This window comes from Schistocerca americana, chromosome 4 (genome assembly GCF_021461395.2).
Source record: "Schistocerca americana isolate TAMUIC-IGC-003095 chromosome 4, iqSchAmer2.1, whole genome shotgun sequence".
In the NCBI taxonomy this organism is placed as follows: domain Eukaryota; kingdom Metazoa; phylum Arthropoda; class Insecta; order Orthoptera; family Acrididae; genus Schistocerca; species Schistocerca americana.
This window is the reverse complement of record NC_060122.1, coordinates 515,868,526-515,940,614: the sequence shown is the minus strand read 5'-3', so window position 1 is coordinate 515,940,614 and position 72,089 is coordinate 515,868,526.

The window sequence follows — 72,089 nt, the reverse complement described above, 5'->3', positions numbered from 1 at the left end:
TTCTTATCCCTTTAGTCAGCCACCCAGGCTGCCTGTTTGTGCTAGTACCCTGTTTTGAACGTTCTAACGGAAAACAACTTTCAAAGAGCACGAGGAAAGTCTTGAGGAAAGCATTATATTTATCGTCTACTGTATCAGCACTATAAACATCTTGCCACTCTTGTTCCTTGATAAGGTTTACAAAAGTCTGTACAGCAACTGGATCAGCTTTCCTAAAAAGTTGGTAACTATATTTAACATGTGTTGCAGCACAAAAATCTTTTAGACTTAAAATTTGTGCATCATGATCTGAAAGGCCATTCACCTTTTTGCTAACAGAATGCCCTTCTAATAATGACGAATGAACAAAAATATTGTCTATGGTTGTTCTACTGTTCCCTTGCACTCTCGTTGGAAAGAATATGGTTTGCATAAGATTATATGAATTAAGGAGGTCTACCAGCATCCTTTTCCTTGCACAATCACTTATACAATTAATATTGAAGTTACCACATATAACTAACTTTTTGTATTTCCTATAAAGTGAACCAAGAACCTCCTCTAGCTTTAGCAAAAATGTTGTGAAATCGGAGTCTGGGGATCTATAAATAACAAGAGTAAGAAGTTTAGCTCCACTAAATTTAACCACACCGGCACAACATTCAAACACCTTTTCAGTGAAGTACTTTGAAACATCAATTGACTCAAATGGGATACCGTTTTTCACATACATGGCTACTCCCCCACACCGCAAAGAGCTCCTAGAAAAGCTGCCAGCCAACCTGTATCCTGGTAAAGGAAGCCTCTGAATTATCTCCTTATTTAAGAAGTGTTCAGATATACCAATAATTTCAGAGTCAACATCTATAAGCAGTTCACTAACTTTATCTCTAATACCTTGTATATTTTGATGAAATATACTAATTCCCTCATTAATCGGATACCCAAGCTTTGTAGAAAGTGGCTTCTTTGTTAGAGAGACTTCCCTTAAGCAGGACTACCTATCAGCTGACTTCAATCTAAAAAAGGTACAGCTCTAACACCCACAACTACCGGAATTTTCCCATGAGTGATCCCACCAGCTCCACCTATGCTGTCACCTATAAGTTTTGCCAACCTCCCCTTCCCATACCTGTTGAGGTGACGGCCATGTCTAGTGAAACCCGTCCTACTGATAGACTCCACCGACACCACTGAAATGTGACTCATGCCTTCTGTCATCAGCGCATCCCCAAGTCTCATGTTATTACACCTGACGGCTGTATTAAGATTAGGCCGATCGTGACGCTGAAACAGTTCCACGAAATGCACATTCGTGTGTTTAGGTTATAGAATTTATCAGAATAAATAAGATAGTGAAAAGAAAAAGATTGGTGGCCTTTTCCTTCGAATAGTATGTTGTCATGATACCCAGAAATTATAATGTGTGCGCCATTCACATTCAGTGCGATGGCCACGTGTTGATCAAAGCCGTTAAATAAGAAAGAAAATGTATTGCCAGTGCGTAGTGATCAGTCAGAGTTGTGTAAATTACTAATAAACAGTTGTGCGTTTCCGTTTCCGTTGCGCAATATTCAAACAGGAGAATAACTTGTAACTTAATTGTGAGTACTAGAGCTCATGTTACTCGATAAATAAGAATGAATCCACGCGCTTGGCAGACCACTCATCTTGCAGGCCTAACTGCTTGATTCCACAGTATGAGCAAGGCATGTGGGTGCCTCTCACCATAAGTACTGGCGTTTATAGTCTAACAGTTTTCACCAATATCGATTTCTGAAAAAAAAATGAAGCCCTTCAAGAGAAGTTGCCAACTATCATGTGAAGGTGAAACTGGGAGAAAAAGTCAACAAGGTTTAGAAGACACCCGTTTAGGACAGTTCCTTCAGAGGTTAATGCAAAAAGACAAAGTTCACCTGATCAGAAAAAGCATTTACATTTTAATTAGGCGCTTTTTCTTTAGATAGGTTTCATTATATAGGATATATAGATAACAGCTACGCGACACATTTTAGCCGCACTTCGGGGAGAGTACGCGCACTTCCATGATGTTGTAGACTGCAGGCTTTACATGAACTTATAGTTTAGGTTTGCAAGGTCACTAATTATCTTTGATAGGCGTCGGGAAGTGCAAAGTTACTACTCCTATTAAGAAAACATTCATTAAAAACTGGCCTCGATTTACAAGGGACACTTAATCCCGGAGGACTGCCAACGACTGTGCGAAAGTAGTAACACAAACTGCCATATATCATGGACTTTGATATTTGCCTTGGGCTATCAAAATGTGTAACTATGTAATTAATGTAACTTTCGTGTCACTCTGATTCAACATGCGGGAAATGTAGATAGTCTGGGTTGTTTACCAAGCTGTATCAAGGTCCTGATACTAAATTACACACCGACTTCACGGTGACGAAATGCCCTTCCTACAGACTCTTATTATTAATAAAATCTGATTAGGAATTGATCTAAAATATACAGCTTTCAGGAAACATGTAGAGAACGCGTGAGCACTTGGCGAGGGAAACATCCGCAGAGCAACTCTGATTAAGACTGAATATGTCACAATGACAAAAGATTGCTGGTGATCATACTAAATATTCTCGCACAGCATGTACTATCTTCCCAAGAGCCTACAAAACACAGAAAAACCATCTGCGCAACACATACACGAGTTAGCCAGACAAATCTCCACTAAAAATTGGAAGTGGGTTTAGCCATCCATCTCTCAAGGTTCCATGTTGGTTTATATACTTGCGCTGAGTGATGAAGCCTCTTATGAATAGTGAAGACAAATAATTTAAAGACTTATTAAGCTCTTTGGTTTACCACTCATTTGTTGTGATACCACATTGCTAATTTCACAATTATTTATTGATAACGGTGCATTTCCATTTCTATGCAGGCATGTTCTGCTACAATTGTTCTTGTGTTTATGTGTGATAAATTATGTAGTCTTTGACACCGTTAGAGTTCCATTATTATTTAATTTGTGGTGTCACCGCCAGACACCACACTTGCTAGGTGGTAGTTTTAAATCGGCCGCGGTCCATTAGTACATGTCGGACCCGCGTGTCGCCACTGTGTGATCGCAGACCGAGCGCCACCACAAGGCAGGTCTCGAGATATGGACTAGCACTCGCCCCAGTTGTACGGACGACTTTGCTAGCGACTACATGGACGAAGCATTGCTCATTAGCCGAGCCAATAGTTAGAATAGCCTTCAGCTAAGTCAATGGCTACGACTTAGCAAGGCGCCATTAGTAACATTGCATGTATCTAAAGAGTCTCACTTGTATCGCCACAATCTCCAGATGTACCAAAAGGATGGATTAAAGTTAAGTACTCCAGAAGCTACGTACTTTTCTTTATAGCATTCATTACGTATCCTGTTTCAGACCTCACGCCATCCTGCTTTAGCTTAGCGCGTGCCTTTCGGCTTCCTCTCATTGTGTCTAGGCTGTCTTGTCTAGACACAACATAATTCATTATCATCATCGTGTTCTTCTTCGTCTTCTATAGTTTCCACCCCCTGGCTGGACCTGTTTGGAAGTCAGCCTCTCCATCTTGTCATGTCCTCCCACCTGTCTCTCTCCACTGTGTACCGCTCTTCTTCCCTCTTCTTCGCACGTTCATTTACTCCAGCGATCCATCTGTCTCTCTACACTCCTCGAGGTCTCTTGCTATTTATGTTAATTTCTTGGTATTTTGCCAGCTTTTATTCACATAACATATCAACACAATCTAAAACTTGTCTATGGTCTCTTGGTTGGGCTTCTCTTTCCCAATTTCTCTTGCCCTCTCACTTCTTACCCTATCAATTCTTGTTAGTCCTATACACTTTCTGTGAAATTTTGTCTCCTAAGCCTGTAATCTGCCTCCTACCTTTTCAGCATTACCGATGATTCTGATGCGTACGTGAGTACTAGAGCATAATATGCTATGTGCATTTGTTTGCTTTTTGGTGGTACGTCCTTGCTCAAGACCAGGTTTCTTACGCTCTACAGAAATCCAAGTGTTTCCTTCAACTTTCACTAATATCCTAATCTTTCCTCCCACTATCTTCTGTTATACTTGCCAGGTACTTGAAACTTCCCACTTTCTTTGATACTAGCCCTCTAACACTCAACTTTGTCACTACTTTTATCTTATCCCTTATAGTCACCATCACTTCAGTCTTGTTTGGATTAATTTCCATCAGTCCTGCCCCACACATCTTCGCATTCATTCAGTCTTCTTCGTACGTCTGTTCTCCATTTCTTCATTTTTGCGAATACCATTGCTTTCACAATTTCATATCTTATTCATGCTAACACTACTTTCATAACCTCATCCAGAATGGTGGTGCAGAGGGATAATGTTCTCCCTTGCTTCAGCCCATTTTTCTGTTCTAGCCAGTCTATCGTCAAACATTTACACAATTCCCACTTTCTTGATACATTCACTTCATTCGTCTCATAGCAGGTCTTCCTATTCCTCTTTTCTAAAGCGTTTCCCATTTTGCTTTGTTTCACATGATCATTTTCTTTTTCAGTTAATCACTAAAACTGTGCAAATATATAATGTCTGTCATGGAGCTGCCTTAAACTAAAAATTGGATCCACTGTCGCTCTTACTGGCCTAATGCCATGTTGTCCTTCTCCCAGTCTTCTCCCCTACCCTCTTCTCTTCTATGTTCCACAACATCTTCTGTAATACCTTGGCGGCATCATCAAAGTAAATACTCAATAATTTCAACATAGATTCTTGTAACCCTTTCAAAAAATGGTCAGCATGAGTCCCTTTTCCCAATATTCACCTGTTCTTCGTACTTTTCATTCCGTTCTCATCTCCTAATAGAGCCACTCTACCCCAACAGTTTCAGCTGCTGGCACCATCTCCACACGTATTTCATTTAGTCAAGGCGCTTTTCCATCTTTCATTGTCCTTATCGCTTTCCATACTTCCGTCCAGGTTATGTCCGCCTCGACCTCCTGTGCACCCTCAATTCCTAATTATCCTCTTCCGTATATTCGATGTTGTTTATTAACTCTTCATTGGTTTGTTATAACTGGCTATATATTTGAAGACCATAATACATGATTTTTTTTTTCAGTCTAAGTGCAGCTCCAGTTGCTGTCATTCACCAAAATAGATGTTTTCGGCAGCCTGCAGTTGCTTCATTAACGACTGAAGTAACAAAACACTGCTCCAGCAAATTTTCCCGTGCATAGGATGACTAGTTGCAGTAACTTATTCCTCTTGTCAAGTGCTGCTACTTACATTAACATTATGTGGGATTTACGTCTGTATGTGCGTTTTGTATGTTTTTCTGGGCCTCTGTCCTAAACATGTATCTTACAAAACTTGAGATTTACAGACGATTTATTAGACACGATAAATATGCCCCTTAACCATGGACCTTCCAGTTGGTGGGGAGCCTTCCGTGCCTCAGCGATACGGATAGCCGTACCGTAGGTGCAACCAAAACGGAGGGGTATCTGTTGAGAGACCAGACAAACGTGTGGTTCCTGAGTAGGGGCAGCAAAAAAAGTTGTAAATTTGTGGTAAGGTCTTACGAGACCAAACTGCTTAGGTCAACGGTCCATAAGCTTACACTCTACTTAATCTAACTTACACTAACTTACACTATGGACAACACGCACACACACCTATGCCGGAGGGAGGACTCGAACCTCGGACAGGGGAAACCACGCCGACTGTGGCAAGGCGCCTGAGACCGCACGGCTACCCCGCACGGCGAGGGGCAGCAGCCTTTTCAGTAGTTGGCGGGGCAACAGTCTGGATGACTGACTGATCTGGCCTTGTAACACTAACCAAAACGGTCTTCCAGTGCTGATACTGCAAACGGCTGAAAGCAAGAGGAAACTACAGCCGTAATACTTCACGAGGGCATGAAGATTTACTATATGGTTGAATGATGATGGCGTCCTCTTGGTAAAATATTCTGGAGGTAAAATAGTCCCCCATTTGGATCTCCGGGCGGGGACTACTCAAGAGGACGTCGTTATCAGGAAAAAGAAAACGGACGTTCTACGGATCGGAGCATGGAATGTCAGATCCTTTAATAGGGCAGGTAGGTTAGAAAAATAAAAAAGCGAAATGGATAGGATAAAGTTAGATATATTGAGAATTAGTGAAGTACAGTGGAAGGAGGAACAAGACTTTTGGTCAGGTAAATACAGGGCTATAAATATAAAATCAAATAGGGGTAATGCAAGAGTAGGTTTAACAATGAACAAAAAAATAGGAGTGCGAGTAAGCTACTACAAACAGCATAGCGAACGCATTATTGTGGCCAAGATAGATACGAAGCCCACGCACACCACAGTAGTGCAAGTTTATATGCCAACTACCTCCTCCGCATGTGACGAAGAGATTGATGAAATGTATGATGAGATAAAAGAAATTATACAGATAGTGAACGGAGACGAAATTTTTAATAGTCACAGGTGACTGGAATTCGATAGTAGGAAAAGGGAGAGAAGAAAACTTAGTAGGTGAATATGGAATGGGGGTAAGGAATGAAAGAGGAAGCCGCCTGGTAGAATTTTGCACAGGGCGTCACTTAAACATAGCTAACACTTGGTTCAAGAATCATGAAAGAAGGTTGTATGCATGGAAGAGGCCTGGAGGTACTGGAAGGTTTGAGATAGATTATATAATTATAAGACAGAGATTTAGGTTCCAGGATTTAAATTGTAAGACATTTCCAGGGGCAGATGTGGACTCTGACCACAGTCTATTGGTTATGAACTGTAGATTAAAACTGAAGAAACTGCAAAAATATGGGAATTTAAGGGGATGGGACCTGGATAAACTGACAGAACCAGAGGTTGTAGGGAGTTTCAGAGAGAGCATTGGGGAACGACTGACAAGAATTGGGGAAAGAAATACAGTAGATGAAGAATGGGTAGTTTTGAGAAAATAGTGAAGACAGAAGAGGATCAAGTAGGTAAAAAGACGTGGTTTAGTAGAGATTCATGGGTAGCAGAACAAATTTTGAATTTAACTGATGAAAGGAGAAAATATAAAAATGCAGTAAATGAAGCAGGCAAAAAGGGATACAAATGTCTCAAAAATGAGATAGATAGGAAGTGCAGAATGGCTAAGCGGGGCTACAGGACAAATATAAGGATGTAGAGGCAAATATCACTAGGGGCAAGATAGATACTGCCTACAGGAACATTAAAGAGACCTTTAGAGAAAAGAGAACCACTTGTATGAATATCAAGAGCTCTGATGGAAAACCAGTTCTAAGCAAAGAAGGGAAAGCAGAAAGATGGAAGGAGTATATAGAGGGTCTATACAAGGGCGATGTACTTGAGGACAATATTATGGAAATGGAAGAGCATGTAGATGAAGATAAAATTGGAGCTATAATACTGCGTGAAGAGTTTGACAGACCACTGAAAGATCTAAGGCGAAACTAGGCCCCGGGAGTAGACAACATTCCATTAGAACTACTGACAGCCTTGGGAGAGCCAGCGCTGACAAAAATCTTCATCTGTTGAGCAAGATGTATGAGACAGGCGAAATACCCTCAGACTTCAAGAAGAACATAATAATTCCAATTCCAAAGAAAGCAGTTGTTGACAGATAGGAAAATTACCAAACTGTCAGTTTCGTAAGTCACGACTGCAAAATACTAACACGAATTCTTTACAGACGAATGGAAAAACTGGTAGAAGCCGACCTCGGGGAAGATCAGTTTGGATTCCGTAGAAATGTTGGAACACGTGAGGCAATACTAATCTTACGACTTATCTTAGAAGAAAGATTAAGAAAAGGCAAACCTACGTTTCTAGCATTTGTAGACTTAGAGAAAGCTTTTGACAACATTAACTGGAATACTCTCTTTCAAATTCTAAAGGTGGCAGGGGTCAAACACAGGGAGGGAAAGGCTATTTACAATTTGTAAAGAAACCAGATGGCAGTAGTATGAGTTGAGGGACATGAAAGGAAAGCAGTGGTTGGGAAGGGAGTGAGACAGGGTTGTAGCCTATCCCCGATGTTATTCAATCTGTATATTGAGCAAGCAGTAAAGGAAACAAAAAAATTCGGAGTAGGAATTAAAATACATGGAGAAGATATAAAAATTTTGACGCTCTCCGATGATATTGTAATTTTGTCAGAGACAGCAAAGGACCTCGAAGCAGTTGAACGGAAGCTGTCGAAATGTTGTGCTACAGAAGAATGCTCAAGATTAGATGGGTAGACCACATAGATTATGAGGAGGTACTGAACAGAATTGGGGAGAAGAGAAAATTGTGGCACAACTTGACTAGAAGAAGGGATCGGCTGCTAGGACATGTTCTGAGGTATCAAGGGATCACCAATTTAGTACTGGAAGGCAGCATGGAGGGTAAAAATCGTATAGGGAGACCAAGAGAGGAATACACTAAGCAGATTCAGAAGGATGTACGTTGCAGTAGGTGCTGGGAGATGAAGAAGCTTGCACAGGATAGAGCAGCATGGAGAGCTGCATCAAATCAGTCTCTGGACTGAAGACCACGACAACAACAGCAAGATAAATCCGTCGAATACTAATACAACAGACAAAAAAAAATGGAAATGAGCGTACGGCATTGTGGGCCGGGAGTCCTTCATTCGGGGGCGTTTGGCCGCCGAGGGCAAGTCCTTATTGCATTCGATGCCACATTGGGCGATTTGCGCACCGGAGATGGGGATGAAATGATGATGAGGACAACATAACACCCAGTACCTGCGAGGAGAAAATCTCCCACCCCAGCAAGGAATCGAACCCGGGCCCCTTGGCGTGGTAGGCGTTAATGCTACCGCTACTCTACGGAGGCGGACATACAACATGCAATAAGTGGATAACGGCAAGGCAGATAATACTGTACAACGACTGAAAATGATAACGAACTTGTTTATCTGTGACAATTAAATATAGCCAAGGAGATTTAAAACGTGTAATTTTTCGCCGATTCATGCTAACTTGGAGAACTTATTGAGAAACACATTGTCCTTAAATATAATGTGCTAAATAACTTAAAAAGGTTGTTTTCTTCTCGTATTAAGATGGCTGTGAAATATTTTAAAAGAGTTTTTCAAAAGGAATTAACGAATTGATTAGAGAGTGGGTCGCATTAAGGTTTGGTCGCATTAAGGTCTCACTAAGAAAGATCGGAAAAGAGGTGAAGACGTAAGACCATTAACAGGAATTGAGAGTGTTGCGGAAAGGTTAAGGCTCTAAAGTGGGAATGACCAGGACTAGAAATGAGGCGATGGACAGTGAAAGTACTAGAGTGGAGTCTCAGAGAAAGACGAAGACCACAACGCAGTCCACCTGACCGCTGGGATAAAGATCTGAAGAAAGTCACAGGCTTCAACTGACAGTGGACAGCAGGAGACAAGGAGGCATGGTAACAACCGTTGAAATTGTATTTGTTAGTTTAAGATTAAAGAGGCTGCGTCTTGTAAAGATTGAAACAGCTGATCAATAAATAAATAAATATCCCAGATGGGACCATATTAACGAGTGATGGTACCCAGATGTATGGACAACTTCGCAGACCCTCATCTTGTAATTTAGTGATAGAAATATTAACCCTTTAACGCAGATAACTGTAGTTTCTGTGATGGTTCCTACGTACGTGCAGGCGTGAAAGGGCTCAACGCCTGGGTGTCTTGTCTTGAGGTCATTTTTTATGGTTTTATTGCAATCCTAATATCAGAAAATACAAAGTTTAGGAAGTTTTAGATTCTAATGTTAGAAAAAGTAATTCTTGTTTATCTGTTTACAAGTATTGTGCCTCATTCATTGTGCAAATATTCACATGGTATCTTTCACACAGAGCCGCAAAGCTGAAGAATAATGTAAACTCTGCTGCATGTCATAAGCTAAACAAAGTGCTAACAAAAGGTACTAATGTGCTATGAGGATATCTGTAGGCACATATGAAAAAGTTCAAAAATAATGAGCAGCACAAGCAAAGAAATAAAATACATAATCAGACAATAACCACAAAAGCAGGTAATTGCCACAACTAATCATTAAAAAAACTAGCTGGATGCATCGAAAAACTCTTAAATTTATCGCAGGAAACAGTATAGTGCAACTAAACAAAGATCCAACAAAATATTTCCGAAAAAATATCTAGGGGCATCTAAAGAAAACATATTTGTTATTGGCAGAACATAAAAAGGTATACATCTGTTTACAAAATATGTAACAAACCCAATCAGTTTCTAAAGAAATATTTCACAATTTAGGCAACGTATTCTATATAAAACAGTACCACGTACCACACTAGTCACTGAAATAAGAATATTAAGGATTCCACAAGGTACCCACTTTATATCACGTCTAGCATAGCGCCCGTTGCTTCGCTCGCGTAAACTGTATGGCCTGTAAAGATTTTTTTTTTTTTTATTGAATCGAATTTTTATGTTGTTCACAAACTGCAACGCCTTCTAAGTTTTTGACGCTAATTAAGATCATGTAAGCATCGTCTTTTCCACATGTACTTCTGACTAAAAAGCGATTTGGTAGCTGGAGTCCAGAGTTTTTCTTAATCATCCCTTCTGCGTCCTTATGGAGTTTCTTCCCCTAACAAATGTTTCTTTATATCTAACTGAGAAGTGAGATACCAATTTTCATAAATTCAGCTTAAATTTTGTTTTTTAACGCAACGAAGTATTTTCTGAGGAATTTTCATCCCCTATTGTACTCTCTTAGGGGTTGAATTTTCAGAAACACTGAAACACGTACTTTTCTGTTTCGAACCGGGAATGCAAATACCAGTTGCCGCAGATATAGCCTTAAAAATCCTTAAATAGTTCTTTAGTAACTATTTATTTTCAGAAAAACTTTCATCCACTGTTTACCTCCTTAGTGGTTGAAATTCCAAAAATGCTGAAACGCGTATTTCTTAATTTCTGACTGAGAAACCAAATACCAATTTTCATAGTTCTAGTTTCGAAACTCCCTTAATCGTGACATACTTTCAAAAAGCTTTTCGTCCCCTATTTCACCCCCTTAGAAATGGAATTTCGCACAATCCCTTCTCAAACGATAACTACAGTGTAAGATCCGCACTCTGTCTATACTTCATGTTTCTATCCTTAGCAGTTTGGGCAGAGCGATGATGAGTCAGTGTGAATCAGTCTGAACCTATTTCATCCCCTTAGGGTTGGATTTCCAAAAATAGTGACAAGTATTTTTTTCATCTGTACGCAAGAAGCCAAATACCAAATTTCAAAGGTTTAGCTTTAAAAATGCTTATGCAATGGAATGTTTTCATAAAACGTTTCACCTCTGTTTCACGCCATTAGGGACTGAATTTCCAAAAACAGTGACATACGTACGTTTTGCTTCTAACTGAGAAGACAAATACAAATTTTCATAGATTTAGCCTCAAAAATGCTTGCACATTTAAACATTTCAATAAAAACTTTCATTCCCAGTTTTACCCCCGTAGTGTTTGAATTCCCAAAAATAGTGATACATGTATTTTTTATTTCTAAGTGATAAGCCAAATTTTAATTTCCATAGATTTAACTTCAAAAATGCTTTTATAATAAAATATTTTCGTAAAAAGTCTTATCCCGCATTTCATCCCCTTAGGGATTCAGTCTAAATTTATTTCTAACAGAGAAATCAAATACCAATGTCCACAGGCATAGCTTTAAAAGTACTTCAGTAGATCTGTAATAGTGATATATTTAGAAAAAAACTTTCAGCCACTATTTCACTAGCAAATGGTAAAACTTCCAAAAATGCTGAAACATGTATTTCTTTAATTCTGACTGAGAAACCAACTGCCAATTTTCGTTGGTCTGGCTTCAAAATTGACCTAATAGCGGCATCTTTCTTTAAAAAATCCCATATTTCACCCCCTTAAGGTTGGAATTTCGAAAAATCCCTTCTTAAACGACGCCTGCAGTGTAAGGTCCACAGATTGTCCTAATTTCAAGCTTCTATCCTTAGCGGTTTGGGCTGTGCGATGATGAGTCAGGCAGTCAGTCAGTCGTTCAGTCAGGATATTGCCTCTTGTCTACATAGAGATTATTCCTGTTAAAGAAGTCACTGTAATTAACTAAAAGTTTGCTAAAATACAAAAAGTGTTCACAGGGTGAAATGGTAGAATTTTCAATGTTACTAGATTTCTTAACTACAATTGGTTTGCAATCATTGGTAGTATTTATTAACAACCATATGGCCTATGCATGGGCTGTTCCATATCTGGCATAATAGCAGGCATTTTCATTAACCACCTAGAAAAGAAATTATTCAGCAGATATGAATTAGTTAAAAACATATTGTATCACTAAATAGACGTAGATGATACCATAATTTTTGTGGAAAGTGAGGCCAGTGACACCCTGATATCGTAAAGTTATTTAATGATGTAGAAAATAAATTTCTCTGCTATAGTAGTAGTAATTTCTTAAATTTATGCAAGGAATGTCATAACAATTGGCCATAATTCAAGATATAGACGGAAGTACTACTTCCAACATAGCAATCACTGCCACATAATGTCACCCACATTCACACCAGAAGGCTGTATACAAAACATTGGGACACAGAGCAAACTAAATTCTTTTGAACAAAGAGAATTGAGAAAAGGAATTCGACATTATCAAGAAAATGACATTAGCTAATGACTTCCCCATCTCAATAATACACAACAGCATAAAAAACAGAACAAAATATCAGGTTCAATGGGACAATGTAATAAGACAATCCAACGTGTAGCCAGAATATCTTTTGTAGGCAGTATTTCCAAACAAGTAGCAAACCTTGTCAGATCACACAAACTGAAAGTAGCTCTGCAGGAGCAATAAACGACTGCAGGAATTATTTCACACATTAAACAATAAAACAGATAAATTCATAAATTCAGGAATATAAAAAATGATCTGTAAAACTTGCTCAAGCTACTAAAAAGGACAGAATGGCGGGAATTTTCATATTAGATATAATGCACACAATAAAAATAGTTACAAACGTAAGAAAACACTTAGAAAAACACAGGATACCACTTCAAAAACATAGGAAAAGATCTTAAGTTAATCCTTACCTTCCCGAAATGGATTTAACAATGGATTTAATGGACAAAATTTTTGTCTACCACAAAAAAATCAGCTGAAAAAAATTCTAAATGACGTGCCAGATAGTGGATCGCTTCAATTCTCCAAAAGTTTCATCTGTATACAATACTTACAATAACTCCATAAAATTATTCATTACTTCATACATCCCCCTCAAACATTTGCAACAAAATAGCATAAAACAGAATTAATACGACTTAATTTAAATAGTTATTGCTGCTGCTAATCTCAGATGTAATTGACAATCAAATGTAAATAATGTCTCTCACTAAAACAGAACTCCCCTGACTGTATCCACACTCATTGGGAAACAATGGTGTCATAATATCTTATAATATCCCTTGGAAAGTCTGAATGAACCGAATAGGATGAGATAACTTACATTCCTAGTGCTGGTATCGTTGAAATTAATAGCAGAAAATGTAAGGGACTGTTCTGCCTACCGAAAGTAAGTTAGTGGTTTATATGGTATTACAATTTATTTCATGTTAAGACCTAACAGTTACATTGTACAAGATTACACAGGGCTGGTTCATTAACGATGGAAATCACAGAATAAACCTAGTATCATTATGTGATTACTGGCACGGTACCTGTGGGACCGCAAAGAGGAAAAAGGGGGCGAAAATAATTTAATGGCATCACCTCTAATATCCAGAGTTACAAGGCTTGTATATTTCGGCAGGAACAAAAACAATTGCATCGATCAGCATATGAATACGAAGAAATGAGCTAATTATGTACGAAGAAGCAGCCAGTACCACCCAGCCGACATCGTTGTGCGAGCATTTCTTTCTAAGAAATCATCTGGACGCGATAATTTAAATTGTAGCCCAGTCACGAACACGGGGTGCAAAATTTAAGTGAATTTAGCTGAAGTTAAAGTGAATAAAACACGCGTCTCGAGATCATTGTCTCTGTAAGAACAAAACTTAACCGAACTTATCATCTCACTTCGCAAAGCAGCGCTTGCCACCTCAAGAGTCGAAGCCACTTTTGAAAACAGCGTCGTCTTCTATCAGAAACTGATTTCTTTCAAGTCCAACGCTAGAGATTAGGTGACGTCTAACATCAGGATAACAGGACCTGCTTCCTTCATATTCTGGTACTGGAGCCAGTGTCTGCTTCCCTCCGACGCTGATACTTGAATCCCTGTACTTTGCTTCCACATGGCTATGAGTATTAAAATTCGTAGTCTTGCCACAGTATAGTGAATGTACAGAACGGAAACTCGGCTGCAATCCATGCGCCAAAATGTAGGACCCATGCGCGAAGTCTACCGTACTGAAACCGAGTGAACAACTGTGTCTGAACCAAAGGCAAAACCGTTACGCTTTGTTTATATTAATAATTGTGTATCTTAGCTGCTAGGCTTACCTACAAGGAAACAGTTATTTTATGTGCTTTTGAAGTTAGAAATATATAATGAGCAGTATTAAGAGGAAAGACCACTCATGAAAGTGACGAGCGTATATCATGAAGCAGCTGATAGCAGCATTTTCGTGCTGTCGACAGTAAAAGCTCATTAAACAGAAAAAAATACTGTGTGTAACTGAAGCAAAGCTACATCCACTCCTGGAGTTGAGGTTTCGGTAAAGATTCTTCTTATCCCTTAAAAAATTAGAAGTGACTTGTTTGGCAATTGGGCGTTTCTTCACTACTGTATATTATAATACGTCTCATCCGATTTTGAGGAAACTAATTGGCGCACAAAATTGATATTTTATTTCGTATCTGATAGTTTCATATCACAACTCGATAATGAATTGTTCATTTTTTCGATACTGCTCATAGTTATCGCGCTACTTAATTTCCTAGTACTCAGCACCATAAAATTTGAAGGATTTGCAATGAGAAATGTGCTCGTTGGACACATTACGGTCAGCTCATTTTAGGTGATACGCCCCTACGTACTGAATGTAGCTATCATATCGAAACTGTTCTTAAAGTCGGAAGAAAAGCCATATTTCACTACAGAACTGAGAAGGTAAAAGTTAAAGTATTCTATGTGATCGCACTGCCCGACGGCGCCATGCGCAAGTAATCCGCACCTCAGTCCCGAACAGTTCTTGCAAGCACACGGACTTTCCTCGATTTAATGATCGTGATTTATTATTGGACTCACTGCTGGGAGAAAATGATGAAGAAGAAAGCTTTCCACACCAACCGTTACTTAATGGAAAAGATGAAACACGTCTCACGCTTAGGCAAAAGCATCAAAGTTTCTTTTCGACACTTATCAACCATCATTTCTTAAACGAGTCTGATTCATATTACTCAATAAGTTAGAGTGGTCTTATAGGTCTGAGCTATTCCAAAACATTTGTATAAGTAAAATTTTAATGTAGCCTACTGCCTTCATGTAAAGTAATACCGATGTTAATTCAAAACGAATTCGCTGACTGCTAATACCGCGGCATCATCTATGTCAGGTCTACGTATGTTACTTATTAGTGAGATATGAAAATTTGTACTGCACCGAATCTCTAACCTGGATTTCCGGCTTATCGCGAGTGGTTGCCTCAGCCACTTCTGCTATCTGTGCAGGCCATTTTGTTTCGAATTAATTTCGGACGGCTATCAATCGTCATTAAGATCGTTCCTCCAGACATACGAGTAAATAATACCTTCGGTAAGTGTTTCTTTCAGGTTGAAAACATGAATGAAAATTCCAGCACTGATACAGGCACAGAAACTCTTGCAGTGTGTGCCACGTAACAGCTGTTTCTGTTGGAAGTGAAAACTTAAGATGTAAAATAAAATTACTGCAAGCAAAAAATCGCTATTTACAAAAGAAAGTAGTTGCACTGTCATCTGAAGCTAGAAGCAGTTCCAGTTCACAGCTAGCACTTTTTAAGAGTATTGAGGTTGAAAACTTATGCGATTCGTTTTTAACTAAAGATTTTTCACAGCCTGTTTCATGGGCGTTTCCTTTCATTTAATCGGTTGGATAAGTTTCGTATCGTAAGAATGTCTTTTTAGAATCGTAGTAGCAAGGAGCTGGCGTTTTGCGTTTACTCGGTTTCCGTATGGCGTCGAACGCAACGCTTGATTTGATACAGATCAAGGGAGCCGCCGCCTTGCTTTCCTTTGTGTGTACTGTCTAACCTGTGACCTTGCTTTTAACCAGTCATGTTGCAACGCCAACTGTTCCGCCAACCGTATAAGAGGCTGTTTTCTGTTCATTTCCGTCTACATTAATGTTCGGAGGATAGCCGGAGGGACAGAGAGAAGCCGACTTTCTGCGATCCCCTCCTAGTAAACTCGAGTGGAAAATTTCCACCTGAGACTACAGAAAGCAATAGACTAGTAGCTGCGATGAGACAGAGCTTGTATGCGTAAACAACTCTTTGGCGCCAACTTGGCCGTGAGTTTTAGAACCTTTTGGAAAATATCCTGTTGTTGGACTTGCCTGAGAATCTACAAAGAGCTCTTCCCCTTGCACAATTAGAAACGACTGCTAAAAAGAGTTTTTTGTTCTGCCTTGACTCTCTAGATGCTGTCGGACCAGACCGTGCGAGGTGCGTACATTATTAAAGAAATGCGAGGGGCAGTCTGGCATTTCACAACATAGACACCAACCAGCTAGTCGTCCACTTAAGGATTTATCTTTTCAAGTCGCTTCAGACTCCATACACGGGACGCGCGACTGTCTGTTGTTTTAAAGGAGAGGCGTCCCAGGGAGTGCCGCAACCGTTCCGGCTTACGGTGCGTTATGTGGGCGGGAACATGCCTTCCGCGACGGATGTGTCCTGCCTACACCAAAGAGCTTGCCACAGCCGTAGCTTGAAGCCAAAAGGCCAAGATCACATTACTAGTTAACATTTTATCCTCTTATAACGAGTGATCAGTTCTGCTCAAAGCAGAGATGGACATTGACTTTAATGAAACGACGCAGCTAACTACTGGCGGGAACTGTTTAAAACTGTATATCGTGTTATGATTTTCTGTAAAAAGACAGCGTGAAAAGTATATACACAGGATAAATTAATTCATTTTTTGTGAGAAAATATTATGTTGAACCAGAGATGGTCAAATGTAGTGTCGATTGTGTAGTAGCGTCTCTGCTCAACAGCAATCGCTGATTCAAGATGTTCTGGGTAATGTGCCAAAGTAACTTTAGATCGAGAGATATACGGAGGACTCTCAAGTGTAAAAACGTGTTGTATCTGATGTGTGCTGGATATATACTTACTCGCTACGGGCAGTAATAATTGTCTTGTTTGCAAGATTCTGTAAAAGGAATCCCAACAGAAGTTGGAAATAATGAAGGTAAAGAAAGTTATTTTGTTACTAATGCAGTACTTATATTCATAAGTGGTGATTGAGACGATGTATAGCACATCCAATGATTTGGTAAAGCTAATTGTTAATGTATAATCAGTTTATTGAATGTGTTAGTTGTAAGTATTATTAATTTTCAAAGAGTCAGAATACAAGATTAAAACTGTGTGCCGGGCCGAGACTCGAACTCGGGACCTGTTGCCTTTCGCGGGCAAGTGCTCTACCAACTGAGCTACCCAAGCACGACTCACGCCCCGTCCTCACAGCTTTACTTCGGCCAGGTCCCGAGTTCGAGTCTCGGCCCGGCACACAGTTTTAATCTGCCAGGAAGTTTCATATCAGCGCACACTTCGCTGCAGAGTGAAAATCTCATTCCAGTCAGAATACAAGTTTTAAAGTTAGTGCCATATTGTTACTTACCCCAAGTCAATACTTGTTCCCAGATCTATGTCATTTTTGATTAACTATCCTTCTCAAGAAATTATTCTCTCAATCATATTCGATTTAATTAAAATGTATGCTAAGCAACAGCCTTGTACAAAATCTGTTTGCTAACTATACAATTTAAAGTACTAACAAAGAGCAGTGCAAAGAGCGATATAATTGCGCAGATAAATGTAAGAAATTTTATTATTTCAGGGACAGCATTCCTGAAGCACAGGGACCATTAATTTCAAATTTATCAGGTTTTATTTATTACCAGGGTCAATTTCAAATCAGTAGTGTTGCATCAGATACAGTTTTTGTGTTATGTAAAAATATACAGTTTTAGTTTGGTTTAAGGTTATTCACAGTTTACATTCTCGCAGCTAAATTAAATTTACATTCTCGCAGTCAGAATAGTTCGTTACAGGGCAAAGCGCAAAAGCAACGAGATAAAGTACACGTTCACATGCCATTCCCATTCTAACAGTTGTGTTTCAGACTACTGCCGGTTACGTAATTTCAATCATACTTCAAACGTACATGTTTCGAGTGTGAATGGAGATAAAGTACACGTTCACATGCCATTCCCATTCTAACAGTTGTGTTTCAGACTACTGCCGGTTACGTAATTTCAATCATACTTCAAACGTACATGTTTCGAGTGTGAATGATGGTCTGAAACTGTGGTAATTTCTGTGCAATGAAGGAAATACAATTCCTGTAAATAGATACACAAGAAATACTATTCTTAACATTAACCCTCAAAAAATTCCATAATTTATATTTTCCGATTTTCCATTTGCAGTAAAACCATGAAAAGACATCTGCAGGAGAAGAGGACGAGACCAATACACACACACACACACACACACACACACACAGACAGTACGTATGTAAACGGTAGCTCATGAAAATTGAAATAAATCGCGAAATGCATCGTGTTTTATTATTTCCCTCATTAATATTTAAAATATCCTTCCCGTAATAATTGCTGTATATCGTGCTAGTCATGTTAAATGTGTCTGTAGGGAAAAAGTCCACATAACCACACTCTGCTAACAAGCAAAGTAATCGGATGGTTTGGTATATTGCGGTCCTGGCAGCAAGTTTTCATGCCACTTCTCATTTTTATTTAGAATTTGACTGAAGTTAAATGATACTTTAATTTTTTCCGTTTTAATAACTGTTTAATTTATAGGAAACCTTGGACTTTATAGCAAATCTTCAGAGATTTTGTTGATCTGTTGCAGATCTGTGAGGATAACGAATAGAAGCTACGATTTTAAATAATACATTGTGATATTTCATGATAAAATGTAATACTGGTCTAAATAAATAGATTAAGCAGTACAAAGACGCCTTGTTAATGTTACGCACGTCTTTACAATCACGACAAATTTGTTACTACGGCTACGTGAACAACTCGTGGAAGCGGTTAAGGACTGATGAATAGATCTGCAGCTAGCAAGGGAGCTAGTATTGACAGCTTTACGACTGCAGTTGTTTCCTGGGCAACAATTCGGGTTTGTCAGTGACTGAAGCGAACGAATGAAACCTACGTTTTAGCTCGTGCGAGGTGTTACGGATTAATCATGCGTTCTTGTAGCAGTAGTAATAGTTGCAGCATTAGTAATTTAAATCATCAGTAGATCATTTTACAAGGTTACTGGGAAAGCCATACTTTTACAAATTAAGAACAATAAACATGATTCATGTATTCAGCCAAATACATATTTATAAGTCTAGTTTTACTAGGAGGGAATATTCAATCAGCCGTCGCCTGATAGTAGAAACAGTCATGTCGTTTGCCTGAAGTAATTTAAGGAAATCAGAGGAAACCCGAATTTAATTCTAAAGTATAGTCCACAGATGTACAAGGTATTTTCAAATCTAGTGCGAGAAAGTTCGTAAGCAGATCAGCACGCAACTTCACGGAATTCACAGCTGATGATACGGTTGTCCCAGTCTTCAGTCTTTTTACGTGCTTCTCTTTGGAATATCAGAAGAAGCGACTACTATAGATCTATTTCATTGACTCATCAGTCGCGATCAACGGAGGACACGAATGAAGAAAGTTCAATTACGATAACTCGTACAAGAATATCCGTTCTAGTTTCTAGAGCATGGAAAAGCCAAAACCCGTTGAATAACAAAATAGTTACTTGTTGACGGATGTAACACTAAGTGAACGTCACCTTGTTTCTGTATGAGTTGTCAATGTAACTACAAGGTATGTTCCTTAACATCTTAAACGTGAATTAAGATCTGTTTCTATTGTTCAACTGTAGCAGTATCTATTGCAAATTAGGATGGTCATTATATGATGGTAACAACTTTTATTTTTTTTAATACATTAAGAAATATACATTATAGATATGTTGACGTTTGATCCAATGACCTGCTGATGTCCAATTAGAATGAAACTAATCGTAAACAAATATTTTGCGATATAGCCACTTGTACCCTTTGCATGACATCATTCTTCATATTCTTGAAAGCTGTGGGCCACTGTCTTCAACAGTAAATCTAGTTGCATTGAAATTCTTATTTTTTACTATTATAGTTTATTTATTTGCATTATTTTTAGTCTTTTGGAACGATTCCCGCACCAGTCTTTCCTTGTCGCAGTCTCTGCTACAACAAACATTCGACATTATTTTCCACACCAACGTTAGAATTTTAATACTCCTAGTTCATCAGCTTCTCTGCCAACTTATCATTTCCTGCTAGTCTTCGTGAAACTTCAAGTAACCTACTGTTTCGGCAAGAAATTCGCATAGGCTTCATTACTTCCCGTGCCTCCTACTTCTTACTTTACCCGACCAGTAGTTTTCTCACATCACTCGGTAATGTGTCAGTTCAGATTATTCCAGTTCCTTGTTATGCTTACTCACCACGATAAGTGATTCAGTTTCGTACAGTCTTGTGTTACAGACGTACAGTTTAAAACATTACTCACGTTCTTTGTTGATATTTATTAACGATCAAGTTGTTTTGCTGAAGAAACTTTTCTTTCTTAACTGTGCTTATTTGCTTCTGAAGTGTTATTTGCATTTGCCATCTCTGGTTGCTCCCTAGATGGCTGAATTCTGCCATTTCTACAAACAGACGATAAACGGCAGCTTTATTTTCGAAGTGGTGGTTTTTCACCAATTTAATGGCTTACGTTTAGGTGTTGAAATAAGAAGAGTATTAAACAGTATATTGATAGTTTATTGATAATGTAGCGTAAAGATTAAGTTTCCACCATTCGCTTGTCTTTTTTTAAGGTGTACTTTGACTAATTCCACATCGCAGAAGATTCCTCTTTTGATAGAGTCAATGAAGATTCTTCTTTTGCTACAGTCGATGAAACGCAGGGAATAAGTAAAATTCACTTAATTTTCATATTAATCTGTGTTGTTAAGTATAGTTCTTCTTAACGCTTACAATTACGCGTCAACTGAAATCAGGCCATTACATCTTCATTGTGAGAATAGTGGAAATTACCAAGAAAGTGGCATGAAAAAAATTTCAACTATTTGACAAGGAAGAATATTTTAAGATAACTGTTGAGAGATAAAAAAATATGACAATGTTCATAAGTTTTCAACAATATAGTGTCTTGTGATCGAAACCAGAGAGCTTAGTGATATAAGAATGGTACTCTAAAAATGAAACAATTAGCACGCCTCTGAAAATATGAAAGGACAGATAAGAAGAGCCATCAACAAAAATGAGTGAGAACATAACTGAAATTGTGTTCTTACTATCAATGCCAGCTACCCTACCTGTTGCTCGGATTTGTAAAGAACTCTCGCAGCTGCTTGTGCTCAATACATTAAAAACCGTTGACTTAGGCACTCACTTACTTTCTCAGATTTTGTTTTTCATTAACTTCTGCCAGTGATAGCTGACAACACGTCTCCTTTCAATATTAACAGGATTCCATATTACAATAGCGCTAGTGTATGCTCCTTGCAGGAACCATTTAACATCTTAATTGGTTTGGGTTAAGAACTAATTTAGAAAGAGTAGGCATTGCTTGCTGGGTAAACAGAAAATAAAATTGTGAAGAAGCTGCAAATCGCATATAATTCTATTACCGGTTTCATCTACATCTACATCTACATTTATATTCTGCAAGCCACCCAACGGTGTGTGGCGGAGGGCACTTTACGTGCCACGGTCATTACCTCCCTTTTCTGTTCCAGTCGCGTATGGTTCGCGGGAAGAACGACTGTCTGAAAGCCTCCGTACGCGCTCGAATCTCTCTAATTTTACATTCGTGATCTCCTCGGGAGGTATAAGTGGGGGGAAGCAATATATTCGATTCCTTATCCAGAAACGCACCCTCTCGAAACCTGGCGAGCAAGCTACACCGCGATGCAGAGCGCCTCTCTTGCAGAGTCTGCCACTTGAGTTTGCTAAACATCTCCGTAACGCTATCACGGTATCCCACACTGATGAGCAATACTCAAGTATAGGTCGAACGAGTGTTTTTTAAGCCACCTCCTTTGTTGATGGACTACATTTTCTGGGGACTCTCCCAATGAATCTCAACCTGGCACCCGCCTTACCGACAATTAATTTTATATGATCATTCCACTTCAAATCGTTCCGCACGCATACTCCCAGATATTTTACAGAAGTAACTGCTACCAGTGTTTGTTCCGCTATCATATAATCATACAATAAAGGATCCTTCTTTCTATGTATTCGCAATACATTACGTTTGTCTATGTTAAGGGTCAGTTGCCACTCCCTACACCAAGTGCCTATCCGCTGCAGATCTTCCTGCATTTCGCTACAATTTTCTAATGCTGCAACTTCTCTGTATACTCCAGCATCATCTGCGAAAAGCCGCATGGAAGTTCCGACACTATGTACTAGTTCATTTATATATATTGTGAAAAGCAATGGTCCCATAACACTCCCCTGTGGCCCCCCAGAGGTTACTTTAACGTCTGTAGACGTCTCCCCATTGATGACAACATGCTGTGCTCTGTTTGCTAAAAACTCTTCAATCCAGCCACACAGCTGGTCTGATATTCTGTAGGCTCTTACTTTGTTTATCAGGCGACAGTGCGGAACTGCATCGAACGCCTCCCGGAAGTCAAGCAAAATAGCATCTACCTGGGAGCCTGTATCTAATATTTTCTGGGTCTCATGAATAAATAAAGCGAGTTGGGTCTCACACGATCGCTGTTTCCGGAATCCATGTTGATTCCTACAGAGTAGATTCTGGGTTTCCAAAAACGACATGATACGCGAGCAAAAAACATGTTCTAAAATTCTACAACAGATCGACGTCAGAGATATAGGTCTATAGTTTTGCGCATCTGCTCGACGACCCTTCTTGAAGACTGGGACTACCTGTGCTCTTTTCCAATCATTTGGAACCTTCCGTTCCTCTAGAGACTTGCGGTACACGGCTGTTAGAAGGGGAGCAAGTTCTTTCGCGTACTCTGTGTACAATCGAATTGGTATCCCGTCAGGTCCAGTGGACTTTCCTCTGTTGAGTGATTCCAGTTGCTTTTCTATTCCTTGGACACTTATTTCGATGTCAGCCATTTTTTCGTTTGTGCAAGGATTAAGAGAAGGAACTGCAGTGCGGTCTTCCTCTGTGAAACAGCTTTGGAAAAAGGTGTTTAGTATTTCAGCTTTACGCGTGTCATCCTCTGTTTCAATGCCATCATCATCCCGGAGTGTCTGGATATGCTGTTTCGAGCCACTTTCTGATTTAACGTAAGACCAGAACTTCCTAGGATTTTCTGTCAAGTCGATACATAGAATTTTACATTCGAATTCACTGAACGCTTCACGCATAGCCCTCTTTAGGCTAACTTTGACATCGTTTAGCTTCTGTTTGTCTGAGAGGTTTTGGCTGCGTTTACGCTTGGAGTGAAGCTCTCTTTGCTTTCGCAGTAGTTTCCTAACATTGTTGTTGAACCGCGGTGGGTTTTTCCCGTCCCTCACAGTTTTACTCGGCACGTACCTGTCTAAAACGCGATTTACGATTGCCTTGAACTTTTTCCATAAACACTCAACATTGTCAGTGTCGCAACAGAAATTTTCGTTTTGATCTGTTAGGTAGTCTGAAATCTGCCTTCTGTTACTCTTGCTAAACAGATAAGCCTTCCTCCCTTTTTTTATATTCCTACTAACTTCCATATTCAGGGATGCTGCAACTCCCTTGTGATCACTGATTCCCTGTTGTGTACATACAGAGTCGAAAAGTTCGGGTCTGTTTGTTCTCAGTAGGACCAAGATGATATCTCCACGAGTCGGTTCTCTGTTTAATTGCTCGAGGTAATTCTCGGATAGTGCACTGAGTATAATGTAACTCGATGCTCTGTCCCTACCACCCGTCCTAAACATCTGAGTGTCCCAGTCTATATCTGGTAAATTGAAATCTCCACCTAAGACTATAACATGCTGAGGAAATTTATGTGAAATGTATTCCAAATTTTCTCTCAGTTGTTCTGCCACTAATGCTGCTGAGTCGGGAGGTCGGTAAAAGGAGCCAACTATTAACCTAGCTCGATTGTTGAGTGTAACCTCCACCCATAATAATTCACAGGAGCTATCCACTTCTACTTCACTACAGGATAAACTACTACTAACAGCGACAAACACGCCACTACCAGTTGCATGCAATCTATCCTTTCTAAGCACCGTCTGTGCCTTTGGAAAAATTTCGGCAGAATTTATCTCTGGCTTAAGCCAACTTTCTGTACCGATAACGATTTCAGATTCGGTGCTTTCTATCAGCGCTTGAAGTTCCGGTACTTCACCAATGCAGCTTCGACAGTTTACAATTACAATACCGATTGCTGCTCGGTCCCCACAGCACTCTTTGAGGCTGTTGCCCTTTCTGTACTTGCCCGAGGCCATCTAACCTAAAAAACCGCCCAGTCCACGCCACACAACCCCTGCTACCCCTGTAGCCGCTTGCTGCGTGTAGTGGACTCCTGACCTGTCCAGCGGAACCCGAAACCCCACCACCCTATGGCGCAAGTCGAGGAATCTGCAGCCCACGCGTTCGTTCGTCATATATGAGCATCTTCAGAAATTTAGTGCCATTGCATGCACTTTATGTGCATCTGGCTGTTTACAGCGCCCTTTGTCAGAATTAAAATTAATTATGTCTGACGCTGGTGCCGAATACAGCCAGATGCATGTAACACGTGCGACTTGGCTAGTAAATTCCTGAAGTTACTCGCGTCTGAAGAGAGAAACCGGTGATAAAGGATATTGTCTACAATTTGCGTATCCTCCACAAGTTTAAGAAGTAATTGTTTCGTTACAGTCTAATGAAAGTAGCTGTACGCTCAAGAGGTACCGCTTAATCTGGTTCCTGCCCGCGTGACAGTCAGACAAACGTTAGTGTCCGGCATGATCGAGAATCTCGCCCGGCTGGTTCTTCGCCATCCGTAATTTGGGGACCCGATATCATCGTCGCTCTTTCACTGTCGGTATCGCCGCGTAATTCGAAACGTGAACACAAGAGCCCCTGTTAACAAGCCGTGTCTTCGCCTCATTCTGGCGGCACCGGCCTCGGACACCAAATAAGTCAGTGAGCGGCGGGTGCCCAGCCGGCTTCGTGGAAAGGCGACCCAGCTTGACGTAGCAGCGTAGGCAGTGTCCTGTCCACTGGAGGTTAGCTTCCCTAATTAAAGGTACGAAGGGACGAGTAATGCCGCTGTTACCACTGTCGTAACTGGGGCGCCGTCAGATGCTATCTGGACGCACCTGCGACCGCGAGGAACAACATCATTTGTGTAGCGTCTCTGATAGCACCCTCTGCCACTTATAACGCAGGGGCTCCCGCCGCAGGCAGCCCACTCATCTGTCTTCGTTGTCTGTTATCGGGGTGCCCCCGATCCAGCTACCTAGCTGCCAGTGTGCAGGGAGATGGTATGTAGGGGCTGAAGATAACGAAACGAGCCACTGTCGTAGCTGCTGCTTCGAGGCACTCACACACTTCACTTGCCATCAACTGACTGGAGAAATGATTTTGAGTATTTCTCCAGTAAGTTGTTAGTTGATGGTTGGAGAGTCAACATTGAGGTTACAGGTAATCTGCGAACACCAGTTGTAGATGTTGGCCACTGATAAATCGTGTGTACGGATAGCATTAACCCTCTCGGCATCAGCTGAGGCCAGAAGATGGGGCACTGAAGGACCTAAATTGGTAGCGATACAGTAAATGATATCATAAGGACGCCTGTATGTGTTTCATTTTCTTACACTGGAAAGCAAAAGTTGTCTGAAACGCACTTTCTGAAATCCTTAAGTTATCAGGGATAACACACAGTCTGCGAACTTCTGGGAAGCCAGACTGTAATTAAAAGAGTCGTTGGATATGAAAGGGATATAGTTGTGGAGAAAGGAGTGAAAAAACTCCGTGGATTTTCCCCGTCTTACTCAGTCTGTACGTTGAACAAGAAGTAAAGGAAAATAAGAAGAAATCTGGGAAAATACAGACTAAGACAAAAAAAAAGGCGCACCACGAAGGAATTATCCGAACGGGACAGATATCAGCAGATGTGATAAACATGTACAGACTAACAAATGATAACGATATCAGACAGACTGTATGGTTTGTTCAATTATTATTATTTAATCGTATGGCTAGGGCCCCCCGTCGGGCAGACCGTTCCCCGACACAACCGGGAATAGAACCCGGGCTCAGAGGATTGACAATCCATCACGCTGACCATTCAGCCACCGGGGGCGGACAGGTTTGTTCAAGAGACAGAGCTTCACAAACTCAGTAAGTGAATGAAGTGTTGATCCACCTCTGGCCCTTATGCAAGCAGTTGTTCGTCTTGTCATTGACTGATGGAGTTTTTGGATGTCCTCCTGGGGGATATCATGTCAAATTCTTGCCACTTGGCGCGTTAGATCGTCAAAATCCCTTGCTGGTTGGAGGGCCCTTCCCGTAATGTTCTCAACTGGGGAGAGATCCGGAGAGATTAGCGCTAAAGGTATGGTTTGGAAGGCACGAAGACAAGCAGTAGAAACTCTCACTGTGTGCGGACGGGCATTATCTTGCTGAAATGTAAGCCCAGGATGAAGGGCAACAAAACGGGGCGTAGATTATCGTCGACATACCACTCTGACAGCCAAAAGTGTCCTGCTATGAAAAGAAATAACACCCCGGCCTATCATTCCTGGTTGTTGGGCCATATGGCGGGCGACTATCAGGTTGGTGTGCCACCGTTCTCTGTGGCGTCACCAGGCACCTCTTTGGTCTGGAATCTCATTGACTGGGCCCGCATCTCGTGGTCGTGCGGTAGCGTTCTCGCTTCCCACGCCCGGGTTCCCGGGTTCGATTCCCGGCGGGGTCAGGGATTTTCTCTGCCTCGTGATGGCTGGGTGTTGTGTGATGTCCTTAGGTTAGTTAGGTTTAAGTAGTTCTAAGTTCTAGGGGACTGATGACCATAGATGTTCAGTCCCATAGTGCTCAGAGCCATTTGAACCATTTCTCATTGACTGGAGTAGAATTGTCTCCAGTGATGAGTCCCGCTTCGAAATGAGCCCCAATGAGCAGTGGAGACGCGTTTGGAGATGATCCAAACAGTGATGGGACAGCAACGTTCATACGACCCGACAGCAGGGAGTGATGGTCTTGTGTGTCATTTCTTTTCGTAGCAGAACCCCTTTGGTTGTCTGTCTGTGGCACTCTTACAGCACAGTGGTACGTCGACAATTTTCTACGACTCGTTTTGTTGCCATGCTAGACTTACATTTCAGCAATATAATGCCCATCCACACACAGCCAGAGCTACTATTACCTGTCTTCGTGCTTGCCAAACCCTACCTTGGCCATCGAGGTCGCCGGCTCTCTTCCCAGTTAAGAACGTTCGGAACTGAGGATTTTGACGATCCAACGCCCAATTGAACAGAATTTGGCACGGTATTCCTCAGGAGGACATCCAACAACTCTATCGATCAGTGCCAAGCAGAAAAACTACTTGCATTAGGGCCATACGAGTATCAACGCGTTATTGACTTGCTGAAGTTGCGAAGTTCTTTCTCCTGAATAAATCAAGCAGTTTTTCTAAGCTTGTAATCATTTATTTGTATGCACATGTGCATCCCATCTACCCATTTAAATGCAGATGTGGAAGCGTCTCATATTAGCTAAGACTCGCCCTCATATCCTGCCTGATGGTCTCTAACATTTCTTTTGAAACATACCAGATGAGTGCCAAAATTCACTTAGCCTTGATGAAGCCTGTGTCCCCTCCTACAAACGATATATCAGGTTTCCACCGCTCGAAATATTTTTACCTATCTACATAGCATAGATTCTACAAGTCATTAACAGTTTCTCGGAGGTATATGGCGCCCGATATCGATGGGCCTGTAAACAGCGCCAGACAATTTCTCAGATATGTTCCACCACGTTCAGATCAGGCAAATTTGGTGGCCAAGACTTCAAAGTTAGTTCACCGCCTTGGTCTTCAAACCACTGTATCACAATTCAGGCCTTGTGACATGCACATTTATCTTGCAAGAAGATGCAAATTAGAAATTTGTGGTGAGGTCTTATGGGGCCAAACTGCTGAGGTCATCGATCCCTAAGCTTACGCACTACTTAATCTAATTTAAACTAACTTACACTAAGGACAACACACACACCCATGCCCGAGGGAGGACTCGAATCTCTAACGGGGGGAGCAGCGCGGACTGTGACAAGGCACCTTAAACGACGCGGCTACCCCGCGCGGCAAGAAGATGCCATCAAGCATGAAGGGATGAATGTGGTCAGCAGTAATGCTCACGTAGTCCACAGCTGTCACAGTGCCTTCGGTTCCTACCACAGCTCAAGAGAGTGTCCTCCAATAGCAAAAAATGGTTCAAATGGCTCTGAGCTTTATGGAACTTAACATCTGAGGTCATCAGGACCCTAGAAGTGAGAACTGCTTTAAACCCAATTAACCTAAGGACATCACACACATCCATGCCCGAGGCAGGATTCGAACCAGCGACCGAAGCGCCTAGAACCGCTCGGCCACACCGGCCGGCCCTCCAATAGCATAACACTGTCTTGACCCTGCCTCCCTGCATATTTGAAGCACCTGTTCCCCAGAATGACAGCATATCTGGACACAATCGTCCACGTGGTGTAAGAAAACTGATTCATCCGATGAGGCGACACGTCTCCATTGATTCTGTGGACACTGCAGTCATAGCTGACGATGTTGTTGGGCAACGTGGAAACGTATAGGGCTCGTCTACTTTGGAAACCCATGTTCAACAAAGTGCGCTCAACAGTTTGCTACAAAACAATGGTGCCTGCAACATCATTTTTCTCCGTCGTCCTATCTACCAAAGATCGGCGCTTACCACGTTTTACACAGCAGCCAAGCATTTGATCTACACGTTCTGTCATGAGGCGCAGACGGCCAACACCTTGTCGCCTGCTGGTCATTTCACCGTCCTTCAACTACTATCCATACATATTTACAATACTATCCATAGATATTTACAATAGCACGCGAACAGCCGACCAATTTCACAGTTTCCAAGATGCTCGTTCAAAGACGCTGGACCGTAACAACCTGCCCTTTATGAAAGTCGCTCATGTCAGTCTATTTCCCCTTTTTGCGTCCCGTATCGACCCTAGAATGATTCACTTTTCGTCTTTGCGCCGCCTCAAGTGCCTGCAACGCCATTAGACCACATTCAACCTCGCGGTATATGGTCTCAATCATCAGTGTATCAGTCCCTCGTTTTTAGGAAGACATTTACTACTTTCTTCCTTTTGTTACGAGTTACATTCATTATGAGAATATAGTGGCAAATTCATAGGAAGTGATTAAATAACTGACAGAACCTATTTTGTAAACTACATCTCCGTTATTTTACTGTCGCAAGGCAGCAGTTACTTGGAGTCATCGTAACTAAATCAGAAGGGAAAAATAACTGCTTGCGACGAGAACTACACGGAACATTTAGTTCACAATTTACTCCCCAGCAGCGCATAAATTACTGGCTGACACTTGGAAGTTTGCCTGATGTGCCCACCTCACAGATAAAATAACATAGAACTGATCGACAAAGTTGTCGTAGATTATCTTGCTTTTCTTGTAAACGTCAATATAAATCCTGGGAAGATGGATGTTATTGCGCAGATTTGTTCCGCAGCTTGTTTCCAAGATCGCCTGACGTGCTTTTAAATCAACGCCCCGTAAATAATGACAGGTGAAATGTCAGATGAAACGCAGGTACGCTTAGCACGAAAACAGCTCGTTCTTTATGCAGTCCAATGTGACTGATGTTGAGCCATCCGATACTACAGTGAAAGCACATGTGTTCTTCCACTTCCGCTTCTGGACAGAAATGACTCCAGACTATGAAGTCAAAGAACGAAGCCTTATAGTTTTGCTTTGTTTTTTCTTCATGCCTCATCTTACTATGGCCAATTAACTGCATTTCATTATCTTCTGAGAAACCTCAATTGTAACGTAAAACTTATTTTTTAATCGGTACGTTGTAATAATGTACGATTATCAGTGTTATCCTCGTGCTGACCATGTAACACCATAACTCTTGTGCTCTACTGATTTGTTTTGCTTTGGTTTAATGTTATAACATTGAGTATCTGTAAATGTGTTTGAATCGATAACGTAAAATTGTATACTCCTTTCTTTGTTAAAACTTTGGTGTCGTGGTTTGATTCTATGCAATGTAGTATATCTGTCATTTAAATTCTTTGTCCCATTTGGAGGGAACAAAACTTACTATATATAATTGTAATTTCTGTATGAATAATTTTTTGTAGAATGTCAATATGTGCAAATGTTCTGTTTTATTTAATGCATTTGGTTGCTGTTATGTAAATTGCGGATCCTCGCTTAGGATTCTTAGTTCGTTTGTATGTAAAAGGTGTAGTGGTTCCCCTCGGGAACGGAACTGTGTAGCGCGCGCAAATTGTTGTTGGCCTAGGTAGAAAAGGTGAAACAAGAGTCAATCGGGGACGAGCTACCAAACTGTGCACTGCCATGTAAAAGTGGCATATTGTCCTGGTTCCGAGAGAGGCTTTTTCTGCTACTTTCCAATGCCTCGGATGGATGGATAAATAGCTGGAACGATTCTGGAATTGGTATTCATCCTCGTCACCAAGAAGGGCCAGAGTCCAGCAATTCTGTCTGCAAATCCGCTTACCAACATGAAGTTGCCACCACATTTTGCAATCACTATAAAGGAGTACTATAATAATGTACAGTGAAGGATCAGCTTATTGGGCGATTTAGTGTGCACAAATGTAAGGTAACTTATAACTGAATTTATGTACTTACCTTCATTTTTTTCCCTATCACAACACCTCTCAGGTTCCTCTCCATTTAAACTAAGATCACCGAGTGTCCTATTTTGTGGAAGAAATGAGAGCCTCAAAGTTAGACAGTTAATTACATAATGTTGTTTGATCTTTAATGAGAAGGGAATATTCAGATTTACTGTGGGTTTAGAGAAATTGTGGGAAGCAGTAAATGTAGTTTTGTGAAGTTTCAAAGTCTCCTATTTAATCCTTTACTTGCAAGCAGAAGACTGTGGTAATAAAGAAAATTTGTAGTTTTTTTTAAGATTAAAAGCTCTTAAAACTGAGGCTTATAAAGTTTTGCTTAGTAAATGATCACATTGCTGCATGTAGTAAACTTTAAAAGGTGAGTTAGTTTCTTGCAAATTTGTCAACATTGTGCTTCACTGTAGTAAAAGTGGAAAACTGCAATAGTAGAAAATTATATGTTCATGATTGCTAAGTGTTAGTCTCTCTTGTGCATTGGAAGTGCATATTAATAGTATAACAGGATCCACAGTTTGTCTATTGTGCTAATGCTAGGTAACAAGTAACAGGAAGACCACTATTTATGAAAACCATAATTCCTTTATTCAAAAGATAGTAGAAGCAATCTGTTAGTGGATTCCAATTAACTCTCATTTTAAATAGTAAAGTATTTAACTGAAAGAGACTTAACCTATGTCCAATTTATGATCCTGCAGTGAATGTTAATAGTAATGTTACAAAGACCATTCAGTTTGAACAAGCCCTGAAAGTAATAGTGTGTTCCGGTATCTGTTATATTTTGCCAATAGTTTGTGCGGCTCTAGCTGTTAGCTTCAATCTCACCGTAAACGTTTGTATGTGTCAGAGTTCATTGAACTCGCGTGTGACAAAGTATAGGTTGTGTTTATCCGTTAAAGTTACTAACAACTATTATCTTGAACAAGAATGTTAATCATTCTCTTGACTAATTAGGCTGGCGACCGTTTTCTTTATCCGTTAAACAGTGCAGATAGACAAAAATTTTGTTTGTTACTGTTCAAATATTTACGCAATTCTGAATTTCATTTCCGATAAGCCACCCCCGTTAGGTACAACTCGGTCAACACAACAAAATTCCTCTCCGAGGGTAACACTGCTCTGTTGCTTTATACCATAATTGTTTTAACTAGATAGTTATATTTCACGACCTGCCTCCTACTTTAAGGTTATGGTATAGCAGTAGCAGACGGTAGTGTTATAACCAGAACACCGCATGAATAAAAAGTCGATGAGTTATCTCTCATATGTGACGTCCAGTCCATACCGAAGTCACTGGTAAGTGAGTGCTAGCACAAATGGGCAGAGACCAGGTTGACTGAAGGAAGCACATCGACGTTCTCTTTACGTGATTTTACGAAACAAGTTCCGACCGTCCCCAACCTCTTGTTTCCGAACGTTGTACTTACTGATGTTTGGAGTAAGTTAGTAATTTGGGCGGCTGGTCGCATTTTCACAGCGCTTGCCGCACTGAGATAGCGACATACCGCAGCTAGTGACAGAGACAGTCGAATTTTAATAACCAGTTCTGTTTATAACAAAGATACTCATCTTTCTTATTGCTCTTGTTTGTTGTATGTTTATGGCTCGTTGCTCTCCTCCTTTATGTGATTCATCTTTTTATAACTGTCTAGAGGATGATCGGGATACTATTTCAATAACAAAGTGAAATCTGGTTGACTTTCTGCAGAAATACACATATATCTCACTTCGCAATAAAACTCAATAAACCACTCCTAGCTCATTCTCTATCCTCGCACATCCGACTCGTACAACAAACTCCTTAAATGAACAAATATTTCTCTCTAAGAACATGTAGCAAAGAAATTACTATCATATATCGATCTATTTATACAAAATAATATTTGGGACGCACATTTCACAAATAAAATACAATTAATTGTCTATCTTTTTTGAGAAGTCCATAATCATAGTTGTTATTGTATTATGTATTTATAAACATTAATGTTTAAACATTTCTGCATAGCTTTGTAGTAGTGGTTTTTTGGTTTTTACGTTTTCACCGTGTAGCGCTCACTTCATATGATCCATGATGGTAATACATTTAGCTCACTATAACCAGTTTTACTACAAGGTGAAAACCTACGCTAGTGTGCTCGAACTTTACCGGAACATAGTGTAGCACGAGAAGAGGGCTTTGTCTTTGCCATGGGACCATCGCCGTCGATGTGTCATAGCATTATTTATATTTCAAAGTAGGAATTGTGAAAGTTTACTTTGAGAAAGGAAACATCAAACAACTTTCAAGCCTGGGCTCCCAAATCTGGTGTCAGTTGCATTAAAACTCTTTTAAATGTGTGGTAACACTATTTGATCAAAATTATCCGTATCGTTATTGATGGACATTAATATGAGGTGTGTTCCTCCTTTTGATTTTATGAAGCCGTGAACTCGGCTGGGCCGGCCCGTGTGGCCGAGCGGTTGTAAGCGCTACAGTCTGGAACCGCGCGACCGCTTCTGTCGCAGGTTCGAATCCTGCCTCGGGCATGGATGTGTGTGATGTCCTTAGGTTAGTTAAGTTTAAGTAGTTCTAAGTTCTAGGGGACTGATGACCTCAGCCGTTAAGTCTCACAGTGCTCAGAGCCATTTGAACCATTTTTGAACTCGGCTAGAGACGCTTCTAGTGAACTATCTGAACGTCTGTAGGGCAATGGCAGCTCATTCTTCCTCAGGAGCCGAAACCAGAAAAGGTTGTAATAAAGGACGCCAGAGTCTCGAGCGACGTCCGAAATCGTCCCAAAAGTGTTCCACTGGGTTCATATTGGGACCCTGGGCAGGGCTGTCCATGTCAGGAGCCGTGTCACAGATGTGCTTTATGACAGGGTGCATTATCATGGTGATACGAACAACATCGTCTCCGAATTGTTCCTGTACTGCATACAAAATACTGTAAAATGTGTTCGTATTCTTCGGCATTTGACGTTTCCTTAAGAGCAATAAGGGGACCATACCGTTATGCCGTAACACCAGCTCCTCTGTACTTCACTGTTGCACTACACATGACGGCAGGTAACGTTCCCCAGGAATTTTCCAAACCCAAACCCTTCTGTCGGACTACCTCATGGTATAACATCATTCCTCACACTATCCACTGTCCAGTGATTTCACCTTTTCTACTACGTCAAGCGTCGCTTAGCACTGTCTACAGAAATATGTGGCTTATGAGAAGTTCCTCGACCATTATATCGCCTCTTTTTAACTCTCTACGTACGGTCATTACGCTAGTTGGATTGTTGGTAGCACTTTGGAACTCACGAGTGATTCATTCCTCTGATTTCAATCACTTTTCTTTTACGGCCAACCTCCGCAATGCTCACTCGTTCCTGTCCATCAGGACATGGTGTCTGACTGTTTAGCTGTGATTATTGATTCGCATTTCCGCTTCACAACCTCATCACCAACAGTCAGCTTGGGCAGCTTTATAAGGGTTGAAGTATACCTGATGGACTTGTCACTCAAGTGACATTCAAGGACTAGTCCACATTCGAAGTCGCTGAGCACTTCTGATCGATCCATTCTGCTGTTACTGCGTCTCTATTCGGCACAATACTCCCCAGAATCTTTAATACCCTTTGGGGCCGCATCTCGTGTTATCTCTTAATCAATACCGCCTTACATAGTGGTGCCCGAATACTTTTGATCAGATAGTGTGTGCTGTACGGACTTACCGCACCGGTAACACCGGTTCACGTCAGATCACCGAATTTCAGAGCTGTCGGCCTTGTCTAGTTCTTGGATGGGTCCTTGTCCGGTTATGCCGTCCGGGTCTGCCGAGTGCTGTTGGCAACTGTGGTGCACTCAGCCCTTGTGAGGCCAATTGAGGAACTACTTGACTGAGAAGTAGCGGCACCCGACCCAAGTACTAACAATGAGCTGACCACATGCCCCTTGGTATCGGCATCGGGTGACGCCTAAGGACTGAGGTTGACATGGCGGCCGGTCGGTATCGTTGGGCCTTCAAGGCCTGTTCGCAAGATGTTTTTTTTAAGTGTATATTGTAGTTATTAAACTTTCGTGCTTGAGTTGTAAGTCGAAAGATGAGACACAGTGCTTATAACGATGAAATTGCTTTCGTCAGAAGTGAGTTTCAAATTTTCTACCCGCGATCCATATTCGAATCTTCAATGATTTCTTTAAATCGCTTAGTGTAAATGCCTAGATTGTTCCTTCGAAAAGAACACGTTAGTTTTCCTGTCACCGTCTTCGTCCAGTCCTAGCTTATTTTCCGTCTCTAGAAACCTCGTCGTAGGCAGGACTTGATTCCCGAAGTTCCTTCCTACAACCGTCAGCGTGACGATATCTACTATGCTGGAGCTTATTGCGACATAAAGTATAACCGAAATAATTTTACTTGAAAGATGAGAAATTATTGGAATGATTCTTAGATACATGACAGTCTAATCATTCAAAGTAATGAACCTTTACTAGAACACAATGGTATCCCCAGCAGCAGTGCCGAATAATCTTATACACTGATGTGCAACTGATCGGGACACACCTACCTACTACGCAGCGCGGGATTAGCCAAGCGGTCTGTGCTGTAGTCCTGGGCTGCTGGTCCCGGCGGAGGTTCGAATCCTCCCTGGGGCATGGGTGTGTGTGTTCGTCCGTAGGATAATTTGAGTTAAGTAGTGTGTAAGCTTATGGAGTGATGACCTTGACAGTTAAGTCCCATAAGATTTCACACCCATTTGAACATTTTGAACCTACCCACTACCACGCAGCATACACTTTCGTTGTGATGACTGCAGCGACTGGCTGGCTGTAGTTCTAAAGAACGCAGCCAATGTTGGAGAGCGAGGCTGGATAAAGCATACTCAGAACTGCCCACGAAACGTGGAACGCCGTCGATACGAAATACAAGCTTCACACATCCCCGCCAAGAGATTAGGTGGCCTCGGAGGTTACGATTGTGCGGCGATCACCAAATGCGCAATAGAAAAAAAATACTACGAATATTAAGAGAATTTTACTTATTTCAAACGTGTCATTGCATTAACGGTTCTTGTGGCCCGTGTACCATGACCATTTAAACTGAAGTATTTAGATTTGTGATAAACAGAGGATTGATTGTTAGCTGGAAAATCCTCTCAAAGTATCTTACTGTATATTGGGTGTCTTGTTTGTCTTGACCGGCATAACTAAAAAAAAAAAAAAAATTCACGTCACTCACTATCTCTCTTTCGTCAGTGAGTTGCTCTGTCTCGTCACTGTCCAATGACGTTTTCTAACAATAGAATTTGTTTACATTAGTCAGCAGTGGCAGGTTTCACATCAAATAAACATTGTTTTTTCTGCAGTGTCAGCGTTTGGTGGGCTCTCACAATTTCAGAGTCCGTTGAATGAGTGTATCCTATCCATCAGTGAGATGTTTATCTTCAGTTTTGTGTGCTTTTCTGGGAAAACAGCCACCTTTTGCCATCTCGCACACAAAGTGCGCTCCAGCTAGTGCAAATGAGTTCTCACTCCATTTCCTAGTTGTCAAACTAGCTCACAGCATTTTCAAAAATTGTCTAGAATGTAATGTACTCAGGATTGGTTAGCCATCGCAACAGTAATGGCATACTTAGTAAATCACAGTTTGGATTTCAAAAATGCTGTTCCACTGAGACAGCAATATGCAATTCCACTGCCCACATAACAGAGTCATTAAATAGTAAAATGTCACCAATAGGAATTTTCTGTGAACCATGGCATTATGTTATAGAAATTACGATTCTATAGTATAAATGAAACAGCATATGAGTGGTTTAAGTTACCTACAGAACAGGAAGCAAAAAGTTTCTTTACAAGTTTTGAGACATTTAAGGAAGTTTCTCTCTTCTTCTAATTGGCGTGAAATTACATTAGACGTTCTACAGGGTTCTAGCATGGGTCCCCTTCTGTTCTTGATACATGTGAATGACCTCCCTTCTTATCTGAAACAAGAAGCTAAAGTGACTCCGTTGCTGACGATATAATCATCATTATTAATCCAGTAAAAGAACTCCAATAGAAAATTATACAAATAATGTCTTTGGAAAAGTTATTGAATGGTTTTTCTGCGAATGGGCTTGCTCTGAACTTTGGAGAAATACAGTACATCCTATTTTCTACTGCAAGGAGTACAGTTTTTTCAATAAATATAACAAATCAACAGAAGTCAGTACCCAGGGTAGAGCACACTAAGTTTTTGGGTGTAAATATAGATAAAATCTTAATTGGAAAATACATATTTAGGATCTCCTAAAGCGACTAGGTTCAGGAACTTTTGCAATCAGAATAATTGCTAATTTTGAGTATATATGAATTAGCAAGCTAACACACTTTGCATATTTTCACTCTCTGATGTCATGCAGAATAATATTTTGGGGTAACTCAACACTATGCAAAAAGTTGCACTGCTCAAAAGAAAGTGGTTAGAATAATGTGTGGGTCTCATAGTCGCACATCTTGTAGGCATCTCTTTAAAAGGTTAGGAATTCGTACAACAGCCCCGCAGTACATTTACTTAGTAATGAAATTTGTTCTCAACAACATGGACCAGTTTAAAAACAACAGTGACATTCACGATTTTAATACCGGAAGAAAGAAAGACTTACACTATCCTCTACTTAACCTATCTTTGGCACAGAAAGGGGTAAAATATGCTGCTGTAAAACTTTTCGATAAATTAACAGATGAAATAAAATGTGTGACAGACAGCAGTAACAGTTTTAAAAATAAATTGAAATCATATCTCCTTGACAACTCCTATCCATAGATGAATTCTTGAATAGGAATAAATAAATCTATAGGTATAACATACGCATTTTGTGCCATTAAAGGGAATGGGGTAGGTAATAAAAATTTTAAGGTTAAAAAAATATTCAAATGTGCATTTCTTATGCACTTGACACGTTGCACATCATAATTTACCGCGAGATCGATCAATGGAACTAACTAACTAACTTCGCAATGCTGCTTTCTATGGGAGATGCTGTCTCAGTTTCTCTATAATGACCCGACTTACTCGGGCGCCTGTGCACGGTAACAACCTCTATCCAGTAGTCAGGGACCCTTTGGACGCCCCCCAGAAGCCTTTCCAAGAACGTATCCTGTGGGTGGAGCCTGACTCTATCAATGGGCATTCTTGCTCATCATCTCGCACTGCTTACGTCATTTTTCACTGTTACATCGCATACAAATACGAATTAAAAGTAAGAGAACAGGAAGACTGCAGCAGGTACTCACTGACAATTAATAGTACTGTGGTACGTCAATTTTATAAGTGTGAATCAAGTATTCTGATGAAATGGGAGTGTCACAGATTTGTATATATGCCATGACTGTTTCCGGAAAACTGTTCCAACATAGCATACAAGAATATAAGCGAGATTTTCCCAGAGGCTTCTCTCACTGTGCATCACAGTAGCAGTGAGCCTCAAGGTGGAAGGATGATTACGAATAATGGTTTAAAGTCAGCAGTGTTTTTCTTTTTGCTTTTTTTTTAAACTCTGCTGCAAAGTATCTCTTATTAAACTAGCTTCTCATCGGCTTTCGAATCTTCGGCTGAATTTTCTTTCATTTTCCGTTGTTGCACTCAAACTATCTGTACACTTCATATGCCCAAGGTTATAATACTAGATTGTTGTCTTCACTACCCACGACTCTGAGAAGGAAAAAATGGAATATTTGAAACAGGACTTCCCGTAAGGAATAAGGAGCATGGAATGAGGCCAGACTGTCACAAATCAGCACACAAACGACAATAGACCAGGTATAGTGGGGGAACTAAGGCCTGGGCTGACAGGTCGTAATAGCAGAGCCGGGCCGTTCTCCCGCGGGGTCCCACCAGCTGCGGCATCAGACTGTCTCTCCGGATTATACCACAGGAAACAGCTATCAACGCGGCCACACCCCGAAGGGGCCCTTCCCAGTCTAAACAACAACATAATTCCCGGCAATTTGGCCTATCGGGAGACATAATGGGCCCCTCCGAACACCGACAGCCATTGGCCACGCCGTAATAAAGAACGCCTGACGTATACAGATAACTCGGGCGAGATAACGACCGCGCGGAGATGCTTTATTGAAGTCATGCGAGCGCAGTAAATATTACAATTACCGGCGGCGGCCGTAGTTACGTGCTCGACGGCCATATTGAAATTATCCGGCAATAACGGAGCGCGCTCGCCTCGCCGCGCCTCGCGCCCCTGTAATTGCGAGCGCCTCCGCGAGAGGGCTGGCTCGGCGCCCGGCAACCCGCCATCACTCTCGGAATAATTCCATAAAATTTAACTAGCCGAGAGGGGGAGAAGAATCCAGAGTTCCTTTCTCTTCCTCTTCCTTTTTCTCCCCTTACCTGCACCTCCTTACCAAACCACGACTTATGCACATTGGAGTAATTACCGGGGCTGATTACGATGTTTAACACGATAATGGTGGCGAAATAAAGGAAATGTGTAGCGCTTAATGGCAGACAGGTCTCGCAATGTGTACACTTGGCGTCCGGCGGCTGTTCTGCTTTGTAATGACACGGCGTCTGCAATACAAACTTTATCATAGCGGCATTAGCGAGGCGTGTTATTACTAAAAATAAGAAGCACTGAAATCAGACTGGGGTGGTGCTACTGCTCCAGATAAAAAATTGCTCCGATGTCGTTGGAGATCGATCTCACTGCGCTCTGCTCCGTTATTTCGGTATCAATCGCTCGGCGTACAGTGTACGAGGGAGATAGGCCACAGATAAAACAACAGCCAAGTCCAGGTAGCATTTTGTATATGTGGAATTTAACAAAAATTACATCTTATAATACCATTATTCTGCACACACATACCGGCTACGTACGAAAACTGTTTGAAGTGACATATATGCGTGTTTTATTAAATTTTGAAGGATTTGAAATATCCTTAGCTGTAAAGAGTTTGTTTAAACAGCCTTCTGAACTCTTTAGCAAGTCATACTCACTGATTTTTGTGCCTTAGAAATACAATAGAGCGTGCATACGGGTTTGTAGAGGAATTTTTATATGTTTTTTCTGTAAGTATTTGCCGTAATCACTTTACATTAACATTTTTTCTTATAATTATGTCGATGTGGAGAGATCCTTCCGCGAAGCCGTGGTACATAGCACCACTTCACTAGCAACACTAATTAATTAAATTAAATGTACGGAAAAAAGTTAGTGGTGACTAACTTTTCAAATCTTCTGTTATTCGTAGATATCAACTTTCGTGGAGTGCCGTAAAATATAGTTTTAGAAGTAGGTAATGGACTTCATCTTATTTGGTCCCTAGTTTCATACAATATCGCGCGAAAGAAACATTAACGTAAGAGCAGTAACATGCACGTAGACATCACAGCGCGCTTTGAAACGGCTGCTAAGCACACCATTATGAATACTTTGTGCTTAATCTTTACTTTGAACCAGTGTTTTAGTACGCTCACATTCATGATTCTTTGGCCAAATTTTTTTGTATCGTTCCCCTTCAGTGCTTGTGCTATTGGATGTTCTGTTCCATCGAGTTCTCTTTGTTATGGAGACGCCTGTTTCATGCTGTGACGATAGCCAAGATCGCTACTCTCCCTTCCTCACATCCGTAAAATAGACCTCTTAAAAATCAGCTTTTCAGCACTTTGCATTATGTTGGTTGGTAGCTGAGTGACTGAGCAGTGTGTACTTCAAGGTAAATCAACAAGTTCAAAGTGTGATTCTAGGTCACGGCCAGAAATTTTGTTCTGGAAGTTATAAACACTTAGGATTTGTACCTATCCTTTGTGTATATGAAAAATGTTATTTTGCTTCTGGTTTCTGATCTGGCGTGAGACTGCAGGCCCTTCTATAACCAAACGGTTAATTCGATACACCGAATAAAGAAAAGGAAGCTTATGCTATCTCCAGAAGTACCATGCCTAGCAAAGCTGTACAGTATCCAAACATATCTTTGTGTTGATGTGTGCTTTAGTTTTTATTACATTATAAATATTATTTTTGTATGCCTTTAGAACACTGCAGCTTTAGAAAATTAATCGTTTCAACAGACCGTTTTATGGCGACTTGCTCATAAAACATATAACTACAGCGTCAGAAGTAATAAGCAACTCCCCAAGGACTGCCCTTTCAGAATTCAATACTACTAATTCAAATTTCGTGAAGGAAGCAAATAAAACAATACAACTTTAATATTTTAGTAGCTATGAAAATAGATTTAATCAGTCAAGACTATTTTAGTATCTTTTAGATTTTCTCGAGTCTAAATAATATGATGAATAAAAAAAGGATTACACAACTAATGCTGTATCTACATTTCTCAGATTTACTGAAATGTGCTGAAATGCTGTTTTATTGCATATCTTGATGTTCTGACACTATCTGAAAAAAACTTGTCGTCACGATGTGTCAATGCTGCCACTTTAGGAGATGTAAGCAGCCAGCAAAAAACTTTTGAAAATGTGAGTGAATAAAAAAATTTGTAAAGATAAAAGTTTTTCGAAGTACCTAAATAAGATCCACATGATAGTCAAGTTGTAATGATTGCAGAGGTGTTCGTAAGACATACATTCCCTCAAATATGTAAACACTTTTCTGAAATGTTTACGTTGCACAACGAGATAGAATTTCCTGAAAAGGAAAGTGACGCGCTGAGTCGAACAGTTGTCACAACATGACTGCGCCGGCCGTTGTGGCCGAGCGGTTCTAGGCGCATCAGTCGGGAACCACGCTGCTGCTACGGTCGCAGGTTCGAATCCTGCGTCGAACATGGATATTTGTGATGTCCTTAGTTTAGTTAGGTTTAACTATTTCTAAGTCTAGGGGACTGACGACCTCAGATGTTAAGTCCCATAGTGCTCAGAGCCATTTGAACCATTTGAACACGACTGCATGCCAAAAATATTCTAGCATCAATATTAGTTAACACCAATTTGAGTCACATCCTGTATACAGTCCTCCGCAGCGAAACGTTTCGAGCTCAGGTTTTCCACTGCCATTTAATTTACTTACGTTATTTACATGTTCCGGGGATCATTATTACAATCCCTCGCCATGACGTGAAACGAAAGTCCTATTTTTTCTGTATAAACGGTGATTTTTACCTATGGTCAGTCTCTCTCTCTCTCTCTCTCTCTCTCTCTCTCTCTCTCTCTCTCTCACACACACACACACACACACACACAAAACACAAACACATACTCTTACCCCTTCCACCCCTTGACTCATCCGCATCCACCCACAAGCATACATGTCACATTATACTATTATACATTCATAAGTTTTTGCTATGGAACAAAACAAGCTGTCAACAGCTATGATTTCAGCTTTTGTATGAAGTTAATTTTATTGTCTATTACATTTTTCATATTGCCGTGTGAATGATCAAATATTTTTATAGCTGAGTACCTATCTGCTTTACGTGCAACTGTAAGGCTAAATGCATGGTGGAAGTCATTTGTCCTTTTAGTGCTATAAACATAAATGTTGCTGTTGATTTCGAATTTTGATTGATTGTCAACAACGAACGCCATAAAAAATAAATGTATTGTGAGGCTGTTGTCAAGTACGATCAGTTGTTAAGAGTTTCTCACTTATGGTTTAGGAGTAGACACCACACATTGTCATAATTACCCACTCCTGTGCAACAAACATTTTCTTCCTCAATGTCGGGTTAGCCCTGAATATTATGCCACAGGTCATTAGTGAATGATATTAGAAAAATTAAGTCTCCCTTGTATATTTTCAACGGCAAAATCTGATATTGTCGGCAATGACAAAGTTTCAGAGCTTTGAAATTTAAAATAACATAATTCGTGTTATTGTCAATTAAACATACAAAAATTTTGAGTATCCTGTCTCAGTTACAGATTTCTCTTTTTCCATTCTTTCCTATTGCTTCGTTAGGCCTTCTGAGATACAGAGCTGTACATACTGTGTTAACAGTATTCAGTAACAGTCCTTTCGCAGAGAAACAATTATTAACTAACAAGAAATATTTCTTTTATAATCAAGTGTTGAAGTTTGTTCATTGGGCGGGATTATAGTGCCTGCATCAAACAGAAGCATTTCTGCCTCTTAGCTGTATTATAGCAAGTCATTTATACATAACAAAAGAAAGAACGAATCCTACAACGATTTCTGTGGTACACCTTGAATGATTGTTTCCCTTTCTGAACATGCTGTTTCTTTGCTTTCACTACTCGGATTTCCCAGTAGGATACTTGCTTCCTTCTAGTGAGATGAGTTGAAAACCAATTACTAGCAATATCTGTGATAGCGTAACATTAGAGCTACTCTAAGAGAGTACAGCGAACAGAATCAAATACTTCTGCCAAGCCATGAGAAATAGCAGTTGACAATTTCTCGTGGTTGGTGTATGTGCGGATACCTTTGGTGGCTTAGGACACCAATATGTGCCCAAAAATGCGGTCACGTATGATGCATCTGATGGTACGTAGGGAATGCGTTTGAATTGGAATTCCTTTTCTTTGACGGCGCTCTGCTTCCGACATCTTCTACGTATCTGTTGAAACAGCACGGCTTGCCATCTTCTGGCAAAGCATGCAATGTATTCTGAGATGTCTATGCTTCTTCAGTTTCATAACTGAAGATACAACGTTTGAAGGGCTCCACTTTTAACAGAGCAGAGAAAAAACACCGCCTGGGTCACTATTTATGTATTTATGTGTATTTCCCTTTCCGCCGTTCCTTCTATTGATAAAGAAGAGTATGACGAAGTCTTCTGATGGTACTTAGATCGACACACACGGTTTGTTGAGGAACTGTTTGTCATCATTCATACACTGGAAGTATCTGATCAGATTGCAAACGGTGCTAATGATGATGGATTCTATAATGTCCATCTGTGAGCTCCTCCAATTTTATTTCCATAGCCAACCTAAGTTCCTGCTGATAAAAGGGTTCCAGTTTCTTCCTCTCACGGATTCACTGTTTCAGGTCCATGCAACCGATATAAGACAACAGTTGTCTGTTGGTGAAAACATCAGATGTAAAAGTAACTTCTACAATAAGCCAAAGCAGTATTATACGTACGTTACTGTTCACGACATACATACATAGTTTGGAGCACAACATCGGTTGCTCGCTGAGTATTCGCATCTGACACTGTTACATATACTGTCGGATCAAAAGTATCCGGACATCTGCTAGTGGACATCAATTTGGACAGTGTCCAACCTTCGCCTTTATGACGGCGTGAATTCTGTCGGAAACATTTTCTGTGGAATGTCAGAATTTTTGTTGGGGAATGGCAATCTAATCTTCGTCAAGAGCCGAGAACAGGGAAGGTTAGTGATGTTGAGCACTTTGATCCGCAGGGAAGTCCATGTTTTAACTTACCCCGTTCCATTGGCTTCTGGTCGGAACTCTGGGCAGACCAGTCCATTTCAGTCCATTTCCATGTGGTTTTCCACAAACCATTGCTTCATGGATCTGCTCTATGACATGATGCATTATTATGCTGATACAATCGTCGTCCCCGAACAGCATTTTGCATTTTCCTAAATACCTACGAATTACAATTACGAACAACTTAAATTGGAAGGAACACGTAGAAAATGTTGTCGGGAAGTCTAAGAAAGACTGCGGTTTATTGGCAGAACACTTAGAAAATGTAACAGTTCTATTAAAGAAATTGCCTACACACCCTTGTCCGCCCTCTTTTAGAATACTGCTGCGCGGTGTGGAATCCTTAACAGATAGGACTCACTGAGTACATCAAGAAAATTCAAAGAAGGGCAGCACATTTTGTATTATCGTGAAACAGGAGAGAGAATGTTACTGAAATGATACAGGATTTGGGGTGGACATCATTCGAACAAAGGCGTTTTTCGTTGCGGCTGGATCTTCCATGAAATTTCAATCACCAGGTTTTTCCTCCGGCCGGCCGCTGTGGCCAAGCGGTTCTAGGCGCTTTAGTGTGGAACCGCGGGACCGCTACGGTAGCAGGTTCGAATCCTGACTCGGGCATGGATGCGTCTGATATCCTTAGGTTAGTTAGGTTTAAGTAGTTCTAAGTTGTAGGGGACTGATGACCTCAGAACTTACGTCCCATGGTGCTCAGAGTCATTTGAACCATTTGAACCCACCCCGAACACTTTCACAACACTGTTGCAGGGTATAGCGCGACTCATCACTCCTAATCACTCACTTCCAGTCATGTTCTGTCCAGTGGCAGCGCTGTACACACCAACTCAAACGCCGCTTAACACTGCGTACAGGAATGCGTGGTTTCGCTTGGCTACTATACCACATTCTTCTTAACTCTCGGCGCACAGTCACTGAGCTAACTTGACTGGTGGAAGCACTTTGGAAATAGCGAGTGTTTCCTTCTGCTGATTTCATGTAGTTACTTACTAACTACATTCCTCCATACCTGACGATCCCTGTCCGTCAATACATGACTTCTGTCTGGTGTTGCTTTAGCTCAAGTGGTTCTTCGAGCTTCCGCTTCACAATCACATCACCGTCAGTCGACTTGGGCTCCTACACCTGTGTTGAGCTCTCGTTTATAGATGCACTATGTGATCAAAAGTATCTGGACACTGTCTGAAAATGACTTGCAAGTTCGTGGCGCCCTTCATCGGTAATGCTGGAATTCAGTATGGTGTTGGCCCACCCTTAGCCTAAATGACAACTTCCACTGTTGCAGGCATAGGTCTAATCAAGTGCTGGAACGTTTCTTGGGGAATGGCAGCCCATTCTCACCGTGTGCTGCACTGAGGAGAGGTATAAATCTCTGTCGGTGAGGCCTGGCACGAAGGCGGCTTTCCAAAACATTCCAGAGGTGTTCTATTGGATTCACGTCAGGACTCTGTGCAGGCCACTCCATTACAGGGATGTTATTGCCGTGTAACCACTCCGCCACAGGCCATGAATTATGAACACGTGCTCGATCGTGTTGAAATATGTAATCGCCATGCCCGAGTCGCTCTTCAACAGTGGGAAGCAAGAAGATGCTTAAAACATCAATGTAGGCCTGTGCTGTGTAGTGCCACGCAAAACAACAAGGAGTGCACGCCCCCTCTAAGAAAAACACGACCACACCATAACACCACCGCCTTCGAAATTTACTTTTGGCACTAAACACGCTGGCAGATGACGTTCACCGGGCATTCATCATACCCACACACTGTCATCGGATGACCACGTTGTGTACCGTGATTCGTCACTCCACACAACGTTCTCCCACTGTTCAATGGTCCAATTTTTACGCTTCTTACACAAAGCGAGGTGTCATTTCGCATTTACCGGCGGGACGCGTGGTTTATGAGCAGCCGCTCGACTATGAAATCCAAGTTTTCTCACGTCCCGCCTAACTGTCATAGTACTTGCAGTGGACCCTGATGCAGTTTGGAATTATTGTGTGATGGTCTGGATAGATCTCTATTACACAGTACGATCCTCTTCAACTGTCGGTGGTCTCTGTCAGTCAACAGACGAGGTCGGCCTGTACGCTTTTGTGCTGTATGTGTCCCTTCACGTTTCCACTTCGCTATCACATCGGAAACAGTGGACCTAGGGACGTTCAGTAGCGTGGAAATCTCGTGTAAAGACGTATGATACAAGTGACACCCAATCACCTGACCACGTTCAAAGTCCGTGAGTTCGGCGGGGCGCCCCATTCTGCTCTCTCACGATGTCTAATGACTACTGAGGTCGCTGATATGGAGTAGCTGGCAGCAGGTGGCAGCACAATGCACCTAATATGAAAAACGTATGTTTTTGGTGGTGTCCGGATACTTTTGATCACATAGTGTATATTACTCGGGTGACATCGGACGACTAGTCAACTTTTGTAGTCACAGAGCTCTCGTGGGCTATCTACTCTGTTGTTATTGGTTCTCTATTGACGACATCGTCTCCTTTCATACCGGCGCATCTGTCTCTCGGTACATCTCAGTTCAGAATGAGATTAACCGTTGAAAACAGTAGCAGTCGTCATTCGTATGGATTTAACCCACCGCAGCCGCATAAATTGGAAAGGCTGCATGAGAGTAGTTGTAGAAAAACAGAGGCCATGGTGAGATTAGCTTGAGTAATCCTGAGAAAATGTAGCTGGTCAGAGAAAGAAATGGCCTACTAAACACTCGTTCGATTGATTTTTGAATGATGCTCTTCAATGTGTAACGCTAACCTTGTAAGATTATTATAGAAGGCAAAGAAAATTGAAAGAAGAGAGACAAGATACGTCACGGGTTCCTGCAGCAGGAGCGACAGGATTATGGAGATGCTCAGAAAGCTCCAGCAGCAGATGATAGAAGTGTACTTTACAAGACTATTCGCGAAACATAAATTACTTCCTTCCACATACATCGACGGTGGAAAATGTTGCGAGATTGATTTTATTTCTGGTGTGTAAGTTACGTCAGGGCAGTAAGTATGGTGGCAGCTTGAAATAACTAAAGTAAACGACAGATATGCATTTCACCAGTTACGTGTGCGCAGGCAGTGTCAAGTAGTGGACGTGCGGCATCCGTTTGTCAACATTGCTGTTTCACAAATCGCAAAGGAGTAACAAACCTAATACTTCAATATCAAATGTGTTCAATACTTTCTACAGAATGTTTCGAAGACGAGAAAACTGTATGCTATGTTCGTTCCGTATACCTTGATTCCGGAACAAAAACTACTTTGCGAAAACGCCTTGCGCCAGTTGATTGAAATGAATCACGCGGATATTTGTTTCCTGGCAAAAACAGTCACGAGTGAAGAGAATTGATGTTATCAACAAGTTAAGTAACATCGGACGTGGCCGGTTAATCCCTGGGTAGGCTACGTGCTGATGCCTGCTTTAGCTACCCCTTTGCGTGAAAGGGGAGTAGAAGACGTGGCGAAGGTTCCTGACATCCAGACTTTTCACCAATGCCCTGGATTAAATTCCAAACCTCTCCGAAGTGTGTCACGAAGTGAGGGCATGTGACACAGTTAATGATGATCCTTACATCGGATGGGGACGTCCCCTTTCCTGTTATCGAAGAGGAATGGGTCATGTGCCGACACCGCGTTTCGCCCACTTCCTTCTCTCCTCATCATTCAGCACAAACATGACACCAAAATACACTCATTCATTAGAGCCACCTACACTCATCAGATACACTTAAACTTCATACTTCATGAAGGATAGGTGCCGTTGTGAGCCAAGGTCGGACAATCCTTTCCAATTAGGTGACTGAACCTAAAAAAATAGTCACTATCCTTTTGAAATATTGTTGTCTCAGCATACGTTTGTATTTTAAGGGGTGCGAGTCGATCGGGGTTCAGGAGTCGTTCGAGCAAGCTGCCTGCCACATTGGCGAACTCAACACACAGTTGACCGAACACACAATTCTATGCTTTGACAGAATACAACACAGTCTTACAACTGTTACAATGATAATTATTCATGCTGCTAAGTTCTAAAGCAGCTGAAGTTTCACTGTCAAACGAAATAAAATTCCAATTAAATCACTACGCTTAGCTGCATACAGGCGTTGATATACGTCAACGGACATGTCCGAAAGAACAGATACCATCTTCATATATAAAATAAAATTCAATTCAACTCTTATAATAGAAAAAACCCAGTTAACTTTTAAGATTAGAAGAAAGTAATAGGTTTTTCGTAATGGCATCTGTTCAGCGTTGGAAACACCGTTGCAGTGAGGCTGCAGGTCAGTGAGCTAGAATCCGCTGCTGGTGTTTGTTATATTGAAAAGGGTTCTCTCATCAGAACGTTGTGGGAAGAAATTATGGGCGAGAAAAATTTATCTTCAAAACTCTAATTTATCTACCCTCAGTCAATGTTGTTGAGGTTGAGATTTGAAAAATTTACAGTTACTTTCACCAAAAACGTAAATATCAATAAGTGTACAATATCAGGATTTTTCTGAACCACCAACGTCATAATAATCAAATTCAGAAACACTGTATATATGCATAAGGCACCTGAATACTTTCTGGAAAAGTGTAAATTTAGATGCAAATCACTTTCCAGAGTTTGGGCGACTCACGAAAGTCGCACATACTACTTAGCATCGACTCTTGATCCCAGTATGAAAGAGGTCTATCAATAGAAAAAAGAATCACAAGTTGAGAAACAGATTCGTAAATTATGATGTATGCAGTGCAAAGACAATGCAAGCAATATACTTGACACTTATTGAGAAACAGGTTAAAAAGCTGAAGCCAGACACGGAGCAGCAGCTCATCAACGACGAGACACGAACAGCCACCATGTATTTGTTCTGAAGCGACTACTGGCCGACTCACTGACTCCCTGCAATTACCATAGGAAGGGTGGGAGGAAACTGCGTGGTTTGCCACAGCGGCAACTGAAAGTTGCTCTCTCTACTCGTGCAAGCAGGAAAGCCTGCAGAATATACTCCTCTGGAAGCTCTTATTGTGTTCTCTGTTGACGAAATAAGGGTTGGCACTGTACTGACCCTTGCTTTATGATTGGTGGTGTGAAAACGCAGCTCATTTCTCATACTATTTACGGAAACATACATGTGGCTCTTTTCCTGAATTTGCTTCTAGGAAAACCTATGAGCTTTTGTGCACGTCTCATTGGAGTTCACGTGACTCGTACTTCTTTCAAAGGCGTTTTTGAAGTTCTCCGGTTTATGAGATACCCAAAGCAGCTTCCTAACGAGCCCATTGCCCGCGGGAGTTCCGGGTGGGAGATCTTCCAAATTTTCCCTACCATCTACCCAACTATGCAACTGGCCCTTCTCACCACATTTGCCGGTCGCGGTGGTCTAGCGGTTCTAGGCGCGCAGTCCGGAACCGCGCGACTGCTACGGTCGCAGGTTCGAATCCTGCCTCGGGCATGGATGTGTGTGATGTCCTTAGGTTAGTTAGGTTTAAGTAGTTCTAAGTTCTAAGGGACTGATAACCACAGTAGTTAAGTCCCATAGTGCTCAGAGCCATTTGAACCATTTTTTTTCGCCACATTCCAACAAGTGGGAAAAACACTAGCTAAGACGCTAGAATTCACAATTCCTCCTCTTACATTCATTAAGATTACGAGAATTAAACATAGAATGATTATACAAACTTCTAGGATTGCTGAGGGGACTGAATAGATAATCTTTTGAATTGGAACCTAGACGTACCGTTTCCGTGATACAGTGGTCTGAAAACATATTTGCTAGGTAGGTTTTGGAGCAGGGTAGTGATGGTGGGGTGTGCTTATGTCGGATCAGCTGATGTCGTTTGACGTCTATCCTGCCTCTCCGACCTCATTCGAGGCTCATTCACGTGTTTGTGAGTTTTAGTGAGATGGCTGAGTATACGTTTGCAGAACACATCGACATGATGCTTCTGTAAGGCGAAGCTCGAGGAAATGAAAGATCTGCTTGAAAGTTGGACGTCCATATCCTTTTTTGGAAAGTTGTCTACTGATTCTGCTGTTCCATGCACACACTAACTCTGAGACTCAGATATAATAATATAAACGCGAGTGGTAGGGAGTGGACAGTTGCTGAAGGTAGTCGGACGCAGCCTGGCGTGGAGAGAAGTCACGCGTCAGGAGAGGTCGCAACCTGCCCTGATCGTGCTAGTGGCGCCAGAGGAGATTTTTTGTATTAATCGAGGAGCTTTGGTAATCTGACTTTTTTCTGCGCGTAGTTGTTGCTTGCTTGTGCACTTGAGGGATTTGGCAGATATGTGTACGCGTACATTGAAAGTAATATTCGTATCTTTGTTGTGACCAGATACGTGATTATTCATTACAGACGTTGAGGAATAATTAAAGTTTTTGGAAAACAAACTATCCAAGGAGCGAAAAGGTTTGAGTAAGTTTTGGTCACTGTGTGAATCGCCAATTTTCAGAAGAGAATAAATTAAAATTTTTATTAATTTCTCCCACTTCTTACACCGCTTAAGGCTTGTTGACTAAACCCTTCCTGATCATTTAATTTCAATAAAAAAGAAAAAGAGGAATAGCCGAATCAATAGTTGTGACCATGCATTGCACTCTGCATGGGATACACAATTCGTTTGAGCTGTTTTAACATATTTCTGGATGCAGAATGTTCATGCAGTTGGAACAACAAGACGAGGTAAGTTGTCTGTTGCGTGCAGGAGCAATACAAGGTGTGACTGGAAATTTTTAAGAATGGATCCGCTTCTGTTTACTGGTTTGGCGGGTAGGTGCACGGAGGGTGGGGAGTGATTCATTGCCTTGGCCTTGAACGCCCTCTGACAGGAAACTAGTTCATTGTGGCAGCTGGTTGAGTGCGGGTCTGTTATGGCTTGTTGCCGGATTCTGTCTGCGTGAAAATGCAGGTAAAAAAGGAGCAACGATTTCATGTGAAATTTTGTTTTAAAACCGGGAAATCAGCTTCTGAGACTTCCGAACTATTAAAAACAGCTTTTGGAGGTAATTGTGTGAGCCAGTCAAATGTTTTTGTCTGGTTCAACAGATTTAAAAATGGTCACGAATCATTTGAAAATGAACTACGGTTCTGCCGCCCTTCCACCTCAAAAACGAATGAAAATTTTGTGAACGTTCGTGACTTTGTGCGCTCTGATCGTAATCTTACAATTAGGGAGATGGCTGATGAACTTAATTTGAGTTTCTATGCACTTCAGTCAATTTTAACTGAAGATCTGAACGTGCTTCAAGTGTCCGACTTGAAGTGTGCCAAGAACGGACTAACCTGGTTAAAAATGACCCCGATTTGTTAAATAGGGTAATTCCAGGTGGATAATCGTGGGTGTAGGGACATAATCCTGAAAAGAAAGTGCAGTCTTCGCATTGTAAGACTTCAGATTCACCGCGACCGAAAAAAAGCACGGCAAAGTCGGTCGAAGGTGAAGATAATGTTGGTGATTTTTTTCCATTTTACCGGTATTGTGCATCATGAATTTACGCCTGGAGGACAGACAATTAACCAGGAACACTAAAAATGTGTCCTTGAGGGTCTGAGCGAAAAGGTGCGGAAGAAAAGGCCTGCATTGTGGAAAGACAGGAGTTGGGTGCCACACCATTACAATGCTCCGACTCGTTGTGCCTTCTCCATCGTTGAATTTTTGACCAAATTCAAAATTCCGGTGCTTCCGCAACCACCATATCCCCCTCGTTTGGCCCCCTGCGGACTTCTACCTGTTTCCTAAACTTAAATTTTCACTGAAAGGGAAGCAATTTGACTCGATTGAAGACATCCAGGCAAATACGGAGAGTGTCCTTAACACACTTCAGGAAAAACATTTCCAGGAATATTTCCAAAAGTGAAAACACGGTTGGAGTCGGTGTCTTCAGTCGAGAAGGGGACTATTTTGTAGGAGATGCATCACAGTAGTAGCATGTAAGTACCACCATTGTACAATTACAAGCCCATTCTTAAAACTTTCCAATCACACATCGTACAGTAGAATTGTTTGGAGATGTTAGAGAATATTTTAAAAACGCAGTCAGATACAAGAAAAATGATTTTTCATGTTTTGTAGGATTAGTAACTGATTTCTGTTTTTTGTTCTCTATCGGACTACTGACATGTCCGATAGTAGGAAATTCCATAAAATGTTTGAATACTAACATGTCAGACTAAAGGTTTCCATAACAAAAGTTGCATGGCTACATATCAAATTTTATGATAACGATAATAAAGTTTCACTAGATACCCTAGAAACTTTTACAGAAAATGTATAGATAATGGCAATATTGTCAGGGATAGAGCTTTACACATTTCCGTAGATCTGTTTCCATAATAACAATTTTAGATAGTAAAACTTTCACCAGACAATTTATAATAGTAATTCTTGATAATAAAACTTTCACCTCGTCGCCTTTATCAAAATCGTTGTCCACTACGTCCGCCATCGCTTTTCTCCGCAATTACGTAAGGGCTTCGAGAACGGGGTAGCTCCACCGCCAGCAGGTGTTATTATGGTGCTCCGAGGAGGCGCAGCACACCCGAGTTGGAAAAGGCCCTACTGCATCACGCTGAAGAGAACCCGTCAACGAGAACACGATCAATCGCGAGTGCAATGAACGTAAAACAAGTGATGTAGTGCATCACACCTAAGAAATTACTCATAAAAGTGGTCTCGTTGCTGACATGTTTTCAAACGGAGAACGGAAACGATACGTTCCCGTACATGGGTTTCAATTCAAAAATTTTTCTACTCAGTCCCCGCTACAAACCGAAGTTGTCTGTACAGAGGGCTTTAGACCACTATGTACGTATTGCCACTTGGCTACATGTGATAAACCTGTGGCGTCACATCTCTTCATTATATTTTTTGGGACAGCACCACTCATCAGCATCAAACCACGTTGAGTGAATCGTATATTAGGGTTCATAATAACACATAAACACATCTCTTGCTTCCCAGTAGTGATAAAAATGCTGGACAAGACAACGTGAACATCAAAATTTAATAAGCTGCCTGCAACGTGTCGAGGTATGACAAATTGTACCACCGGTTACCTCGCATGGAATATCATCCCGGCACTCCTCACATATACTATAAGACCTACAGCAATTTTACAAGATAAAATTACTTCCCGTACAGAGATCGGCAGACAGGATAACTGCTAATCCTTCTACTTGCCACTTTCCCGCCCCCTCCTTGTCGGATAGGTTGTATCTCTAGCGTTAGTGATTTATGCTCTAGCGGATAAATCCATACTCGTATCGAATCATCTCTCACTCTCTGACCCTCGAGTAGGGCCTCGCAACAGCGAGCAATGAGCGTGACGCGGAATCGCGGTTTTGTGACCGGTTCCCGAAGCCGCAGCTAGCGTGAAAGTGCACAGTCGGACCGGACCCTCACCTTTAGCCGGTAATTACGCCCTGCGGCACCTGCCGGGGTGAAAACAGATGGCCGAACCTCCGATGAAAGGCTCTGCATGTGCTTTCTTATTCCACGAGGGCCATAAATTTTCGCTGGGGGCTTGTACTCTGTGATCATTGGCCGACCGCGCGGATTGGCGCTGCGGCAGGGGAATGAATAATTAAACGCGGTCCGTCGATAATCAATCAAAAATATTGATGGTCACGCTGCGGTCCGCCTTCCGTGTTTGTGCCGCCGGTTCTTGGAAAAATGAAACATTCAGGCGGGTCTAGATAGCTGGAAGTGACGAATGCGATAGTACTCTGTAATCTGCCCGTAATTTCGGGGTCGAATTTGACCTCCCTCTCGCTATAATTTGAGGCCACGCGTGTTCTGCTCATCAAGAACTGTCGCAGTGGTTACAAATACATCGTTTCCGGCACAAATAAATTTTTCACCTGCAGTGTTCGGTAATTCATGTGAGAGCTGTCTTATTTGTTTCGCCATGCAGCCTGCTGAACACGAATGCGTCATTATACCCAAAAGAACACAAAATCTTTAATGAGGAGGTAAAAGTAATTGAGTTTTCAACTTTAGATTTAAATTGTCGGAAACATAATCACTCATGAACACCTAGACCTCTATACTTACGTTAGTATAATTATCTACTTACGTTTCCCTGACGTACAAGTTTGAGAATGCACGCTACACCGCTGTTATTATTTTATGTCATTCTCCTTCTGTTCACTATTTTAGAATAATGGGTCTGGATTGATTTTTAAACGATTTCATCTTGCTTTCATCTGTCAGAATTTAATTTTACGATTCCAGTTTCGGCATTGAGCCATTTTCAAGCATCTGCAGAACACAATACAACGCTATGAGAACAGTAACAGAAGATACAATCACTTTTGCTAGTTGTTGACGTTCATATTCTGTACTCACAAGATCTTGACAGACAGGTTTAGTTAGGCAGAGATAATAACGTAATATGCACATCTCAGAAAAAGTGGTCAATATTCCACTTCATGTTCTCCGAATTTGGGGGGATAGTGCGTCTCACACATCTAGAAGTGTGTACTTACAAGACATTAGAGTAAATTTCTAAAACAGTCGAGAAAGGTTTTATTGCTGAGGTCTGTTTGTTCACTGAGAACGTATTGTGCTTGTTCTTTGAAGGCGGTACAAATTTCAATAGAGCGTTCATTAATCTGCCTTTCTCTACCCTGTATGGTATCTTTACAGATTCCTCGATGCCGTTGGTGTTATGAGTGTAGTTTCGTAGTGCACAAAATGGAATCTGACTATTATTGCTGACTACTTGATCTTTGATGCGAATTTTCAAATGGTTCAAATGGCTCTGAGCACTATGGGACTTAACATCTGAGGTCATCAGTCCCCTAGAACGTAGAACTACTTAAACCTAACTAACCTAAGGACGTCAAACACATCCATGCCCGAGGCAGGATTCGAACCTGCGACCGTAGCGGTCGCGCGGTTCCAGACTGAAGCGCCTAGAACCGCTCGACCACTCCGGCCGGCGATGCGTATTTTGCGTTGTCATTTCTGCCTAACACAAACCCGTATGTCAATGCCTTGTAAGTACTGTAGATGAATGTCAACAAACTACAAAACTGGTTGTACATTCTGTTAATCCCACTGTAATCTGTTCTCATTAGTTTGCGCTGTGTTTTGTAGACGCTTGAAAATGACCTAATGCCGTAACTGCAATCGTAAAGTAAAATTCTATCTGTTGAAAGCAAGATAAAATCCTTTTTAAAATAAACTATACAAGCTGTGGACGTATATTACAAGAATGTTTAGGTAACGTATTTAAGTGATTAACATTGCAAGACCACAGGTTAATTTAAGCGCAAGATAAGCCATTGCAGATGTAAATTACTTCTACATTAAGAACCGGTGTAACCGCCAGGATCTTAAAAGTAAGCATACAAAGGTGCATGCATTGTGTGGTACACGCGCCGGATGTCAGTTTGTGGGTCGGAGTTCCAGGCTTGTTGCGCTTGGTCAGTCAGAGCTGTTTGTGGGTGAAACTGCAGTCGTCGCCCGATGTTGTGCCACACGTGCCCCAATAGGAGACAGATCTGGTGAGCGAGCAGGTCCACGAAAAATGTCGATACTCTGTAGAACATGTTGGGTTACAACAGCGATATCTGGGCGAGAGTTATCGTGCTGGGAAACGTCCTCTGGAATTATGTTCACGAATGGCAAAACAACAGGTCGAATCACCAGACTGACATACAGTTTTTCAGTCATGGGGCCTGAGTTAACTACGAGAATTCTCCTGCTATCATACGAAACCGCACTGCAGGCCGTAACTCCCGGTGTAGGTAGAGTGTGTTTAGGCAGCAAAACAGGTTTGTCACAGGCACTCATCCGGCCTTCTTCTAACCAACACACGGTCATCACTGGCACCGAGGCAGAACCAGCTTTCATCAGAAATCACAACAGACCTACACCCTGACCTCTAATGAGATTTCGCTTGACACTACTGAAGTCGCAAATGGTTGTGGTTTGGGGTCAGTGGAATGCATGCTATAGGGCGTCTGGTTCGGAGCTGTCCTTGAAGTAAGCGATTTGTAACAGTTCCTTGTGTCACTATGGTGCCAACGGATGCTCAAATTGCTGCTGTAGATGTAGTGCGATGCGCCAGAACCATACGCCGAACACGATGGTCTTCCCTCTCGATAGTGCCACATGGCCGTTCGGAGCTATGTCTTCTTCCGACAGAACATTACAGTGACCACCGCTGCCAGCAATAATGTGCAGTGTTTACATTTGTGCCATGTATTTCTGTAGTATCGCAGAAGGAACATCTAGCTTTTCGTAGCCTTATTACTCGACCACGTTCAAACGCAGTGACGTGTTCCCATCTTTTTCGCCTTCAAGGCATTCTCGACTAACATCAACTCACCACGTCCGATCTCAAAGTTAACTAATATTCGCGACACTAACAATGCGTTTTTTAAGCAAACCTGATTTGCATCCCCACTCTTACGAGACTGGGGTGAAATTACAACCGACATCGTCTTTCAAATGTAGAAATACGCCTACTAATCTTCGTGTATGTCACACAACTCCTTCTTTTTATCGTGATTTTTTTTCTGTCAGTTTAATTGGGTGTGAATTGGTTTCTAGATGTCTCATCCCTCGTGCCAATCTTCCCTTTCTTCTGAGTACTTCTACTAACATTGCGTACTATTTTAATAGGAGTCTCGAACAAGAATCATCTGCACGGGAAGGATTTTAACATAACATCCTCTTATTGTAGAAGTGGAATACTTAGGATGTTTCGGGGGCTCACTAAGGAATCAGTCCACAAATTCTATAGATGACATTCACGGATCTAAGATTTGCGGCAGATGAGTCCCAACACTGGTGTAGAAAGCACCACCTAACACTAAGCATTCCATTGCCATTTTTAATGAAACGGTGAGGACAGTGAAGGTTGCTTAAAATTTACCTAATTAACCTGGCTTCACTATATTTACATCCAAATCCATACCGTGCAAACCACTCTGAAGATGTTGGCACGAGGTTCTTCTCCCCGTACCACAAATTGTACTTTCTCCTCTTTCCATTCGCATGCAGAGTACATGAAGAATGACTGCTTCAGTGATGTTGTGCAAGCAGTAATTAGTGTAGCCTTGTCTTCGAGGTCCCTGCATGAGCGGTACGCTGTGGATTGTGATACAGTCCTACATTCCTCACTACATACCGTTTCTTGGAACTTGTCGCTGTAACCACATGAAATACGACATGTGTCTCTAGAGAGTGGGTAATTTCGTTTGAGAGATCAAAATATCTGAAGATCTTCACTAGTGATCAAAAGTATCCGGACTCCCCCAAAAACATACGTTTCTCGTATTAGGTGCATTGTGCTGCCACCTACTGTCAGGTACTTCACATAAGCAACCCCACTAGTCATTGGACATCGTGAGAGAGCAGAATGGGGTGCTCGGCGGAACTCACGGACTTCGACCGTGGTCAGGTGATTGGGTGTCAATTGCGTCATACCTCTGTACGCGAGATTTCCACACTCCTAAACATCCCTAGTTCCACTGTTTCCGATTTGATAGTTAAGTGGAAACGTGAAGGGACACGTACCGCACAAAAGCGTACAGGCCGATCTCGTCTGTTGATTGACAGAGATCGCCGACACTTGAAGAGGGTCGTAATGTGTAATAGGAGACATCTATCCAGACCATCACATAGGAATTTCAAACTGCATCAGGGTCCACTGCAGGTACTATGACAGTTAGGCGGAAGGTGAGAAAACTTGGGTTTCATGGTCGAGCGGCTGCTCATAAGCCACACATCACGCTCGTAAATGTCAAACGACACCCCGCTTGGTGTAAGGACCGTAAACATTGGACGATTGAACAGTGGGAAAACGTTGTGTGGAGTGACGAATCGCGGTACACAATGTGGCGATTAGATGGCAAGGTGTCGGTATGGCGAATGCCCGGTGAAAGTTATCTGCCAGCGTGTGTAGAGCCAACAATAAAATTCGGAGGCGATGGTGTATGGTGTGTTCGTGTTTTTCATGGAGGGGGCTTGTTGTTTTGCGTGGCACTATCACAGCACAGGCATACATTGATATTTTAAGCACCTTCTTGCTTCCCTTTGTTGGAGACTACGCGGGAATTGCGATTGCATCTTTCATCATAATAGAGCACCTGTTCATAATACACGGCCTGGGGCGGAGTGATTACATGACAGTAACATCCCTGTAGTGGACTGGCCTGCATAGAGTCCTGACCTGAATCCTATAGAACACCTTTGGGATGCTTTGGAACGCCGACTTCATGCCAGGCCTCGTCGACCGACATCGATACCTCTCCTCAGTGCAGGACTCCGTGACGAATGGGCTGTCATTCCCCAAGAAACCTTTCAGCACCTGATCGAACGAATGCCTGCGAGAGTGGAAGGCTAAGGGTGGGCCAACACCATATTAAATTCCAGCATAGCCGATGGAGGGCGCCACGATATTGTAAGTCATTATTAGCCAGGTGTCCGGATACTTTTGATCTCATAGTGTTTGTATTCCATAAAAAACCGGATGACGCCAGGGCCTCACAAGAGGAAATCATCCACATTCTACTGATTGGCTCTGTTGTCGGTAACCAGAAGTTATTTCGGTTTCTTAGAAATGGAATCTCTCTTTTTAGGGTTACATACCTCAATCGATAAAAATGAAACTTTGTTGTCCGTCTGTCTTTCTGTCAATCTGTTTGCCTCTCTCTCCGACTACATTAAATCCATTTTTCCTAGGGAGCGATAGATGTGTCAAGCTGAAATTTATGTAGATTATAGTAGTCCACGATCTCTTGGCGGTGAAAAACATTGAAGAATCCATGCCAATTGATACGGCCATTGATGTCACACATTCTGATACTCGCAAACTAAATGATCAAAACCTATAGGGATCATCGCTAGAATCATGAAATTTGGCGTAACCAAAGTTTCACCCTACAACCACAGGTAAAAAATCCAAAAATTGTTAATTTGTAACTATATCGCACGAAACAAATAGTTTATTTGTCATTCTAGTTCAAACTTGAAATTAAAACATTCTAGAAAGCCTTGCCAGTAGCAATGTCGGTAACAGACATAAATGTTCAAAAAATGGTTCAAATGGCTCTGAGCACTATGGGACTTAACATCTATGGTCATCAGTCCCCTAGAACTTAGAACTACTTAAACCTAACTAACCTAAGGACATCACACAACACCCAGCCATCACGAGGCAGAGAAAATCCCTGACCCCGCCGGGAATCGAACCCGGGAACCCGGGCGTGGGAAGCGAGAACGCTACCGCACGACCACGAGATGCGGGCAACAGACATAAATCTTCAGGACCATCAATTCCTGGAATGGATGATCTGTACAGATCCCTCAGTGTGCGAGTCCTACTCATACCTGGCCAGCTTTTATTAAATACACATTCATGTTCTAAGAGAAAAAGTGAAGGAGTTCGTACTTAAATTCGCTTTTTCTAAATAAGGTACGAAACTGAAGTTTTAAGCCCTATAGGACACACAGAGTTTTAAGTAGGTCGTACAGGCTGAAACGCCACTACCGAGATAGAGTTTTGTGTTTATGTAAATATAGTACCGAGCAGGGTGTTATAACAGATGTCGTTCAATACATAATGCCGTAATTCTTTTTACAACTGTTAATACCCTGAATATGAACTTTTAGATGCTTCAGGTTTGATGTTTCTTCTGCACGTGTGCGAAGTTTCGAGCATTGTTACAGATGGAAGACCGTACTGGGCCACCAAGGTGCTATCTGTACGAGATATTCGTTACAAGCAACGTGCTGAAATCGAAAAGTGTTGTGTACAACTTCGCACAAAATGGTAAGGAGAGGTGGCTTCAGAATGGTGTAATATCTGTCCTCGTAGGAAAGCTGGAGCAGAAATAGTTAGCGAACAAGTTAACACTGTAAACAGAAGATTTACTTAACCTGTATTCTCCCAAGCATAGAAAGACTCACTGCAAATACTACAGTAAGAGACAGAGTCCAGTTATCACCATGTCAACTAAGCTGAGGCTCGCTGAAGTAAAGCACGGATGACCGTGTCATAGCGAAGAGCCTCCAAGTGCAAGTGGAATGAGCGGCTGCCACCGGCCATCCTATATCGCGGCGCAGAGTGCGCTCGTATTCCAGAGCCACTGGAGGCATGACTCAGTGGGCGCGCACCATTCTGTCTGCCAGATCCATGCGACCGCTGTCGGCGGCAGACTGCAACTTGCAGTTCCATTACCAGTCTAAGGATCGATACTTGATATCACAAAAAGAAACCTTGCTGAACACCCATAAGCTTTGTGCGCAGTGTATGGTAAAACTGTAGCTGAAAGGAGTGCTACTGCTTGGTGATGGGTAGGGAGAGTTAATGCGTCAGGAAGTGGTGAAACTGAGCTGCATGGTTGGCTACGTTAGTGACGTTCCGACACAATCAATGACCCGACATGACGAATCGCACAGATGCCATTTTTCGTGCGCACCGGCGCATCACAAGTTCACAGCTGGCTCTGTAGCGTTGTAATTAAGTGGGCAATGAGTGAGACTCCTGGGTCTTCTATGTTTGTTCAAGATTGGTTCCATGAACCATGGCAACAGATCGTAAGACCCAAAGAAAATCCTTTTCACCTGGATCGCTGGAGCAGTTTAAGGCCAAATGAGAGACCTTTGTGTCACAGATTGTTACAGGTGACAAAACGTGCATCACTTTGAGCTAGAACAAAAAGGTAGTCACCGGGGTGGCACCACCTGCAATCATCCAGAAAGATTAAATTCAAGCCAGCTCCCTCTGTTGGGAAATCGTGATGTTATGTGTTGGTGATGGTGTCATTTCCATGGAGATGTTGCTAAAATGGTCAGCCGTTAATTCAGAGGTATATGTGAAGTCTCAGAACGAACTAAAGAACCTTTCCAGACGTGTCCTGTCTGACCGGACTCCAAAAGAAACCTTACTCCTACAGACAATGCATGGCCACATGTAAGGCTGAGAACCATGGAACTCATGGCCACCCTGTAGCTCAGACCTGGCGCCCTGGGATTTCTATCTGTTTGGGTCACTTAAGGATTTGTACATGTGGTGTCTGTTCTTTTGGACATGTGCAAAAGGGCAGACACTACATATATAATTAGGGCGAGAACGGCAGATGCACACCAAGCTCGAACTTTTATGGGAAATGGCGAAATTCCGCGAGTAATGAGGACAAGGGCAAGCGGCACTACATCAACAGTGCATGGATAAGTTGAGAATTCGGATCTGATGGTAGGTATTCTGAGTTATGTGTAGCCTACAGGTGCGATGACCGCTGTTCCCGGGTGGCACATTCGGGTTGGATTGTTTGGGGGACGAGACCAGACAGCAAGGTCGTCGGTGTCATCGGATTGGGGAAGGATGGGGAAGGAAGTCGGCCGTGCCCTTTCAAAGGAACAATCGCGGCATTTGCCTGGAGCGATTTAAGGAAATCACGGAAGACCTACATCAGGATGGCCGGACGCGGGATTGAATCGTCGTCCTCTCGAATGAGAGTCCAGTGTGCTAGGCACTGCGCCACCTCGCACGGACAGTGGTCAGCGCATCTGCCTAGTAAACAGGGATCCAGGTTCAAACATTGCTGCAACACAAATTTTCAACTTTCAAAGCGTCCAGTAGCTAATGGCCTTAATTCCTTTGTGTCTTGGTTCATAGTGGCATCAAAATGGGGTGACTTACGGATGTATCAACTTGCCACACCAAGCTCGGATCTTGCGGGAATCGGCGAAATGCCGCGAATAAAGAGGATAATGACCAACGGGCACTACACCGGAAGTATCTCGATAAGTTGAGAGTTTGGGTCTGACGGGAGGCATGCCAGGGTGGTCCTTGAAGTTGCGATGACCACTGTCTCCGGATTACGTAGTGGCCATCGCATCTGCCTAGTAAGTAGGAGACCTAGGCTCGAATCCCGGCGTTGCAGAAATTTTCAGCTTTCCCCTTTATTTAAATCATTGCCTACTACGAAATAATGTCTTTAATCCCCTTGTGTCACTTAAGGATTCTCTACAGGGTCACATTTTGAATATAATGAAAGCGTAATTCATGTAGTGAAAACGTGGTTACGAGCAAAGGGCAACAGCTTTTACTGACAGAGAATACATACTCTGACACAACGCTTTGTGGCTGAAACTACGCAGATAAATAGTACATGTTAAAGACATGTTGATTAGTATTCTCACCAAATTCCAACGTCTAAGGGTAAATATGTTCTGAGAAAAAAATTGTGGGACAGTTTTTATTGAATGACTCTCGCAACTGTTACACCTTCTGATATTTTATATCAAATCTCTTGGAGGAAGATTTACATATAGGGACCAATCCTGATATAAATACCGAGAGGTAAAGAGCGTTGTTCTTCAACCTATATTGTAGAACAGCCATCACGCAAGAGCTTTTCATTGTTAGTAATATTTCTTGCTACATACTTCAGTTTTAATTGATATCCGTACTTTAAGTAGGAAGTGGAATGGAATACTCTATTGAAGAATTATTTGACATAATTTCCGTTTATGGCAAATGCGAAAGAGTTAACACAGGTGTTGTCACTCTTCAGGGAGACTTCGGTAGCGGGCTTCATTTTACCGAATTTCGAAATATTTTACCGCCACTGAAAGAGTATGATCAAAGACCATAGTGTTAGATGAGTTTGCTGTTAACACTCACGTAATTCCCGAGATGTTGCCTGAGAATCTGGAATACTGTACATTTGTGTTCGTAAAAAAAATAATGCAGTTTCGAATTTCACCCCAATCATATTTATACGCCCCCCACCCCCATGAACCATTGGGCCTTGTCCTTCATGGGGTGGCTTGCGTGCCTCAGCGATACCGATAACTGTACCGTAGATGCAACCACATCGGAGGGGTATCTGTTGAAAGGCCAGACAGATGTGCCGTTCCTGAATAAAGGCAGCAGCCTTTTCTGTAGTTGCAGGTGCAACAGTCCGGATAATTGACTCATCTGGCCATTGAACAGCAACCAAAGCAGCCTTGCTGTGTTCGTACAGCGAACAGATGAAAGCAGAGGGAAATTAGAGCCGTAATTTTCCCCGACGATATGCAGCTCCACTCGTTAAATGGTGATGGTGTCCTCTTTGGTAAACTATTCCTGACGCAAGATTTCCCCGCATTAAGATATCCGGGCGGCCCTACTCAGGAGGATTTCGTGATCAGGAGAAACAAAACTGGCCTTCTACAGACCGTAGCATGGAATGTTTCATCCCTTAATCGGGCAGGTAGGCTAGAAAATTTAAAAAGGGAAATAGATAGGTTAAGTTAGAGATAGTGGGACTTAGTGTAGTTCGGTGGCAGGAGGAAAAGGACTTCTGGGGGTCAGGTGAATACAGGATTATACCTACGAAGTCATACGAGGGTAATGTAGGAGTGGGTTTAACAATGAATAAAGAAATAGAATTTCGGGTAGGCTACTGTGAACAGCATAGTGAATGCCTTATCGTAATCAAGACAGACTTTAAGACCACACCAACCACAGTAGTACACGTTTATATACCAACAAGCTCCACAGATGATGAAGATATTGAAGGAATGTACGATGACATAAAAGAAATCATTCAGATAGTTATGGGAGACGAAAATTAGGTCAATATGGACTGGAGGAAAAGAATGGAAGAGGAAGCCGCCTGATAGAATTTTGTACAGAGGATAATTTAATCATCGTTAACACTTAGTATAAGATTAATAAGGAAGGCTGTAAACATGGGAGAGACCAGGAGTCACAGGAGTCACGTAATGGTAAGACAGAGATTTCAGAACAAGATTTTATATTCAAGACATTTCCATGGGGTGATGTGGACCCTGCCAACAATTTATTGGATACAAACTGTAGATTAAAACTGAAGAAATTGGAAGCAGGAAGGAAATTAAGGAAATGGGACATGGATAAGTTGAAAACACCAGAGGCTGTTGAGAGTGTCTCGTAGCTTTAAGAAATGAGTTAGTGAAGGCAGCAGAGGATCAAATAGGTAAAAAGACAAGGCCTAGTAGAAATACTTGGATAACATAGGCGATATTGAATTTGACTGATGAAAGGAGAAAATATAAATACCCATCAAATGAAGCAGACAAAAGGGAATACCGACATTGACGAGATTGACAAGAAATGCTAAATGAGTAAGTAGGAATGGCTAGAGGACAAACATAAGGATCTACAAACATATTTCATCCGGGGAAAAACGGATACCGTCTAGGATAACATTAAAGGGACTGTAGGAGAAAAGAGCAGCAGCTTTATAAATGAGAAGAGTTCATATGGAAAATCAATATTAAACAGGGGAGGGAAAGCTGAAAGTCCGCAGCTCGTGGTCGTGCGGTAGCGTTCTCGCTTCCCGCGCCCGGGTTCCCCGGTTCGATTCCCGGCGGGGTCAGGGATTTTCTCTGCCTCGTGATGACTAGGTGTTGTGTGATGTCCTTAGGTTAGTTAGGTTTAAGTAGTTCTAAGTTCTAGGGGACTTATGACCATAGATGTTAAGTCCCATAGCGCTCAGAGCCATTTTTGAAAGCTGAAAGTTGGAAGGACTTTAGAGAGGTTCAGTGCAAGGGAGATGAAGTCGAGGGCAATGTTATGGAAATGGAACAGGATATAGATGAAGATGTAATGGGATATAGGATACTGCGAGAAGAATTAGACAAAACACTGATAGATCTAAGTCGAAACGAGGTCCCTGGAGTAGACGACATTCCGTCAGAATTACTGATAGGCACGGGAGAGCCTGCCATGACAAAACTCTTCTATCTGGTGTGCAAGATGTATGAGACTGGCGGAATACTCTCAGACTTTAAGAACAGTGCAATAATGCCAATTCCTAAGAAAGAAGTTGCTGATAGGTGTGAGTATTACCGAGCTATCAGTTGCAAAATACTAACACGAATTATTTGTAGAAGGATGGAAAAACAGACATCAGCCGACCTCGAGGAAGATCAGTTTGGATTTAAAAGAAGTGTAGGAAACCGTGAGACAATACTGACCCTACGACTTCTCTTAGAAGATAAGTCAAGAAAGGCAAACGTACGTTTATATCATTTGTAGACTTAGAGAAAGCTTTTGACAATGTTGACTGAAATACTCTCTCTCAAATTGTGAAGGCAACAGAGATAAAATACAGGTAGAAAAAGGTTGTTTACAACTTCTATAGAAATCAGAGACGGGGTTCATGTAAGGGAAGCAGAGCCAGCAAATGACTTGAAATAGCAGTTGAACGGAATGAACATTTTCTTGAAAGGAGGACATGAGATGAACATTAAGGAAAGCGAGACAATGGTAATAGAATGTAGTCGAATTAAATCAGGTGATGCCGAAGGAATTAAGAGACGAGACACTTAAAGTAGTAGATATGTTTTGCTATCTGGGCAGCAAAATAACTGATGCTGACAAAAGTAGAGAGGATATAAAATGTAGACTGCCAATGGCTAGAAAAGCGTTTCCGAGGGAGAGAAATTTGCTAACGTTGAATGTAGACTGAAGTGTTAGGAAGTCTTTTCCGAAGGTATTTGTCTGGAGTGCAGCCTTGTATGGAAGTGAAACATGGACGATAACAGTTTAGAAAAGAAGAGAATAGAAGCTTTTAAAATGTGATGCTAAAGGAGATTGCTGAAGATTTGATGGGTAGATCACGCAAGTAATGAGGATGTACTGAACAGAATTGGCGAGAAGAGAAATTTGTGGTACAATCTAACTAGAAGAAGGAATCAGTTGGTAGGACACACTCTGAGGTATCATGAAATTACAAATTTAGTACTGAAGAGAAGTGTTGGGGGTAAAATTGAAGAGTAAGACCATGAGATGAAAGCAGTAACCAGATCCAGAAGGATGTAGGTTGTAGTAGTTACTCGGAGATGAAGAGGCTTGCACAGGATAGGGCAGCATAGAAGCAGCATAAACCAGTCTTTGGACTAAGGACCGAAACAGCAACATACACTCCTGGAAATGGAAAAAAGAACACATTGACACCGGTGTGTCAGACCCACCATACTTGCTCCGGACACTGCGAGAGGGCTGTACAAGCAATGATCACACGCACGGCACAGCGGACACACCAAGAACCGCGGTGTTGGCCGTCGAATGGCGCTAGCTGCGCAGCATTTGTGCACCGCCGCCGTCAGTGTCAGCCAGTTTGCCGTGGCATACGGAGCTCCATCGCAGTCTTCAACACTGGTAGCATGCCGCGACAGCGTGGACGTGAACCGTATGTGCAGTTGACGGACTTTGAGCGAGGGCGTATAGTGGGCATGCGGGAGGCCGGGTGGACGTACCGCCGAATTGCTCAACACGTGGGGCGTGAGGTCTCCACAGTACATCGATGTTGTCGCCAGTGGTCGGCGGAAGGTGCACGTGCCCGTCGACCTGGGACCGGACCGCAGCGGCGCACGGATGTACGCCAAGACCGTAGGATCCTACGCAGTGCCGTAGGGGACCGCACCGCCACTTCCCAGCAAATTAGGGACACTGTTGCTCCTGGGGTATCGGCGAGGACCATTCGCAACCGTCTCCATGAAGCTGGGCTACGGTCCCGCACACCGTTAGGCCGTCTTCCGCTCACGCCCCAACATCGTGCAGCCCGCCTCCAGTGGTGTCGCGACAGGCGTGAATGGAGGGACGCATGGAGACGTGTCGTCTTCAGCGATGAGAGTCGCTTCTGCCTTGGTGCCAATGATGGTCGTATGCGTGTTTGGCGCCGTGCAGGTGAGCGCCACAATCAGGACTGCATACGACCGAGGCACACAGGGCCAACACCCGGCATCATGGTGTGGGGAGCCATCTCCTACACTGGCCGTACACCACTGGTGATCGTCGAGGGGACACTGAATAGTGCACGGTACATCCAAACCGTCATCGAACCCATCGTTCTACCATTCCTAGACCGGCAAGGGAACTTGCTGTTCCAACAGGACAATGCACGTCCGCATGTATCCCGTGCCACCCAACGTGCTCTAGAAGGTGTAAGTCAACTACCCTGGCCAGCAAGATCTCCGGATCTGTCCCCCATTGAGCATGTTTGGGACTGGATGAAGCGTCGTCTCACGCGGTCTGCACGTCCAGCACGAACGCTGGTCCAACTGAGGCGCCAGGTGGAAATGGCATGGCAAGCCGTTCCACAGGACTACATCCAGCATCTCTACGATCGTCTCCATGGGAGAATAGCAGCCTGCATTGCTGCGAAAGGTGGATATACACTGTACTAGTGCCGACATTGTGCATGCTCTGTTGCCTGTGTCTATGTGCCTGTGGTTCTGTCAGTGTGATCATGTGATGTATCTGACCCCAGGAATGTGTCAATAAAGTTTCCCCTTCCTGGGACAATGAATTCACGGTGTTCTTATTTCAATTTCCAGGAGTGTATTTCGATGCAAAGAGGGTCTTCGTGGCCACATAAATTCTCATGAAATAAATATTAAAGAAATAAGCATTTCTTCGTCTTTGCCCATAGAATACGATGCAAACATGCATATAAAATTAAGGGCTCCCATTTTTAAAAAAATAAGTAGGCCCCTCTTTCATTGATAACAGCAACATCTAGCAGAAAGCGGATACTTTCATTTTGTAGACCCATGTCATTCACGGCAATTTGGTGTTAATTGTTTTCTGGTGTGATATTTACTTCTCAAGATATTTTGATGTCTCAACACAGATGACCCTCTCTGTATAAAGTTTTTCTCTTCAAATGATCATTTGTGATATCCTCTTGACTGTTGACATCTCCTTGTGGGATACTATTTAGAAAGCCTTGAGATTCGTACTACTTGAGTAATAAATATAATTCATTTGTGTATTGCAGAAATGTAATACATCAGAGAAAACTGGAATGAACTAAACCCATTTTTACTTAATTAGATTATTAATTTATCTATTAGTATTAATACAGTTTTGCTTGTGTGTTAAAATATGACTGACTGTAGCAAATTAAAACTACCCTCCTTGTTAACGGCCTGGAAACACATCAGTAGTGATGGGAAATTAATTTTATCATCCGCCATCAGAGCGATTTTCTCCATGAACGGATCTACTATCGACAAAATCTTCCGTGATCGGGAAATTGCTTCCACCTAGTGCTACAATTTTAGTTCTGCGCTCGGTTGCCTCAAAAGATTATACTTCACGTCCGTTTATTGACTGAATCCGGCCCGCAGTTGATTGGCTATTTCTTTTCGAAATTTTCGTCCCTTTAAAGCTTCTGCTCTGAATCGCTCATTTGTTAACAACAGCCTTCTAGAAGCGCAGAAAATTGCCCATTAGACTAACGATCCACTACGTGCTAACGGTTTTCACGCGACACTTCACGAATGTGGATCCCATTATACAATTTGCATTCTTTTCGGGGATTCAGATACATCTTCTGTATCGTTTCCTAGACGCTACCGTTACTTTCAAGCACTATTAATATATAAACCTTTCCATTATTTCACGTTTATCGACGTCCAACATCTTTAGAACCGAACAGTCATTCGAAAACGACAGAATAAAATACTTTCATTCATTAAATATCTCTGCAGCGATTTAATGCAGCGTAGCTTCTTCCAAGAGCATGAATTTCATTTTGAGGTAAGATCCAGATGAAGAGGTGGCTACAATATTCTACCAGCTGTTTTGAGCGAATTGTTGTGGACACGATTTAAATTCGCTGTCCCGTACAAGGTGCCAACAGCAACGTGAGGCAGGCAGTCCATTCAAGAAGCGTAAGCAACACTTCCTGCTATGAAAGTTTTCAGCCGAAATTACCAGTAGATCTAACACGGAGAACGTATACACTAGGAAGGAGGTGTGGCTTAAAGTAACATTGACAATGAAGACATTGGAGACGTAAACCAAAGTTGCTTGGACAAGAAAGAGGACTGAAACACTCTTGCACATAAGCTATTCGGCTCAAAGACTTTACCTCCTGGTGCAATCAGAGGCAGCTCAAAATCAACAGATCTAGTTCACAAAATACAGTACTGGCCATTAAAATTGCTACACCACGAATATGACGTGCTACAGACGTGAAATTTAACCGATTGGAAGAAGATGCTGTGATATGCAAACGATTAGCTTTTCAGAGCATTCACACAAGGTTCGCGCCGGTGGCGACACCTACAACGTGCTGACATGAGGAAAGTTTCCAAACGATTTCTCATGCACAAACAGCAGTTGACCGGCGTTGCCTGGTGAAACGTTCTTGTGACGCCTCGTGTAAGGAGGAGAAATGCGTACCATCACGTTTCCGACTTTGATAAAGGTCGCATTGAAGCCTATCGCGATTGCGGTTTATCGTATCGCGACATTGCTGCTCGCGTTGGTCGAGATCCAATGACAGCAGAATATGGAATCGGTGGGTTCAGGAGGGTAATACCGAATGCCGTGCTGGATCCCAACGGCCTCGTATCACTAGCAGTCGAGATGACAGGCATCTTATCCGCATACCTGTAACGGATCATGGAGCCACGTCTCGATCCCTGAGTCAACAGATGGGGACGTTTGCAACACAACAACCATCTGCGCGAACAGTTCGACGAGGTTTGCAACAACATGGACTATCAGCTCGGAGACCATGGCTGCGGTTACCCTTGACGCTGGATCACAGACAGCAGCGCCTGAGATGGTGTACTCAACGACGAAAATGGGTGCACGAATGGCAAAACGTCATTTTTTCAGATGAATCCAGGTCCTGTTTACAGCATCATGATGGTCACTTCCGTGTTTGGCGACATCGCGGTGAACGCACATTGGAAGCGTGTATTCGTCATCGCCATACTGGCGTATCACCCGGCGTGATGGTATGGGGTGCCATTGGTTTCACGTCTCGGTCACCTCTTGTTCGCATTGACGGCACTTTGAACAGTGGACGTTACATTTCAGATGTGTTACCACCCGTGGCTCCACCCTTCATTCGATCGCGGCGAAACCCTACATTTCAGCAGGATAATGCACGACCGAATGTTGCAGGTCCTGTACGGGCCTTTCTGGATACAGAAAATGGTCGACTGCTGCCCTGGCGAGCACATTCTCCAGATCTCTCACCAATTGAAAACATCTGGTCAATGGTGGCTCATCACAATACAATTGATGAACTGTGGTATCGTGTTGAAGCTGCATGGGCAGCTGTACCTGTACACGCCATCCGAGCTCTGTTTGTCTCAATGCCCAGGCATATCAAGGGCGTTATTACGGCCAGAGGTGGTTGTTCTGGGTACTGATTTCTCAGGACCTATGCACCCAAACTGCGTGAAAATGTAATGACATGTCAGTTCTAGTATAATATATTTGTCCAATGAATACTTGTTTATCATCTGCATTTCTTCTTAGTGTAGCAATTTTAATTACCGGTAGTGTAGTACTTGCACAAAAATGAAATATGAAGTATCCAGGACTTGGAACACTTCCGCAAGAAACACATGAGTATGAAGTTCATTCTCTATTTTTAAGAACACAATGTATTCAACACAAATGGTCTTCGTTGACCGTCACAAACAAGTAACAAACTTTGTAACTAGTTCCTAACAGAAAGATAAGTTCACAACTAAATGCACGTACTTCGAATACACGTCTTGCTTGAGGAAACAATACAAAAGGCTTCTATAGCCAGAATTCGTTCTCCACTAGTTTGACTACCAAGCAGAACACACTGGAACAGACTAACGCATAAGATACGATCTGCACGAGTTCACAGTTTCTACAATCTTGCCAAATGAACCTGACAGAATATCAACAGGCCCTCGAGCAGTTTGTTGAGGTGCTTTCGCGGGGAAGGCGACGTGCGTTATAGACGCCGGTGGATCCAGAGCAGACGTGTTTCCTTGGCTGGCTGCGTCTTAACTGCCGTGGTCAGCTCGGGCGCGGATCTAAATACACGCATAGCGGAGGTACAGTTTCTGCTGATTGGCTGCACTTGACATTGGCGGGTGCAGCAAAAGGTTCGTGGCAGGAGTGACCTCTTTTGTTGATTTACAGGCCGTGCTGCAAATGGCGGAGTCGGAACGTCGTGCAGTCGGAGGGGCTGTGCTGGCATACAACACGACGGTGGTGTGTTGTAGTGTGGCGTCAGCGCGTGACGCCTTTTGCGAGACAGTATACCAAAACCAAACAACAATTCAGACATCATGCCACATCTAGACCTAATCTCTTAATGACAGGCATGTCTTGAGGTCGGTCTTAGGATGGGGGTAAAATTACGATAAGATAATGGAAATAAACCTTACACAACTTTATATTCATTAGGCATAAACAAAAATGTAGATGTGCACAGGCAGCATAATAAGTAATATATTCTAGAGCCACAGAAACTGGTACACCTGCCTAATATCACGTAGGGCCCCCGCGAGCACGCAGAAGTGCCGCAACATGACGTGGCATGGACTTGACTAATGAAGTAGTGCTGGAGGCAACCGACACCATGAATCCCGAAGGGCTGTCCATAAATCTTAGCCTCCACCAGCTTGAACAGTCCCTCGCAGACATGCAGGGTCTATGGATTAATGACGTTGCCTCCACACCCATACATGTCTATCCGCTCGATACAATTTGCAACGAGACTCGTCCGACCAGCCAACATGTTTCCAGCCATCAACAGTCCAATGTCGGTGTTGATGGGCCCAGGAGAGGCCTAAAGCTGAGTGTTGTGCAGTCATCAAAGATACACGAGTGGGCTTTCTGCTCTGAAAGCCCATAT